Source organism: Nothobranchius furzeri, chromosome 17, assembly GCF_043380555.1.
Source record: "Nothobranchius furzeri strain GRZ-AD chromosome 17, NfurGRZ-RIMD1, whole genome shotgun sequence".
In the NCBI taxonomy this organism is placed as follows: Eukaryota; Metazoa; Chordata; class Actinopteri; order Cyprinodontiformes; family Nothobranchiidae; genus Nothobranchius; species Nothobranchius furzeri.
Genome location: NC_091757.1, coordinates 283,332 through 355,420, shown reverse-complemented (window position 1 = coordinate 355,420; position 72,089 = coordinate 283,332).

Here is a 72,089-nt window from a genome sequence, read left to right as displayed (position 1 = left end):
TACTTTCTCCAAGGAAAATTCAAAAGGAACAACATTATTTATGACAGAGATATCAAACATGATCTCCTTTTTTCTTCCTGGTTAAATAGCTTCCCATTGTGGAGTGATGTACCATTAAGGATGCGAGTAGGTTCTGCTGTCATTCATGCCACTGATAGATCACTGCGCAGGTGCAAAAATGGCACATATCAGTGCAGCAAACCTAACAAGCTAGACAACAAGTTTTATCCCATATTTAACTGTTGCTTTTCTTTGTCTTGAACTTAAGGGTATCAATCTGAGTGGACCAAGCAAGATTCCATTCAGTTCAAGTCATCAGAGTAAACTCTTAATGGCAAACAAATACAAAGTTAATTGTGTTGTGTTGACTACTTACTCCAAGCTATATTGGCTCATGTGGTTATGCATGTTTTGTGGTAGGTAGATCATTTTGATTTGGTCATTTTATAAGTAGCTTGCAAGCTGAAAAAGCGTGAGCACCCCTGATCTAGAGTTAGGGTTCATGCAGCTGGATTATCACCACACATGGAAATGCTGACGTTAGTTTGCTCATCTTTGGTTTCTGATGCTTACATTTCCTTTCAGAGATGCCTGATGCTTCATTCTGATGCAGACCAACATTCAGGTATGTTTAACCTGATAAAAAGAGCTTGTTGTTGTGTTTCCAGTTACTTAATGGTGGAACTGGTTCTGGGTGAGAGCTGCTTTTCTGCTAGTGGAGGTTTACAGAATAATCTGGATATTTCTGTTAATATTCCAGGACAGTTCTGTTCTCCTGGATATGCTGTTGTAGGGTTTTGCTACATACTAGAATCACACTGTTTGCTATCAGTTGTAGATTCTGAGAAAAGATCCAAACGAGTCAACAATGAAGCTTCTATCATATATAAATATCTAGGATATTATATATAAAGATAGAAGTTCATACACCAACCTGTTTGGTCTATTTTTAATTCAAAGATTAAAGTTTAATTTAAGATAATTAGATTTAATAGCAAAAGTTCATCAGAAGTTAGGAATCTTTGCTTTATCAATAACCAGAAATATTTATACCTTTCTGTGTTCCATTTCAAAGAATGAGGCAAGTTTAAAAATGAAGAATTTATTACTAACAATTTTTAACTTGACAATTTGGAACGACAATTTAAATGACAATTTTTAACAGCTTTGATATTAAACTTGTTTTAAAAGGCAAACCTGTGGCTGGATGAAAGCTAAATGGAAAATACAAGTTTGGATGCGTGAATTAATTTCTCAGAAGGTTTCTTTCAGACAGAGGAACGCGTTCTGGGTTGGAAATAGGGTTGTCACGGTAACCGGTGTAGCGGTAAACCCCGGTAAAAAAGTTGACAATAATAATAACCGTCTTGTTTTTAAAAGCTATATTATCTCGTTGGATTACCGTGGCTGCGGTGTAGGCGCGGTGACCCTTACCAGCCACTGTATCATCTGCTGAAGTTGCCGGCGGCACATGCGCACTTTGTTGTTTACAACCAAAACATTCTTGAAGCTAAAGCTGAAATAATGGCCAAAGGAGGAGATGGCAGCGCTCAGGACATTTATTATCCCTCAAAGAAGACAAAGTGGGAAGTACGGGCATCTTTTGGATATTTGAAGAATGCCGAGGGACGGCTGACAGAAGACGGCTATCCTGTTTGCAGCACGTGCAGGAAAAGTGTCTGTGAAAGGCAGCAACGCTTCAAATCTCATGACACATCTGCGTGACCATCACCCACAACTCTACAGTCAACGCAAGGCAAGCTAACGTTTTAGCTTAAATGCGTAATTCAAGGATTTGGGTTGAGGGAGAATGCAACGATTCGCTATATAAAGTAGCCGCAGCGCCGCTACCTGCATATAAACCGTGTCGCGGACACCGCCCAAATTGAAATGACACTATGCATTACGGGGCTCCCAGGGGCAGATAAGATTTGGTCTCTCTCCGAGAATAATTATGAATTTAACAATGATTACTGCCTGATGACATTTTCTCAGATCTGCTAAGCTCACTGGAAGGACACAAGCCGAGGACAATATTTTCCTGATTTAGGGTTTATTATTCAAGTAAGGGTAAAAAGGTGTCTGATTAGAAGGCTACTTGAGTACTGAGTATCATCTGATCTAATATTTTTAAAATGATGACATCAAACAGACAAAAAAATAAGAAGTTATGGGCAGATATTGGTATTTTAATGACTAAAGGGGGAAAATGTAAACAAATAAACAACATAACTACAAAATAACACATTTTAGGCAAAATTTAGACACAAACTGAGGACAATATTTTCCTGATATACAGGTTTTTTTTAGTTGTCTGAAAATGTAACACATTTTAAAAAATACCGCAATAATACCGAAAACCGTGATAATTTTGGTCACAATAACCGTGAGGTTAAATTTTCACCCCGTGTCAACCCTAGTTGGAAATGATGGTTTCACAGCTAACTGTTGTTTACTTAGAGAAAACAGCATCAAACACAATCTGTCAGAATGTCTACCTCACCCAGTACAGAAGACCCCCGTTTTGGATCCGAAGTGTCAGGGGGAGATGGTTTCCTCCAGGCACGAGGTTGGTAGAAAAACCTCTGGCACGACTAAATCGGTCCCGAGATGTCTCCTTGGGTCACTCGAATGGAGGAACTATTTGCATCTCCAAGTCAATAACTCTGAAGGAGTTTTTGCGTCAACTGATTACAGTTACGTTTATTCGTAGCTATTCTTATCGGCGTGACAGAACAACTTGGCAGAGGATCAGGGCGGCCGTTCCCCTTTCCTCAGGATGGTGGTGGTTCACGAACTGAAGTGAAAGCTGCTGGAAGTTAGTTTAACAAAGTCCTCAGAACACGCCCTCTCAGAGCAAGAAAGCTTTGGTCATGAGTCAAAAAACCTGTGATGGCAGTTACCCTTTACTCTGGATAAACTCTGTGTTAGATGGATATGGAAGTTGAACTTCTGGTTACTGAACACACATTATCAACCATAATCATAGTAATCATAATTATACCCAAAGCATAATAATTCATTTCAGTAATTAAAATACATTTATACTGAACCAAGTGATTATTACTGTTTATTATAATCATCATAAATAAAGTCAAAGAGTTTATTAATAATATTATTTAATTATTATCGTGACTTGAAGTGTCCTTCTTCTGGGACGGAACAGCAGCAGATAAAGGATGATATTCTTTAGACATCAGGGCTCCTGGGTTAATCTGTGGAACTAAAAGTTACAGTCTGACCCAGCTTGACCCTGCTGGGAAAATGTGACCTTTGTCACAAATTAGAGGCCCTTCGTCATGCTACACTGTAGTCTGTGATTAGGCTTTAAAACTGTTTACCTTTTTTATAAATTAGTTTTTTATCCTCTTAACTCATAATTACTCATAATTCAAGTCGTTTCTAAACTAACTTTTGCTCATCATTTGTTGTTATTAAATGTTTAGTGCATTGGATGAACTTAGTTAAGGTTTACTTGAACAGCAAACTTTTGTTCTGTTTGTGTTTGTCACAGATTTATTTCTCTGCAGTGAACAAAATAACGCCTTAGAGCACTAGAAGTGTGTCTGCATCATCACTGGAGCACTGTGACTTCTACAGCAGTTTACAATGTAGATTAAATCTGGTAAGATGCCCCATTGCTTATTGGCCCTTTGTACGTGACGTCACACCACTCATGGGACCACCCCCCTTTGCCATGATGGAAGGCAAAAAAAATGTTTACACACGTTGAAACTCCAGTGAAGCTAGTCAGAACAAGCCCGTTTGTAACCTTTTATTGCTTTTATTTAGCTGATCTCACAGTAAAATGGCAACAGCTGGCTGCACGGTTGGCAACACTAGCAGGATGTAAAGTCAACTTGTTGTTTTTTTTTTTTGGGGTGGGGGGGGTCCAAATGACTTTGATGAAGACTGAGGATGGAGATGAACTGCAGCAATCAATCAAATGGACTAGCAGCCCTCAAAGTATCTTTGCATTTGCAGTGAACATGTATTTAAGGAGTAAGAAGAAATTTCATTTATTTCATGAGGAAGGAAGGGACAGGGATAAATGTGATGTGTTTTTACTACTTACTGATTATCCTAATGGATGGAAAAAACAATAATTCAGTCTCTACCTTTCCCTTTGTTTAGCACTGGTGTCGCTCACTGTTTACGTGCTTTTGCCAACCAATATGGTAGACCCTCGTGATTAGGTGGACATAGGTGCAATGGTTCATTGACAGGATTTTACAAGAACAGGTAAGAAAGCTCCACCCCCTTAAGAACTTTATTAACCTTTTACATCTATGCCAATTCATAGGATTCAGAGGATCTTTCATGGATGTAAAATCAAAGAGTCGGAGTACCCGGCCCGGAGGGTTACTGGGGTCCCACCCTGGAGCCAGGCCTGGGGTTGGGGCCCGTGAGCGAGCGCCTGGTGGCCGGGCTTTTGCTCATGGGGCCCAGCCGGACCCAGCCCGAACCGGATACATGGGCTCATCCAACTGTGTACCCACCACCCGCAGGAGGAACCCGAAGGGTCCGGTGCAGTGTGGATCGGGTGGCAGACCGAGGCAGGAGCCTTGGCGGTCCGATCCCCAGACAAGGAAACTCGTTTTTGGGACATGGAACGTCACCTCGCTGGCGGGGAAGGAGCAGGAGCTTGTGGCAGAGGTTGAGCGGTACCGACTAGATATAGTCGGACTCACCTCGACACATAGCATTGGCTCTGGAACCCAAGTCCTTGAGAGGGGGTGGACACTCTCCTTTGCTGGAGCTGCTCCGGGTGAGAGGCGGAGGGCTGGGGTTGGCTTTTTGTTAGCCCCAAGACTCTCTGCCTGTGTGTTGGAGTTTACCATGGGGGACGAGAGGGTAGCTTCCCTGCGCTTTTGGGTCGGGGAACGGGTCCTGACTGTTGTTTGTGCTTATGGGCCAAATATCAGTTCAGAGTACCCACCCTTTTTGGAGTCCCTGGGACGAGTGCTAGATAGTGCTCCATCAGGGGACTCCATTGTCCTGCTGGGGGACTTCAATGCTCATGTGGGCAATGACAGCATGACCTGGAGGGGTGTGATTGGGAGGAACGGCCCGCCTGATCTGAACTCGAGTGGTGTTTCGTTATTGGACTTCTGTGCAAGCCACAGTTTGGCCATAACGAACACCATGTTCGAACATAAGAATGCCCATCGGTACACTTGGTACCAGGGCAGCCTAGGTCGCAGGTCGATGAAAGACTTTGTAGTCATATCATCTGACCTGCGGCCGTATGTTTTGGACACCCGAGTGAAGAGAGGAGCAGAGCTGTCAACTGATCACCACCTGGTGGTGAGTTGGATCAGATGGCAGGGGAAGATGCCGCGTAGACCTGGCAGACCCAAACACATAGTGAGGGTCTGCTGGGAATGCCTGGCAGAAGAACCTGTCAAGATGGTGTAATGATTTAAATTACATGTTATTTAATAAGCCATAAGGCATAGGATTCCATAGTAAATATGAAATCAACCTTATGGATCTTTGAGATTATTTTAAACCAGAAGATTGGAACTTTTTAATGCAGGGATTAGATAACAGCTTCGTATTTACTCAGAGACAACAGAAGAGAGAGAGAGTCAAGCTTAAAAGTTTAAAAATTAATTAAAAACAAATTAAACTACACTATCTTTAACACTAAATGTATGGTGTAACTAAGGTGGATGAGACGGTGAATGGGGTGATGTGTAATGTTGCTCAGATCCAGCAAATCTGAAGAAGCGATTAGTTCTGATGGGAACTGAAGGTGATGTCTTCACGTTAAGCTTTGATTAGGAGATTCATAAACACATTCGACGCCATTTGTCAGTCTACATACCCTGAGCAGAAGTCCCCGTCTAGATCAGGAAGTGTAAAGGTCCAGCTTGACCTTTATGGAGCAGGAGCCTGTAGACGCAGCCACGGCAGCCGACCACCCATCTTGAGATACTTCCGGGTCACGACAATTTGTTGGCGTCTAGCAAGACCCAAACCTTGGTCTTGATGGTTCAGCTTTTATTCTGAAAGGAACAGTTGCAGCAGTTGGAACAGCAAACAGATTTTATCCAGCTTGTCGTTGGTTCTTTCAGTTGAAGAGGAGAGTTACGGATTGGCCACTCCGACAACTTCTCTAGAACGCTTTGAACTGGCGTTAGAGATGACGTGGGCATAGCTTTATACTTCGGATGTTTTGGTTTATGGTCGAATGAAAAGTTGACAGATTTTACCAAACACCATCAAAACCACGCCTCCGTCAGATCTATCAGATTTTTATTGGATCAGTGAAAGTAATGTGTCATGTCTTAACGCTACGTGAGATCAGTCCTATTGGAAAAATTACAGTCATATTACTTTTATATTCTATAGGATTATAATAAAGTAATTAATACTTTGATTTCACAGATTGGTCACATCATCTTATTTATTGACTAACACTTTGCGTGATTAGTTTTATTAAAATAGAGTTCTTTGATTAATTAAAATGAGAGTCCATTCTTCATTCTTCTGTTGAGCTGAAAAGAAGCAGGTTAGAAGCAAATGCATGAGACCTTGAGACCATATCTCATGCAGACTAGTTCTGTGGAGAGGAGAGGGGGAAACAGTCATTCCATTCCATTACAACGGTCTTCAACTCTCAACTCCGGCAGAGCTTTGACCAGTCCCACCTACGCGCATTCCAAGGAGGAACCAGAGCCGGGAGACCTGGGGATGGACTGTCCAATCTCTTTGGCAGAATTTGCTGAGGTAGTCAAGCAAGTACACCGCAGCGGAGCCCCGGGGGCGGATGAGATTCGTCCTGGGTATCTCAAGGCTATGGATGTTGTAGGGCTGTCGTGGTTGACACGTCTCTGCAACGTTGCGTGGTCATTGGGGGCAGTTCCTGTGGAGTGACAGACCTGGGTGGTGGTCCGCATCTTTAAGAAGGGTGACCTGACGGTGTGTACCAACTTTAGGGGGATTACACTCCTCAGCCTCCCTGGAAAGGTCTAATCCAAGGTACTGGAGAGGAGGGTCTGATCTATAGCTCAATATCAGATTGAGGAGGAGCAATGTGGTTTTCGTCCTGGCCATGGAACTGTGGACCAGCTCTATACCCTTGCAAGGGTGATGGAGGGGGCATGGGAGTTTGCCCAACCAATCCACATGTGTTTTGTGGATTTGGAGAAGGCTTATGACCGTGTACCCAGGGGTACCCTGTGGGGGACACTCCAGGAGTATGGGCTGGGTGGCTTTTTGTTAAGGGCCATTCAGTCCCTTTACCAGAGGAGCGTGAGTTTGGTCCGCATAGCCGGTAGTAAGTCTGACCTGTTACCGGTGAGGGTTAGTCTCCACCAGGGCTGCCCTTTGTCACCGGTTCTGTTCATTAACCTTTATGGACAGAATTCCTAAGCACAGCCGTGGTGTGGAGTGTGTCGAGTTTGGTAGCAGGAGAATCTCGTCTCTGCTTTTTGTGGATGATGTGGTCCTCCTAGCTTTATCCAGCTCTGACATTCAGCTATTGCCGGGTAGGTTCGCGGCCGAGTGTGAAGCGGCTGGGATGAGGATCAGCACCTCCAAATCTGAGACCATGGTTCTCGACCGGAAAAGGGTGGCTTGCCAACTCTGGGTCGGGGGAGAAGTCCTACCTCAAGTGGAGGAGTTTAAGTATCTCGGGGTCTTGTTCACGAGTGAGGGTAGGAGGGATCAGGAGATCAACAGGCGGATTGGTTCAGCGTCTGCAGTGATGCAGACGCTGAGCAGATATGTTGTGGTGAAGAGCGAGCTGAGCCAGGAAGCCAGACTCTCGATTTACCGGTCGATCTACATCCCAATCCTCACCTATGGTCCTGAGCTTTGGGTAATGACCGAAAGAACGAGATCGCGGATACAAGCGGCTGAAATGAGTTTCCTCCGTAGGGCTCAGCCTTAGAGATAGGGTGAGGAGCAGGGACATTCGGGAGGGACTCGGAGTAGAACCGCTGCTCCTCCGGATCGAAAGGAGTCAGTTGAGGTGGTTTGGGCATCTGGTCAGGATGCCTCCTGGACGCCTCCCTGGGGAGGTGTTTCGGGCATGTCCTGCCTACAGGAGGCCCCCGGGTCGACCCAGGACACGTTCGAGAGGTTACATCTCCAATCTGGTCCGGAAATGCTTTGGAGTCCTGCCGGAGGAGCTGGTGGAGGTGGTCGGGGAGAGGACAGTCTGGAGCTCCCTAGTTGGGATGCTGCCCCCACGACCCGGATAAGTGGAGGAAGACGATGACGATCTATGCCATGCCATACCTATGCTATTTCCCCCGAAAACTTGGGGGGGGGGGGGGGGGGGGGACGATGACCAAGCACGCTTGTAGCGCTGGGGGCAACTCTGCAATTAAACATGTGGGGCTCGTAGAGAGCGGTGTTTACAAAAGTGTAGTGTTAGCTAGCTCATGAACATTAGCTTACAGTCTCTCTGCTGCAGTTCACAGATGTAAACAAATTTGTGGCTTTGCCAGAATTGACCTCACTGGATTTATAACATTGTGTAATGAACAGTGTTCACTTTACACTGGAGCTGATTAAAAATAACCCTACCAGTTTTTGAAGCTGGGGGCTACTGGGTCCTTCTGATAGTCTCACACCGTGGCGAGGGCAAAGATATCTCGTAATGGCGATGCTCATCATGCTAAATAAATGTGCTTTTCACACATGTAATCCTACATTTGCAACAATATTATTATTATCAAGTAATTCACTATAGTGGAAAGTAACACACGTCCTCCATGGAGAAATATACTGTAAATCCTCTAATACAGGCCTGGGCCTTTATTTACTCAAGCACATCCTGGTTCAGGCCTTTATTGGAAGGATGCCAGAATTAGCATAAGGCCTCAATTTCAATTTGCAAAACAAACTATCAGTTGAAATAATAAAAACAAGGTTTTCTATTTATTTGAACTATATATATATATATATATATATATATATATATATATATATATATATATACATACACACACACACACACATACATACATGCATACACGGATGCATACACACATACATACACACACACACACACACACATATGCACACATACACACATACATACACATATGCACACATACACACATACATACACATATGCACACATACACACACGCATACACAGACGCATGCACACACGCATACACACACACACACACACACACACACACACACACACACACATACACACACACACACACATACATACATACATGCATACACACATACATAACAATTATAAACAAAATAAACTAAAGAAGGGATGAGTGAAATGTGTTCATGACACTGAAGCACCAAAAACAGCGTTCTTGATTGATACGCAGTAAACATTTCAAAATACCAATAAAGTAATAAATATTATATATATATATACATAGTTATATATGTCTACATAGGAATATGTATATATGTATCATAAACAATAACAACACTAAGAAAATAAGACAAAAACAAAACAAAAAAATCTGCAAATGTGATGCAATCCAATATGGCTGCCACCTGAAGATGTCATAATATGCTAATTATGTGAGTGAAGTTGTTCTTATCACAAAATTTGGCTCAAACTGAAGATTTTTCTAATTTACAATATTCCTCTTTCTCTAACCAGATTTAAGCTACAAGCTCTTAGTGATGTCAAAAAAATGTATATTTTACTGAAAACCTATGGCGCCTATGGCGAGCAGCAGGATGTGGGACCATGAACAGAGACGATGGAGTTTACTCATTGGATCGCGCATGGGACTGCACCATCGGAGAGGGGAGAGTGGGCAGCAGAGGGCGACAACGTCCTCTGCTGCCCGCGGATAAATGGAGTAGGAAGTGACGCCACCATCAGCGTCAGCTCTGAAGATGTTTTCAGCCGCAAACGAAACCGTCAGCAAGGTCAAGAAAAACCTTATATGTGTTTAAAATATAACCAAAAATGGAATTATAACATGTTTATGTAACAGAAAAATTTAACTAACTTTTGCTGCCTCTTGGCCAGGACTCCTTTGAAAATGAGGTTTTTAATCTCAATGAGACCTTCCTGGTTAAATAAAAAATAAATAAATAAACAAAGAAATGAATAAATAAATAGTTAACTTCGTACATACGTATGCATGTATAACATTTACAACAAACAGCGTTGTTTCAGGCTAAATCCCAGTATGGTAGCAAACATAGCAAACATGCCAGTAGTGCATTGTTAACACTTGGTGATAATTAGGTTATTGATTCACAACAAAAGGTGACAGACACCTTACCGCTCCAAAGTTTAACTGCTCGTATCTCGTGTGGTTTGAAGTAAAAAAAATCATCCTCCAAATGTGTGATCGCTGCAAACTACAGCATTTTCTGTTCCACTTCTGCTCATCTTACAGCCGGAGATTATGATTCACTATTCCGTCTTCATTCAGTAAGTTTCAGTGAGTCCTTTGTGGCGCACTATTTTTGGGACACCAAAAAGAAAATGCTTGTTTTTGTCCCGATCACACTGAATTTGGGCATTTTTACATCCAGTCAACAAAGCAAATAAAGCCTGCGGCACACCAGAGGTGGACGCGCGATTTTGAGAAGTGAAGTTGCCACACAGCACACACCACTCTGCACCACTGAGCACTTCTTGTAAAGTTGCGTGATATTCACAACATCACACGGACTTCAGAACAGGAAGCAGGAAGTTACTCTATTGTTTGTAAGTGATCAGACTTGCCGTCATGTTTTGTGGGACTCTAATTCATTAACATTGGGTAAGTATGTACGCTATGTATTAAAATAGTTTAAGATCAATTGTACTTCAAAGTTATCAAAACTGCGGTTAGGTTTGTGCTGTAAAGCCGGCCACTATTAGAGACCGGCCTTTGGCAGCGAGACGGGCTAATGTAAGAGACCCAGCCGGTAATGGAATGCAGGCTAATTTTAGAGGATTTACAGTAATATTATCAATATTAAAAAGACATTTCAGGTCCATCACAGTCAGCCCTTGTCTACCTTTTGAAATGAATGAATGTTAATCTTACACATAAAATGCGTTTGCAACAAATCCAAAAGTAGTTTGAGGGCTGCTATCCATTACCGCCGAGGCTCATCCCCGTCTTCAGTCTCCATAAAGTTATTTGATGTAGCATCATGAAGGGACTGTTTTCCACCTAAAGGTCATTTCGGCCTCCCTCCTCATGAAGAACTTATCTCCTTGAGATATTGCTCAAGGCCTTTGATGCATCTGCATCTAAACTGTTTTAACTAGCTATTTGCCTTCCCCTACAGCTCAAGAGAAGATCAGAAGAACTCTATTAAATAATAATCAAATAACTTTGTTAGTCCAAATAATCATGTGAAGCTCAATGTTAAATCAATCTGTGAAATGACAATGTTTATTACTTGATATTATAATACTGTAATCAGTAGTTTTGTATAAGAATTAACTTGGTACAGAAGCACTAGACAGGTAATGCTAAAATCACATGACACATTCCTTTGCCTCTCCAATCAGAGCTTTCCTTTCTGACGCGTGGCGTGGTCTGTGCGGTGTTTTTTTTTTTGTTGTCAAATTCTGATTCAACAGTAAATCAAAACATCTGGATTATAGAACTAATTCCCACGTCACCCTTTACTCAGTTCAAACGTTCTAGAGTTTCGAGCCGGTGTCGGTACAAGATCTGCTCAGGTGCAAAATCGGCTCGGGGTCCTTCGACTGCCGATGACGTCAAAGTACACCCACTCGGACAAAATACACTACACACTGTTGGAAAGAATTTAGCAGTTTCGTTATTAAAATAATGTTTCTTAAGACGTAAGTTTATGTTTATAATGGTATTTGTAAAATAAAACACTATATTTTATTCATAATGTTGAACTCCTCTTTGAGCACATCCCTTGAAGAATCATAGGTATTAGCAACACCTGTGAAATTGTATTTGCAGGAAAGAAGTGTGTCCCGTTTATTGAAGTATTTTGTGTTTAGTTTTTGACGTCTTGTCCATGCGTAGTTCAGTTACGCTCATAGCTGCTAGCCAAAACTCTGGAGTTTAAAGTTTTCTGGCTTTTACTAAAATACCTGTCTGTACTTATTTGATTGATGGTAGTTTTACTTTCTATTAGACTCCAAATGTAATCATTTGGCACGTTTCTAATGCATAATTTGTAATAATGTAATCGGTGATATTAGCATTAGCATTCCTATGGGTTTTTCCATGTATATTAGCATTGCGCTAACCACTCGCTGCCAAATTGCAGCCTTTGCGATTAGAAAATCTCCTTTTGTCACATCGCAATTTAATTGCACATGCGGCTAATTGTTCAGCCCTAATATACATGCAGCTCTATGCTAAAAGTGTATTTTCAAAGAGGTAATGATGGATTTCTTTGTAAAAGTTGTCCATCTTTCCAACAGAAAGATTTGCCTGGACCAACGTAACGTGATAACAACGTAACCTGATTACGTAATTCCGTAAGGTTCATGTTCAGCCAATCAACTACTTAGACGTCATCGGCAGTCGACGGACCCCGAGCCGATTTTGTACCAGAGCAGATCTTGTACCGACACCGGCCACTCGTAACTTTTTAACCACAAAGAACCTAACAATAAGCTGGAAAACAAAACTTGTTGCAAGCTACACCTGATGCAACGGTCCTTCAGAGTAAAAGCTGAACTCACTGACCCTTCAGGGTCCTGCTGACGCTGACAAACACCTGCCGCTTACCTGGAGGCAACCCCTAGACTAGTCTGTCGTACCGTACGCTGTTCCATCGGCTCCGGTACCAAAGGGGGGTCCGAGGACCTGGCATTCTGGATCTACAACAGAGTGGTTTTGAAACTTCGGCTGTAGTTTAGAGCAAAAACATTCGCTCCCACACAGAACTAACGCTTCTCCGGAAACGAGAGTTCTGATGACAACATTCCACATTTACACCATCCATCTTGCCTCACTCACACCTAGATCCATTCATCACACAGAGTGTTTAGAGTTAGCCTTGTTTTAAATTGTTTAGAAATAAATCTTCTTAAACTTTTAAACTTCTCTCTCTCTCTCTCTCTCTCTCTCTCTCTCTCTCTCTCTCTCTCTCTCTCTTTCCTCTCTCTCTCTCTCTCTCTCTCTCTCTCTCTCTCGACTCTGGGTTAATACGAAGTGTTACCTAATCCCTGCAATAAAAAGTTCCGATCTTCTGTTTAAAGTGATGTTCAAAGATCCATCAAATTGATTTCATATTTTCTATGGAATCTCACCTTTAATGGTTTCTTAAGTAATATGTAATTAATGAATCACTACATTGATAAACAGAAGTTGGGTTTACACTCTTGTCTGTTAGTGCTTAATCTTTCAGCAAACTATTAGCATTTAACTGCTAAATCAACTACATTGAAAGGATTTTGCAGTTTTGCAGAACTGCTTTTCAGGTCCTGATGAGTTATGACTGGTTATCATGACCCCAATGAGCTGGTGGTGGTTACTATAGCAACCCAAAGGAGCCACTGCTAGTTACCTTGGTGACCCTCATTAAACACTGGCAGCAGCTTTAGCATTTCTGTTGATATTTGTTCAATTTATTCTCATGCTAAACATCAAACAAGTATTAGTTAGTTTAGCCTGTAGCTGCACTGGCACTGTAAAAAATCCAATCAGAAATAGTTTCTGTTTGAGTATCCATTTAGAATTTGTACACATCACACAAATGGTGGCAGCAGATGTGTCTGAATACTTTATCTAACTTCATAAAGTGTTGAACAACCATTGAAAACATGCTTGTTAAGCCACCTGCACTGGTGAGTTGCCAAGTTCCTGTCAAGCCCACAACCACACTTTCAACTTAATCTACTCCACCACAAAACTAACCTGTGATCGTGCAGGAGACAGTTACCTGGTGTGTGTGTGTGTGTGTGTGTGTGTGTGTGTGTGTGTGTGTGTGTGTGTGTGTGTGTGTGTGTGTTTGTGTGTGTGTGTGTGTGTGTGTGTGTGTGTGTGTGTGTGTGTGTAGTGGGCCAGATCGACTTCACACCACTGCTAAACCTACCCCATGGCATTGAGTACTTGCTGCCTGCTTTCTCCGTCCCTCCTGTAGCCTGAGGCCATGAAAGCAGTCTTGGCTAACATTAGACTGTATTACCTAAGGCTCAGTGAACAGAGAACAACCTGTCCTTTAATAACCCACAAAGTAGCCTTTTCCTTCTGTCTTCACAAAGACAATGAGCTGCTGCTTCCTTTACTATATGCATCCAGGTTGGGCTGATGGGCCAACCATCCTCAGGCTTAGGAGGGGGAGAGGATAATGGGCTGATGGAGAGAAAAGGGAGGTGGGGGAAGCGGTACATTTCAGCCTTTTAGTCAACCAACCAACCAGCCTTCAGTCAGCAACGTGCTGTCTGTTTGCCACTGAGCCTTCCACGAGTTCCCCCGGATCAGCTTCAGATGACAAACAGCTAATTAATTTCCCTGATGCCGGGAGAAACAAAAGTCAAGCTGCAGAAGAAGACTGCCTTTAGCAAAGAAAAAAAGAGGTGAGAATGGAAAGATTAATTCATGAAGCTCGCTCTCTCCTGGTAGTATTTGCATGAGGAGTTGTAGCCACAGACTTCAGTATGCTGTCCTATCCACACACACACACACACACACACACACACACACACACACACACACACACACACACACACACACACACACACACACACACACACACACACACACACACACACCTTTAATTCACATTCACCTCTTTCTTGTCTGTATTTTTTCTCAACTTTAGCCTTTGGCGCTCTCTCTCTCCAACGACCTCATACATCAATAGGAGCTAAAATGCATACGTTACTCTTATTAAAATTCATGCTAAAGCCAAAATATTTGTCTGAATTAGGAAGTAAAATAATGTGAGGGTGGGACATGGCTTTTGCTCCATTAGCCACTAACCAACTCCATTTTACCTCTGGAAAAATAAAACAACATTCATCATGAAGCCGACAGAGAAACTTGCAGCTTTTATGCATTTTTAAACGGCAGTCTGATGGAGATAAACAACTCACACTCCTCTTGTTTTTCTTGAAGTTAAAAGAATCGGATTCTGGTCAAACTCACTATGCATCTCCTTTTTGGTTTCTACACTAAGGGGTGTTGAAGTCAGCTGCTCTAAACACAAGGACGTCTCCATTTCTCCTCCGTCACACGGAACTAGCTGTTATCAGTTTCACAACCTGAATGATGTACAGAAAGGTTACTTTAGTGGAACGACCAGCCCTTTACTTTTAACGAGTGCATATATCATAAAGCAATCTGAGAGCAATAATCGTTCATCATCATTGAGACAACGATGCTGCTTTGAGCGCCGTTATGGCTGCTCTCGTGGTCTGCCTGTATCTGTTCTGTCTACATGTGTGTGTGTGTGTAACCTTGGTCAGGCTGTGCTGCCGAGTCAAGTTCCTATGCTCTGGTTCGCTGGAGCGCCGGCAATAAAGCTTTTTCTGATTCTGATTTCTGATTCTGATTTAGGGAGTCGGCAGCGGAATGGAAAACAGACTTCCTTCAGGCTGCAGCAGAGGTGTTAGAGACTATGCTGCACAAAGAAGACTAATAAAATACAAACATAATGACTCCTAATCAGAGTGGACAGCAAAGCGCTGCTTCACTCTTTATTCCTTTAATCCTGACGAAGAGCAAAGCTACATGCACAAGGCCTCAGTCTGCCTGACACAACATCAGTGCTACTGCTAAAAACCTGCCCTCCAGTCAGCTGGAGTTTCAAAGGTGTGCACCATATTGTGACACTGACGCTGTGATGTCTTTCAGAGGATTTTATTTATAATACAACAAAAACAGATGTTTACTCAGGTTGGAGGGAATTTAACACTAAGAAACTGTGTGACTTTAAACACCTAACCTCTTTTCACTCATTAACTTTCACCTAAGTGTGGTGCTGAAGAAGCTCTTCCAGGTGGATCATCCGAACCATTGGTTCGCATAACTGTCAGTCATTCTGGTGAAGCTTATCTCTTTTTCACGCACGGCCTTTGTCGTACGTGTTCGTCGCTGGGTAGTTTTCACATCCTGCGCATTCTGTTCATGTGTAGAGCGACTATAGCTTTCACTCCTCGCTTTTCCCACCGAGTTTTTTCGAAAACTACTGAGAATTGCAAGAGAAAAAGTGACTTTGACGTCTACAATAAGAGAAAGGCCTCCGAAGTGAAAAAAAAAAGACCTGAGATTTTTCAGGGGACTCTTTTCAGTAATGGCGAAGGTTGGGTTCTCCACAGACGCCTCTGTCGCCAAGATCTGCTGAACAAGTGCGGCATGCTATTGGGAGAAATTCATTTCAGATTATTGCTGGAAGAAGTGCTGCAAGGCCGGCAGCTTCCTGTTGCAAAGCATTTATGATGATAACTATGTTTTCTCTCTAATGTGCATTTTTTTCTAAAAGTGGAGAGGGTGGGTCTTTCCTGAAATTCAGAAATATCCTATATTACCTTTAACTTGACAAGATTGGACTGGAATCTGCAGCTGTCCACATGGACAAGATGACTGTCTTCTGCAGCAAGGGGTTGAGATCAGAAGCAACAAAGATGGAGCTTATTGGACACAAAGACAAGAAGTATGTGTGGGAGGAGTCAAGAGAGGCTGGACCAACTATCTAGCATGGTGGTGGCGGCATTATGATATGGAACAGGTGTACTGAGTGGATGGAACAATATTATTATATTTTTTCATGTATGTATCATTCTGACACACACACACACACACACACACACACACACACACACACACACACACACACACACACACACACACACACAGAAAAAGTCCCGTCTTACAAACCATTAAAGCTAACTGGTTCAACTCTTTCATTATAAATGACTCAATGAGAGGTTGGAGGCTGCAGCCGAACCTGGTCAGCATTAGGAAACGTTCAAACTAAGTTCTAGTGGTTTTCTCAGAACCACATTCCTCACTATGGTCACATGGAGTTGGTGACTAACTCCAGCTGTCGGTGGCTCAGTCTCACTGACTGGACACGTCTCCGGTGTGTCTCAAGACACTGTTGCTCCATGTTGTTTTACCATCTCAGTGGTTTTGCTTTGGGCCAAACCCTTAACCAGTGCGTCGTCTAAACTTGACCAAGCCGTGCCATATTCCAGAACAGCAGTTCTATAAACCAGTAAGAGCACACATACTTGATGGTTTAAACCAGTTACATGCACAACACTTCAATGCTCTTTCTGCCAAATCAGGCAGGGCAAAAGTGACGTAAACAGCAAAGGTGTGATTTGGTCTCTTGGTAAGTAGGAGTCAACCTCCTACTCTGAGCAAGGCAACATTTAAAAAAACACTATTAGAGGCTCTGGTTGTGCTAGTTGCTATAAAAGGACATGCAGCAGTGTTTAAGTCATCAATGTACACCTCACTGTTTTTCTGACAGAACAAGCTATCACAGCTCAAGACAGGCTCCCTTCATACTAACAGACTGATGTTAGCTTTTGTGAGCACACATTAGCCTGCATGTAACTGTGACCATGGGAGATTGTTGTGTAATAATCCTAATCCATGTTCCATGTTCTGTCTTCAGATCATGATTTCATGGTGGTACAAAAGAGATAAGCTAAACACTGGCTCTGGGTCAGATTTACGAAATAACCCAGGCAAAAGCAGTCAGAAGCAAACAGACCCTGGTGCAGTTCTGGACAGCTCATCGTCCTGAGAATGGACTGAGGTTTCTGTGTGTGAGAGTGTGTGTGAGAGTGTGTGAGAGAGTGTGACAGAGAGAGAGAGAGAGAGGGGGGGGGGGGGGTAGAGGGGGAGAGAGAGAGAGAGAGAGAGAGAGAGAGAGTGTGTGTGTGTGTGTGTGTGTGTGTGTGTGTGTGTGTGTGTGTGTGTGTGTGTGTGTGTGTGTGTGTGTGTGTGTGTGTGTGTGTGTGTGTGTGTGTGAATGTAAGGTGAGAGGGTCGTTGTGCCTTTGTTTTATTGCCCTCCTGCCTGCAACTGAGCCAGACTTTTAATTGCAGTAGCGGTTGTGGGAGGGGCCGCTGGGGCCGCCATCGCCCTGCTGCTGTGAGCTGGGAAGCTGGGAGTCAGGGCAGGTCCTGATCTTCTCCCCAGGGACACCATGGGCCCCACCAAACTGTCACGTCTTCCTCCTGACACAGCACACCTGAGGTTCCCAATGCAGCAGCCACGCCCTCAAATCTCACTCCCCCGCCCTCCACCTCCCCTGCTTGCCTCACACCCGCCAGCCCTCCTGACATTATACAGCTCACAACGTCTGTCTATATGCATCTGCTGATCAATAGGCTTGACTCGCAGCATATCGACGCAGGCATCAGCCTCATTGATCACATCCAGCCTGCCTGCTTGGGTTTTCAAAGATAATTGGGCTTGGGAACCTGCCTCTTTATGAGTGACAGTGGGATGAAATGATAATCAACTGGATCCAGTCCAAGTACAATCCCAGCAGGACTGGCTGGACTAGAGGCAGGCAGCAGGGTTTCCTATTTTTAAAAGGATCTTTTAGTCAGCCAGTGGCCTCAGACAGACATTCACAGATCATAAATACTTCATGGATGACGACTAAACAGCTTAAGCTGAACCCCCCCCCCCCCCCAAAAAAAAGAAAAAGCAGCTAAACCAATCTGGATGTTACTGAAATATCAGCAAATATATTTAATTTGGGAACCAAGACTTAGGACTTCCCAGTTCCCCTCACACACACACCCAACACGACTGTCAGTGCCCTCTTAAATTAAATGTCTGAGAGATGATGTAAAGCTTTAATAAAAGGCCAGGCGCTGATATTGATACTCATTAAGGGGCCTAAGCTAACCCCATTATGTTCCCATTAGGCTTAATAACACACATCTAACTCGTTTGTTTTATTAAACCGTTCAGCATAAACTCAATGAAAAGGCCGGGTGTTGTGACAGTGGCTTTCACTTGATCTGTGCAGTTTAACAGACGTGTGTTCAGACATAAAAGAGTCACGTGATTACGTAAAGGGTAAGGAGCTGCCTGCATTTGTTGGTTTTGGTTTCTTGTGAGTATTTATCACTTTACCTGACTTCTGCTCACCAGCAGGTAGCCACGGTGCAACAGCACCAGAATAGCTCTGTGAGGTGGTGAATTAGTTGAACGACCATGAGCCCAAGGCATAGGCCTACATATTCAGTGAGAAGAGGACTCAACCTTCTTTTGGAGGATGGAGGTTGCTAAAAATAAGCCAGAGGAGCAGAAATCACAGACAGAATGAGGGAAAGGAAGACGCAGAGAAGAGGAACTGCCATCAGCAGGCTGGGCTGGGCTTTGCCCCTCGCTGATTTCAGCCAGAAAGATCCCACTTCTTCTCTGCTGCCCCCGCTGCCCCTTCTGCCCCGTATCTGAGCCCAAATTCCCTGTGAGACGCGGTGCCCCTGCGCTCAGGCTGTCAGGCCAGCACACCAGCTCGCTACCGAGAGGCATTATGCTAATGGGAGTGCCTCCTTCCCTCTCTCCCTCTCTCCACAGCCCTGCACCGCTCAGTGGATCGGCTTGCCTTAGGGCCCTGCTGCTTGTTTTGACAGAGCATCCCCTGATAGTTGGGATTAGTCCAGCTTGTTTGGCTGAACTAGGAGAAGTGGATCTTAGGCTACTTTGAGTTTTTGGAGCTCCGCTGGAGCCAGATGCCTCCTGCTTTTATCCCCACCAGGAGAGGGCCTGCTCCCCCCAAGGCCTGCCTAGAGCCACGGGCAGCCATAACCATCCACTCAGTGTCAGGACCCATACACTCCAAGCACAGAGAAACACTTCCACTCATGCACACATAAGCAAAGCGCTCCTCATCCCATGTCCAGAAGACAGAATATTCACAATACATAAACAGTCCTTCCCAAAAAACAAATAAAAATCAACTCTCAACTTTAGCGAGCCTCCTGTGAGGCACGAGATCCAGGCTCCCAGTCTGAAAGTAAAGACTCCAGGCATTAAACCTTTCATCACAAGCAGAATTAAATCATTTCACTGGATGATTGATTCTTTCTTTTGTTCTTCATGATGAACAGAAACTAACTATCAGCTTCCCAACACTTCCCAGGAAAACCTACATCCTCCTTAAACACGGAAGTGCTGTTTTATGGCTACATTCCTGCTCCACGTTAATGGAGGCGTTGGGCTGCTAGTCCTTTGAGAGAGGGTTGAACCTCTCTATTAAAGTGGCTGACCTGTGGTCGGCGGTTCAAACAGCCGGTATGCACATTAACGTCACATTCCCGGCATTAGCGTCTGAAGAAGGAGGAAAAGAGGATAAATAAGAGATGGTGGGGTGATCTCCCTTTTAACAGCCGTCCCCAACAGGAGGCCTGTGCTATATTTTATTCACTAATGTCAGGTGGGTTCAGGCAGACACAGGGCTGTCCTTAGCTAAGGTCAGCTGGGCAGAAAATAAAGCGATCCCCGTCAGACTGACTACAAAATAGCCCTGCCAAGGAAAACGCACTGAGAAGATTCAGGAATGGAGGAGGACGGTAGGGATGGGCCGGAGACAACAGCACATAGGGAAGGTAAAACGCAACGCTAGAGAGAGGAAGACAGAGTAAAGGTTTCAAAAATGACTGCGTTAGAATGGCCTAAAAGAAAATAGTCGGTGGGAGAAAACCGGAATGAAAGAGACTAATGATTGGGGAAATAAAAGTGTGAAGTAAATGTATGGAAAGAACAAACATGGCTGGACAGAGTGGATGAAGAGTTGGAGGAAAGAAACAGAGGACAGTGTTAGAGGGTTGGAGGGGGTTGTCTCATGAGGGCCGGGTCACGGGGCCCAGGGGTGATGTCAGCCTATTAAACTGATTTCATAGGTTCCTTTAACGAAGCCTCTGGCATGTTAAAGGGCAGGAAGCATCCTGTTTCAGAGCAGAGAAAGCAGCGCTTATCGACAGGGACGGACGAGCAGGCATGAAGAAGGGCAGCTGCTGGAGCGCCACTCTCAGGACCCCAAGTATCGATCGCAGCTCCTGCCAGTGTATTCTGCTGCCATGACAATTCACCCAACTTGTCAGTACTGGTGGTGGTCAAAGGTACCAATGGCGCAAAATGGCAGCCTTGCCTCTGTCAGACTGGGATCCTGGTTTCCTCAGCGGGGGCTGCCTGTGTGGCACTTGACCAGCTGGCTCCGCAGGTGGGAGGGAGGTCATGGGGAGGCACAGAGAGCAGTGAGTCCTTCAGCTTAATGACCTCGGTAGAGACCACAATCTGGAGGCGGGGGGGTGGGTGGATAGAGTTTCACAGCATTTGTCTGTATTCCTTCCATCGTGGGAGTTTTTGCACGCAACTCCAAGGCTGCTTATGGCGTCAGATTGGATAACAGAACTTTGTTTGGGTCAGACAGAGATAATTTTTCCTCTCTGCCTTAAAGTCTGTATTGATCATTCAAGTCCTCCAGTGAAGCCAATTAGGTGATTAAACATCTCCACACCGTCCGGTGACCCTTTCCAAGATGTTATCAATCCTGCGCGCTAACACCGGTAACGCAGCTAAGACATTGTCCAGCTTGCGATTCACCTCGAGCAACGTCCCAGTCTGTGAGGTATCCACACGGACGGTGCCGTCCATGGATGAGAGTCGCCCTCCAATCGCTCCCGTCATCCCAGTTTTACGGAAAGCCAGATATCTTCCCACTCCAATCAGAAGAAATCCGACGATCATCAGGCCAAATATCCATATATCTTCGACGTCCTCAATGGACAGCTGAGAGAGACAGATGATATTCCACTTATTCCAGGAATCGAACATATATCCCGCTGCATGTGTCCCTTGAGGGCAAGCGCGAGCCCCCTCCTCCGTCCTCATTGTATAAAAAATCTTATCAATCGCGTTGAATGACCAATTAATTAAATCCATGCTGAAAATAGTGATTTCCAGAGGAAATGCAGAGAAGCGCTCTGTAGGCAGACGGGACAAAAAGAGCCTTGGGAAAATACAGATAAGGGAGGAAAAGGCAGAAGCGACTGCTCCCTGTGAGTGCCGGAAGAAGATATTGCATTTGCTATCAGCATGTTAACCACTAGCATGCTAGTTGCCAATATGACACAAACAAACACACTCATTTTAAAACTCACCAATTCCAGTTTCTGTATGGTGTATGATGACCCTACAAGGCTCCAGCTCACAGTTGTCGGTGTCTGAGTCAAGGAATATCTTGGTGAGTGTCAAACAAATGCATTTAAGATAAGAAAAGCTTTGGTTGACCTGCAACAGCTCTGTCACTTGGCTTTCCCACACATGTCTGCAGGAAGGAAGCCAGTGCAGGCTTTTGATCATGTGATCATCTTCACATGACTTAGGCATGGTGCATTAAAAGACAGAAGAGTGTAGGAATTGATCAAAACCTGGTAAAACACTGGGCTACACCCTCCCCCCTTAAGTCCATGCACTTCCCGCTGCATGTTATCACTAAACATGTATGACTGAAGAACCAGAATTGGTGGTAGTGGTGCCTAAAGCATCTGAAAGACTTTGCAAAAGAGATTGTACGACCGATACCAAAGGATTGCCAAGCTCTGAATATTGAAGTCGTTTAGGCGGTGACCTGTGACACTTTGTACGCCTCAGAGACGTATCAGTACTAGGATCAGAGCCATCAGAATTCGGTGATGTGCTCAAGGTAGTCACAGCTGTTGACTCGGCCAATACATCGTCAGAAACTTCAGGATCATGAAAGTCTGCAGATACATTTTCAGGGATGGTTGCAGGTGAGCCATGTCGTTGGGTAGATGGGGGTGCATTGTTGGGTAGATCTTTGGTTGAGTTATATTCAGCATCAGATTCCAAGTATTTTTCACTTGCGGGATATAAAGTGTCCACAGCAGATTCCTTTGCTGGAACAAGTTCTGAAGTGAGGACTTTAGAGTCTGGAGGTCTAAAATGTTTCTCCGCTGTAAACTACATCCGTGGTGGGACAAGATGGACAAAAGTTGGTTCCATTCCATCTTCTGAACAAAACTCTTGTGATCTCTGCTGTGTTCTAGTTTGTAGACGTGTTGAAGGTTTTGCGACTGGAACAGTTTCTTCTGCTGTTTCGACCTCTGTCTCAGAAAGAAAACCACATGGAAGGAGATCTCTGTGCATTGCGTGTTGGGCCATCTTTATATTCTGGTTTTACTGTGTAGACTGGAAGATCTTTGACACATTTCACCACAACAAAGACATCTGGCTCCCATTTATCGCAGAGCTTATGTTTACCTCTGAGTCTCATGTTGCGCACCAACACTCTCCTTCCAACTTCCAGCCTAGATGGTATAATACGTTGGTCAAATCGAGTTGTGTTCCTTTCAGCGTTTTTTTTTTTTTTTTTTTTTTTGCAGCATTCTTTAAAGATAGCGGGTAACTTTCCTTCAACCGAGCCTTTAAGTCTTGTACATACTGACAATGTGGTTGACATGTCCTCCTGTGCACGGGAAGGTTAAAGGCAAGATCAATGGGGAGATGAGGACAACGTCCAAACATGAGCTCATAAGGAGTGTATCCAGTCACTTTGTTTCTGGTACAATTATGTGTGTGAACAAATGGTTTTACGTACTCCCACTTGGATTTCTGTTTGGGTTTAAGGGTTCCTAACATCAATATTAAGACACAGTTAAACCTTTCTACCGGGTTTCCCCTAGGATGGTACGGGGTTGTATGACACTTTTTAAACACCCAACACAGTGCACAGTTCCTAGATTAATTTTGACTCAAAGTTTGGGCCTTGATCTGTGTGTAATCTTTCTGGGATTCCATAGTTAACTATAATATTCTCCCAAAGACATTTGGCCACAGTTTTTGCTTTTTGATTGGGTACAGGAAAAGCAAGGGCACACTTGGTGAAATGATCTGTCAAAATCAGGATGTCTTGGGTATTGCTGGTGTCAGGCTCAAGACAGAGGACATCCATCCAAATGAGTTCTATTGGACATGAGGTTTGAATGTTAACCAGGGGAGCAGCCCTCTTTGGCAAACTTTTCCGGCGAACACAACGGCCACGTCTTTATTACTTCCTCTAAATCCGCTGCCATTTTGGGCCAGTAGAACTGTGTTCTGGTAAGGTCAAGTGTTCGTTCCACTCCAGGCTGGCGCCTGTCATCATGGAGGTTATGAAGAACCATTTGACGTGGATCTGTGGGAAGAACCAGTTGATTTAGTTGCTGTTCATTTTCATGACGCTTTCTGTGGAGAATGCCATCAATCAGTTTCAATTTATTCAGTTCTCTGAGGAGAAGAGGGATTTCTGGAAGTTCTCTGGCTGTTGGAAGAACTTTTTCTCCCGTCTCCAACTGACTCTATGTTTTCCTTGTAACTCATCCTGAGACACAGATTGAATGACAAGAAGACCATGCCAAACTTCTGAATAGTTCTCAGGAAGTACTGTTGCATTGGTAGACAGAGATTCAACCAAAGTTGTCTCACTTCCAGTTCGTACTAGACAACTTTGACAAATTGCATCCATGACTTCAGATGGTATTTCACCATCACTGCTTTTTGACAAATGTTGAGCAAAATTATCAAGAAGCTCCTCGTCCATTTGTATAAGTAAATCAGAAGCAGTACTGTCATGAGGACGATAGGAAAGTGCATCTGCATCCAAGTTTTGTTTGCCAGCTCGATACTGTATTTTGAAGGAGAATGTAGAAAGAGCAGCAAGCCAACGATGGCTTGTAGCATCTAGCTTGGCTGATGTCAGGACATAGGTAAGTAGATTGTTATCAGTGAAAACTGTAAACTTTGCTCCATACAAATAATCTTGAAACTTTTTGGTCACACTCCACTTCGGTGCCAAGAATTCAAGATTGTGAGCTGGATGACGACTTTCACTGGATGACAACCCCCTACTGGCATAAGCTATGACTCTTAGTTTACCATCTTGTTATTGGTAAAGAGCAGCACGTCCAGTGACACTGGCATCTATGTAAAGGATGTAAGGCAATGCTGGATCAGCAAAACCCAAAACTGGAGCAGTGGTAAGTTTGTCAATGAGGGTAGCAAAAGCTGACTGACATTCAGGACTCCACCTAGAACCAAAAGATTGCTTGAGATCAAACTGTGTGGTCTTAGATGTTGTCTTTCTGAAGGGTTTGTTGGTAGATGGGTATCCACGTGTTAGGTTGTTGAGCGGCTTGGCAATTGAGGCATAATCTTTGATAAAGCACCTGTAATCACCAGCAAACCCCAGAAAAGATTTTAAGGTCTTCAAATTAGTTGGAATTGGCCAGGATTTCAAAGTGGCAACTTTTTCTGGGTCTGTCTCAACACCTTTCTCTGAAACAATGTGGCCCAAGTATCAAACAGATGTCTGAAAGAATTAGCATTTTTCTGGAGAAAGCTTTCACCCAAATTCTTTTAAGCGATTTAACACTCTCAGTAAACATTCTTTATGTTCCTCAAGAGTGCTGGAGAAGATGATCAAGTCGTCCAAACACACTAGGACCTCTTTCAAATGCAAGTTTCCCATGCAATTTTTCATTAGTCTTTGGAACATTGACGGTGCATTAGTAACCCCTTGAGGCATTCAATTAAATTCCTGAAATCCAAAGGGAGTAACAAATGCTGTTTTGGCTTTGTCTGCTTCCTCTCTACTCCTTCAATCTTCTCAATCTCTTTACTTCGTCTCTACTGTATCTCTTTAATCTGTCTCTCTACTCCTTCTCTTTACTCTCTCTCTACTCCATCTCTTAACTCTGTCTCTCCACTCAATCTGTTTACTTCATCTCTACTCCTTCTCTTTACTCTGTCGCTCCACTCCATCTCTGTACTCTGTCCCTCTACTCAATTTCTTTACTCTCTCTCTACTCCATCTCTTTACTCTGTCTCTCCACTCCTTCTCTTTAATCTGTCTCTCTACTCAATCTCTTTATTTCATCTCTACTCCTTCTCTTTACTGGCTCTCTACTCAATCTCTTTACTTCACCTCTACTCCTTCTCTTTACTCTGTCGCTCTACTCCATCTCTGTACTCTGTCCCTCTATTCAATTTCTTTACTCTGTATCTCTTTACTTTGTCTCTACTCAACCTCTTTCCTTCATCTCTACTCCATCTCTTTACTCTGTCTTTCCTCTCCTCTTCGCTGTGTCTCTCTACTCCATCTCTTAACTCTGTCTCTCTGCTCAGTCTCTTTACTTCATCTCTACTCAATATTGTAGCGGAAATCCACATTTTATATACTCAGATTAACTTTGTTTGGATTTACACGAAGGAGAACATAACTATTTTCACAAAGTTTTTCCTCTCACATTTACCAGAAGAAAACAAAAAGGGGAATTTGAAATTGGCCCGCAGTTCCAGCATTTTGGTTACCTCCTACGACTCTCTCCCAGGATCGTAAATTGCACCAATTTGACTGGCCTCCCTTCTGCGCCAATCAGGAGGCACAAGTAATATCAGAAAACTGGTCTGTTTTACATCAACCCCAGACTGACCCCTTTTCTCAAGATAGGGGAAGTCGTAAAACTTTTTTTAGGTCCTCCTGGGAGCTTCAAGACCTGAGTCTTTATAAACCTTGCATTCCTCTTTATGTACAATCAAAGAAGGTGTTCAGGTTTTTTACCCTTAAATTAGAAATCAAGGTGCTCTAAGTTAAAATCTTATCAGCCACAGAGCAAAACTGTTTGTTTTATGTCATTTTTTCCTTGTATGTTAAACCTCAATTTTTGCTTCTCCAGTTAAAATTCATGCTAATGGTAAAGCCGTTCAGTTTTAAGACATGAATTTTGATCTTTCCCATTTAAAGTAATACTTTGATGCTAAAGTAATACTTTTTGAGGCTTTATATGAATGACTGTGTTAAATTGTGATCATGGACTTTCCATCTTTGAGAAGGTAGAGTTTATTTGAAAGAGCCACAGAGCCATCCAGTGTCCAGTGGTTAATGATTGAAATACATGTGGGTGTGACCCAGAAGGTTATAAAGCCACAGTGCAAACCTCGTGTCGGCAGAGTAATAACAAAGAAGAAAGATGCCTTAAGTGAACCTCCGCTGGGCTTTTCATCTGGGCCCAGCAACAGCAGAACCTGGCGCTTTACAGTTGTCAAGTAATTAGCTCTCAAAAGTTATGGTAAAACTTAGAAGCAACTCCATTTGTTTTGTTTTGACTTCCTACGTGAAACCTGAAGTCTGCGTGTTCGGTTGAGATCTCACATTAAGAGTTAAAACTAATTTGGAGCAGTTTTTCTGATTCAGCATCGGTTTTGATCATTTGGACTTGCGCTCTGAGTTCCACATTTTCAGTGCAGCTGAAGTGAAGAAACCTTAAAGTCCAGCCACTCCCGGGGAATGAGATTCTCCTGAACTCAACAGACTCCATTGACCAACTCAGGGCCAAAATCTTACAGTCCCAGAAGCCTCTTCATGAGCAAGGACTCCAAGGCTACCTCAGCCCTTTGGCCACCCTCTGGCGATGAGAAGAAAAGTCTGTGAATCATTTTCATCTGGCTGACTTTTTCTGCTAAGCCTGATTAGTGAATTCAGACTTAAACTTTTATGGTGTGTGTTATTTTCGATCCAAATTCCTGTTTAGCTCTCAAGATTTACCTTCTTTTTCTGCCGCAACAAATCCTTACACACACACACACACACACACACACACACACACACACACACACACACACACACTAACTCTCATTTGCATCCACACACACACACACACACATGAACACACCCCCTCCTGCACCCATACCAACACACACACACACACACACTCTCTCTCTCTCTCTCCCTCTGTCATGCCACCACTCCAGCCAGGCCCGGTTTCCGCAGCAACCACAACCAGCTCATCATCTACCTGATTCAAACCACCTGTCTCACATTAACTCATCAGCTCCACCTGCAACCACCTCTATATAACATCAGGAGAAACACCAAGCCAGTGCCAGATTTTTGAAAGCATTTGTTAGTAGATTTTCCAGCATTCTAAAACCCTGCCTAAACCTCAAGTTCCTGACCTTGTTTCTGAACCTCGACCTTGCCACCTGCCTGCTCCCTGACTGGATTATCTCACAGTTTCTGATCTTCTGGACTCCTGACCTTGGATTTGTTACATGGACTCTGCCTCTGGATTTCCCCTCCTGACCAAGCCTTCTGCTACTGCCCTTCCTACAGACTGGTAACACTCCCCTGTGTGTTCTCAAATAAAAACTTTAAAGCGTCTTACTGTGTCTGGTGCTTTCACGGGTCCTCCAGCCCTGGTTGTTACAGAAAAATCTGGCCACCATGGACCCAGCACCGACACAGGAATGGCAGCTCGGTGTGGAACGCTCCATTTCTGGTCTGGAAGACAAAGTAAACGAACTCCTGGATCTGCTCCGAACCGGTGACTCATCTCGTCATGTGACCGACGTCCCGATGGCTTCCGCAGCCCCGGTCCAGTTCCGGGTCTCCCCTGTCCACGAACCTCGTCTTGTTCCACCGGAAGTTTTTAAAGGTGAGCCCAAACAATGCCGCCCCTTCCTCACCCAATGCGAGATTCACTTTGAACTACAGCCTTCATCATTTCCAACCGAACGCTCTCGCGTGGCTTATGTGATCTCGTTATTGTCGGACCAAGCCAAGGTTTGGGGCACCGCTGAATGGGCTAAGGACTCTCCTATCTGTTTTAATTACCGTGCTTTCTCGAATGAACTCATTCGGATTTTTAACCCTGTTTTACCAAGTAGGGAGGCCACCCGAGGATTATTGATCTTGGAACAAGGAACCCGGAGGGTTAACGACTATATCATCGACTTCCATGCTGTGGCTGCAGGGAGCGACTGGAATGAGGCAGCCCTCATGGACATGTTCTATCAGGGTCTCTCGGACCGGATCAAGGATGAATTGGCAACTCGAGAGTTTCCTAGAAGCCTGGAGGACCTCGAGAATCTCGCCACCCGCATCGACCTCCGACTGTTGGAGAGGCGGAGAGACAGGTCCAGGAGACCCATGCCACCTGTCAGTCCCCGCTCTGCGCCCATAGGTCCGGCAACTTCACCTGGAAACGCAACTGTGAGTAACTACAACACACCACAGTCCTCCCATGATGAACCCATGCAAATCGGGAAGACCAAGCTCACAGAAAAAGAGAGATCTAGACGTCGGTTACTCAACCTGTGTTTTTATTGTGGGGGCTCAGATCACAGCGTACGTAACTGCACGTTAAAAGGGCATGCTCAATAGAGAAGGGGAGGGCTCTATTGGGTCGTTTGGTTCCAAAACCCCCCGTACGACCTTTTGCCTCTGCTACGTTTTTTTATGCCAAACAGGAGCACAGCTGTCCTGTGTTTATTGACTCTGGAGCTGACACAAACTTTATGGACATTTCTTTTGCTGAGTCTATTGGCCTGCCCCTGCACCCCATCGCCCGGACTCAAGAAGTGCAGGCTATTGATGGACACATCATTTACCAAGCCACCCATGAAACTGACCCAATCACCATGAGGCTTGGGGGGAACCATGTCGAAACCCTAAATTTCCTGGCCATCCCCTCTCCTAACATCTCTGTCATCTTGGGAATCACCTGGTTGCGCACTCACAATCCACAGCTGGATTGGCGTAAGGGGGAGATTTTGGGATGGTCTGACCAGTGTATGTCCCAATGTTTGACTAATGCCTCTCCTAGTCTCCTACGTACACCTGACTCATCGGAAACCTACCCGGACCTCTCAAAAGTCCCTATTGAGTACCATAACCTCAAGGAGGCTTTTAACAAGCATCGTGCTACCAGGTTACCTCCTCATCGCCTCTATGATTGTGCCATTGATTTATTGCCTGGAACTTCACCCCCTAGAGGGCGTCTGTTTTCCCTTTCTCTTACAGAGCAAGAAGCCATGAGGAAATACATCCACGAGTCCCTACAATCAGGAATCATCCGCCCCTCCTCTTCTCCGGCTGGTGCTGGAATTTTCTTCGTGGGGAAGAAGGATGGTTCTTTACGACCCTGTATCGACTACAGAGGACTTAACAACATTACGGTAAAGAACCGCTATCCTCTCCCTCTTATCAACTCTGCTTTCGACTCCCTTCGAGGTTCCCAGGTTTTTACCAAGCTTGATTTGCGCAACGCTTACCATCTGGTGCGCATTCGAGAAGGGGATGAGTGGAAGACTGCTTTTAACACCCCAAATGGACATTATGAATACCTGGTCATGCCCTTTGGCCTCACCAACGCCCCTGCTGTTTTCCAGGCCCTCGTCAATGATGTTTTACGTGATATGGTGGGGAGGTTTGTGTTTGTTTACCTAGATGATGTCCTTGTGTTCTCTCCCGATCTGGACACCCACAGAAGACACGTCAGAGCAGTCATTCTCAGGTTGCTGCAAAACAATCTCTTTATAAAAGCAGAAAAATGTGAGTTTCACAAGGCCTCCATGTCCTTCCTGGGATTCATACTCTCCCCCAATCAGATCTCCATGGACCCCACCAAGGTGACCGCTGTGGTTGACTGGCCCCCTCCGACAGACAGAAAGCAGCTCCAACGCTTCCTGGGGTTTGCTAATTTCTACCGGCGGTTCATCAAAGGTTACAGCAGGATCGCTGCACCTCTCCATGCCCTCACCTCTAACAAGGTCAGTTATGTGTGGACTGATTATGCTAACCGGGCATTTCTCAAACTCAAAGAACTGTTTACAACCGCTCCAGTTCTCCACTCCCCGGATCCTGCACGCCAGTTCATTGTAGAGGTGGATGCCTCAGCTATTGGTGTAGGCGCCGTTTTGAGCCAGCGCAGCTCTGATAACAAGGTTCACCCATGTGCTTTCTTTTCTAAGACCCTATCTCCAGCTGAACGAAACTACGACGTGGGTGACCGGGAACTGTTGGCGGTTAAGCTCGCCCTGGAGGAGTGGAGGCATTGGCTTGAGGGGGCTATCACACCTTTTCTGGTCTGGACTGACCATAAAAACCTGGAGTATCTACAGACAGCCAAGCGTCTCAACCCCCGTCAAGCCAGGTGGGCCTTGTTTTTTAGCCGTTTCAACTTCCACTTGTCTTACAGACCTGGCACCAAGAATACCAAGCCAGATGCTCTATCTCGGATCATGGAACACCAGGTACCTGAACCCAACGCCTCCACGGACTCTACAGTCCTCCCCAAGGGGGTCCTGCTGGGCGTCTCCCGCCTAGCTCTGGAGAACAAACTCAAGGAGACAGAACATCTCTACCCAGCACCTCCTCAGTGCCCGCCTGGTCGGATCTACGTTCCTGACCACCTACGGACAGAGGTATTGTTATTCTGTCACAGTTCTCGCCTTTTTTGTCACCCAGGCATTACCAGGACTATAAACGTGGTCAGAAGCAGATTCTGGTGGCCGGCGTTGGCCAAGGACTCCCGGGAGTTTGTCAGGGCCTGCCCCGACTGTGCCAAATCAAAGGCCTCTCGTAGACCCCCTGCCGGTCTTCTACGACCTTTGCCCGTCCCACACCGGCCCTGGTCTCATCTGAGCATGGATTTCGTCACAGGCTTACCTCCATCTAACTCCTTTAGAGTTATCCTCACAGTCGTGGACCGTTTTTCCAAGATGGTCCATCTGGTCCCCCTCAAGAAACTCCCCACCGCATCTGACATGGCTGATATCTTGGCACGTGAGGTCTTCCGCCTCCATGGTCTTCCACAAGACATCGTCTCGGACAGAGGACCCCAGTTCGTGTCCAGGTTCTGGAAAGCTTTTTGTGCTCGGTTGGGGATTCAGGTGAGCCTCTCCTCTGGGTTTCATCCACAGACCGACGGACAGACGGAGAGACACAACCAAGAAATGGAAACCAAGCTACGCCTCTTGTGCCAGGACGACGCCACAACCTGGTCCCAGAACCTGCCTTGGGTGGAACACGCTATGAACTCTCTACCCACTACTGCGACAGGTGTGTCTCCCTTTTTCACTGTTTTTGGTTATCAACCCCCTGTGTTTTCCATTCAAGAGACCCTGGCCCACGTCCCCTCTGCCTATGCCGCCGCCCTCAGATGTCGCCGTGCCTGGTGGTCCGCTAGGCGCCGTCTCCTCCAAGCCTCTGCAGTATATGCCCGCTCGGCCAACAGGCGGCGCATTCCGGCTCCCGCATATAGGGTGGGTCAGAAGGTCTGGCTGTCGACGGCCGATATCCCGCTCAGGGTGGACTGCAGGAAGTTGGCTCCCCGTTTCATTGGTCCCTTCCCCATTTCCAAGGTCATCAACCCTGCTGCTGTTCGCCTCCGCCTTCCCAGGGCCCTTAGGGTCCACCCCTCTTTCCATGTGTCAAAGGTGAAACCTGTGGTGTCCTCGTCTCTCGTGCCCTCCTCCGGGCCCCCTCCGCCCGCCCGGCTCCTTCCTGGTGGTCCGGTCTGGGCTGTGCGGCGGGTCCTCCGTTCCCGGCGCCGGGGCCGTGGGCTTCAATACCTGGTGGACTGGGCTGGTTTTGGTCCTGAGGAGCGGTCCTGGGTTCCCGCTCGCCGCTTCGTCGACCTCTCTCTCCTCCGGGACTCCCGCCGCTCCCGTCCTGGCCGGCCGGGTGGGCCGTCCGGTGCCGGCCCTTGTGGGGGGGATTCTGTCATGCCACCACTCCAGCCAGGCCCGGTTTCCCCAGCAACCACAACCAGCTCATCATCTACCTGATTCAAACCACCTGTCTCACATTAACTCATCAGCTCCACCTTCAACCACCTCTATATAACATCAGGAGAAACACCAAGCCAGTGCCAGATTTTTGAAAGCATTTGTTAGTAGATTTTCCAGCATTCTAAAACCCTGCCTAAACCTCAAGTTCCTGACCTTGTTTCTGAACCTCGACCTTGCCACCTGCCTGCTCCCTGACTGGATTATCTCACAGTTTCTGATCTTCTGGACTCCTGACCTTGGATTTGTTACATGGACTCTGCCTCTGGATTTCCCCTCCTGACCAAGCCTTCTGCTACTGCCCTTCCTACAGACTGGTAACACTCCCCTGTGTGTTCTCAAATAAAAACTTTAAAGCGTCTTACTGTGTCTGGTGCTTTCACGGGTCCTCCAGCCCTGGTTGTTACACTCTCTCTCTCTCTCTCTCTCTCTCTCTCTCTCTCTCTCTCTCTCTCTCTCTCTCTCTCTCTCCAATTTCACCTAAATCCACATAAACATTTCACTTTGTCCCCCTTTAGAAATTATTCCCCATTTTTCTATAATCCTGGTGTCACAGAATTTCCACTTTTATTAGGGATGTTTCCTATCACTGCCATAAAGCTTTGGGTTAACAATTTTCTCAATTCCATGCATGAAATAAGACTTGTGCAGATGCCGGTTGATCCCCATTTTAGTGCAGTGCGTTACCAGTCATCCATGTGGAGACACTGGTATGCATGTCTTTTATAATCTTTTCTATCGTTTTATGTCTCTTTTTTAACATGGACCTTGAGCCCGATAATAAAGTTGAATTGAATTGAATATAAGCTGTGTTTGGTCCTTTTGTCAATGTATTAACTGATGTTGTAATAAATTCACAAAATGTAAATAACGCCTGATCATTGTCTAGCAATTCTCGGGAATAATCGGCACATTCTGTCAAGACTTCATCCTTTGGATTATTTTGTGGTGTTAACTCTGACACTGATTACATTGTGAATATATACATATTAAATCCAACGGTCCAGTTCTGAAAACTGGTCGTGCCCCGATTAATTAATATAAGATTATAAACAAGCTAAATCTACGCCACATTTGAAATATCGATATAAATCTATATTTATTGCTACAACATCTTTAGTTTATCTCTACTCCATCTCTGTAATCTCTCTCCACTCCTTCTCTTCACTCTGTCTCTCTGCTCAGTCTCTTTACTTCGTCTCCACTCAATATCTTTAGTTCATCTCTACTGCATCTCTTTAATCTGTCTCTCTACTCAATCTTTTTACTTCGTGTCTCTACTCCATGTCTTTATTAAGTGTGTTTACTCCATTTCTTTTATCCGTCCCTCTACTCCATTTCTTTACTCTGTGTCTACTCCATCTCTTTATTCTGTCTCCCAACTCCATCTCTTTTCTTAGTTTCTCTTCTTCATGTGTTTTTCTTTTTTCTGTCTCAACTCCATCTCTCTATTCCATGTTTTTATTCTGTCTCTCTTCTTTGCAGAGCCTGAACATCAACCCAATCCTAAACATTTAGCTGTGCAAACGATAACGTCTTCTTCAAACATGATGGCCTTGTTGGTATTTTGGGGAAGAGGCTACCAATGAAGCCAGTAGGATTTTTAATCTCAACAAACATCATTTGGAGGAAAAGAAAGTGGCCATTCTGTAGCCATTTTTTCTGATTATCCCATGAATTAAAATTATAGGTTAAATAAAATACCTGAAAATGAATCAGTTGAAAAACTATGTGAAAAAAATGGCCATTAACATGTTATCTGTTTAGGTGGACAGATTTTGACTTTTGACCTGTAATGTGTGGACCTTTCCATTGTGGCAACATTTTGCTGGTTTTATTATAATTGGTCTTAGACGTATGGTGCGAATAACTTTAGTTTAAGTTAGGGTTAGGAATAGAACATGCATATGTGCGGGTGTGTGTGTTTGAGTGTTCTCTCCTTCCTCCCAATCTGTTGAATGCCGATGTCTGTTACCTGCAGCTGGCACTCTGTTGCCTTGCTATCAGTCCCTGAAGCATATGTTAGCAGGTGTTCTCTCCCTCTGAACGCAATCCTTCATCAAGGTAACCCAACTGCAGACAAATTAATTAGGAGAGTATCAATTCAACAGTGCCAGGCCCAGAAGTGGAAGGAGTGGTGTTTCAAAGCAAAAACAGATTTCTTGGCTCTGGTAACGTTTTTTTTAATAACAGATTTCTAGTGGAATGGTTTTCTTTTCCTCTAGCACCTAAATGTCTCAGCAACAGATTTTCTGATTTTTCAGTGACTAGATTGTCCTAAAAAATTTACTTGACATGTTTTCTGGCAAACTGCATAAACTGAAGGTTGTCACTGGCATCATCATCACAGCCATTCTGAAGTGAGATTCTGTGTAGAAGCAATTAATCATTCCAGTTTGGGATTATAATTAATGATCAGCTGTAACAAAAAGGTTTTTATGTAGTGGGATTGAAATCAGGTGAGAACCCAGCAATGTTGCATACCATGATGGTAGCTCCATGCCTTAAACCTCTGTGGTGAATACTATCTCCTCCTTGTACAAATAGGTTGGAATGGAAGCCATGTGTCTATGAAGAGAGTATTTCCTGTAAACTCATCCTCTGTTGCCATTCTTAAATGTGCATTTCCTCTCTGTAGCCACAGGTTAAAGATACGTCAAGACCACATGGACTCCATGACCTGTTAGTTATTTACTCTGTGACCTGAATGGTTCCATAATCTAGGTGTGTTTAATAACACAACCCATAAAAGATGTTGCTCACACAGATAGAGCAGCAGCCACAAAAACCTGAGGAGGGAGAGGGAAATGGAAAAATGTACTGTTGGAGTGGAGGTGGGATGCATCAGTAAATGAATGAACAGAAGCTCCCCTTACCGAATGTCCTGATCCACAAAGACAGAGGCAATAGAGCATAAATCTCCAGGTCTGTGGAGGCTTCAAGCACCTTCTGATTGGGGCTTCAGCCATTTTCTGTCAGGACCAGAGGAAACTGGCATGCTGGAGGTGAGATGTTGCATTTTTACAGGCATTTTGTGTAAAAGCCATATATTGTCCTGAACCTTCAAATTTCATTGAGGTTTCTGATTCCAGATTTCCTCTAAATAAAATTAAGATTACAAACATTTCTCAGAATCCTATCTAGGAATGTCTTTTCTATGTTTAGAGAGTGATCAATGTGATCCGTTTGATCTGTTCGGGATTCTGAAGATGTTTCTGGGTTTTTACAGAGGGGGTGGGAGACACGTTTCACCAGTCTCCTCATTCAGGTTTGAATGATAAACAAACCTCCAGTCACTAGGTGGCAACTGTGTCAACAGGCTGCCTGTTCAACCCAGTAGAAGTAGTAGCCTCTGTTGCACAGATCTGATGGAGATCTGACAGAGGGGGTGTTTCTCAATGTCAAGGCGCCTGGCCTTGCAAGGGGGTGTCTTGCGAGAACAGGCACCTTGCTTATGAGGACATTGTCCTTCCTTGGTCAAAGAAAACTGTTGAATGGAACAGACTTGCATCACGTGACCACGGCTTCCGCAGCGGTCAGGTAACGTCACGGGACACGGGAGATAACGTTATATTTTATACGTATAGGTTTCAATAGAAATATAGAACGAGCCTTTTACTTTTTAAATTGTGTAAATATATTTGTTAAATTGAATATGTAAGTGAATTACAACCTGCTAGCCCCAAATCTGCAACTACAAAGCAACTAACCAACCATAGATAACTTCTTTGGATCTAAAAAAAAAAAAAGCATTTCAAATATCAGCCTAATTGCTACAATTAGTTGACTTACATTTAAACTTGAAATTTTCCCTCGAAGTAGCTGCCGGCTTCTGATCTGCCATCCTTTTGAAAATGCTGCGGTGTATTCTGGGAAATTTTGACCAAGGCTAGACTACAAGACACCTCCTGTGTATCAGTTAGCTAAATGGCTAACAAACAGAGAACATGAACATTGGAACATGCCTTGGCGGTTCCTGGTGACGTATCTCCTAGGCAACCGGGGCAGAGCCAAGACATCAAGGCAAGGTTCCTTGGCACTGAGAAACACCCAGGTTGATTGGCAAAATGGCAGAGGCGTCTGAGGCAAGTGAAGGAAGTGAAGATAGTTGACAAAAAAAAAAAAAACACCAGACAATACAAGTACACCTACGTAGCTCGCGGCAAAATGGGCAATAAAAGAGGACCACTGGTCTAACCGGTCCAACCACTGGTATTAGACCACATGTATAAACTCTACCTACGTATGCAAGTTCACAAATCATCTCAAAACTCTGTGCACAAAGTGATTTGTGCAATTCACTTTGGCTCAAAAAATTCTCTTAATGTAAAAAATATATACATTAATCTGTAGATTCCAGAATTCATACTGGTCAATATTTCCCTAAATAAGGAAATATAGAATGCTCAAACACAATGGCGCCTGTGCTCAGTAGCCTTATTGAGGGCATCCCAGGGCAGCTGTAGCTACCATGTAGCTTATAACCATCAGTGTGTGAATGTGTGTGGATGAATTACTGGTTGTAGTGTGAAGCGCCTGGGAGTCCTCTGACTCACAAAAGCACCATTCAGGTGCTCATCATTCTTCAATGAGCAACAGTGGAAAAGAAAACTCCCGTAAAACCTGGATAAACTTTCCTCAGAACCTGGTTTAACCGGCTGGTATCTGAGAGGAAACAGGCACAGCCCCAGAAGAGAAGGACCAGTCATGATTTCTAACACACAGGGAAGGAAATCACCAGCAGCAACAAATACAAAAATGGAGAGAATAAGAAAGGAAAAGAACCTCCTCCAGGGTTCTGAGCTGCCCAGTACAGCATCATGTTCCTCATTAGTTTGGGGAAACTAAACGTTGCAGACTTCACTCTGTTGTGTAGAAAATGTGTTTAAAATATCCCATTTAAATCCCTGAGAGCAGCCTGAGTGTGAAATTAATGGGTCAGAGCAGTTATATCCTTATTCCACAACTAAAATCCAGGCTTTGAATCAAATAAAAACCAGCAGAGCAGAAGACAAAGTCAAACGCCTCTCAGGCTGAATATCACAGATTTGTCCGAGAAGAGACTCAAAGAAGACGAGCGTGGTCAAACACAACAGTGCAGCAAAGCCTTCTGTGATAAGTGATTTTTTCCCCCTTGTGATAAGGAGTCGTCACATCACCTCTTAGGTTTCCTAAGACAAATACATCTTCTCATGGATTTGAGGACTCACATGCAATCAGCTCGTCACAACGCACACACACACACACACACACACACACACACACACACACACACTCGCCTGGGGAGGACTGGCTTTGTGCTCACTGGTATTCTGTGAGCTCTCAGCTAAATGGATGTGAGCATTCCCACTCAGACACGGTGACCTTCAGTCACTTAACAGCCAGTATGATAGGAACATGATATCAACACCTGAACAAAGCGCAGCGTAAAGTATCACATCAAGCTGCTGTTTATTCATTTCGCACCTGGTTAGGTCTGTCATCTAGAGGTCAGTCATTTGAATACCCCCCTTCCCCCATTATGAGCGACCGCCATCCAGTTAAAATAACCATGCATCAGCCACTTCAAAAGATCCCAGCTTCAAACACAGAGCTTCCAGTGTGGCAAATGTGCTTCACAGCAACAGCTCTGACAAAATATGCAGCAGCTGCCTAATGTAAAGGATGAAAAAATCAAGAATGAGCTTTGCTCATGTCAAAGAGGAGATGCAGAGAGGCAGGCTACCAGAGAAGAAGCAAAGATGAGGAACAGGCACAGGAGAAGGCAAAGAAAAGCCCCAACATGCTTTGTTTTAATTACCAGCACAGGAAAGGTAGAGAAAAACTGAGGGTTTTGCTCATTAGTCCTTCTCCTTGGATCAAACGCTGTATTTACATATCAGATTAAAGTGAGGTCTGAGATGTAAAGGCGCAACCATCTTCCTCTCTCACATTCTGTAGAAGAAATAACGAGTTATCTAAGTTTGTAAAAGACCCATGAAGGCAGAATGGCTTGCTAGAGCAGATCAGACTGCTGACAATCACAGCATAGACCGTTAGAGACACAGGAATGGACTGAGACCTCACCATTCTGCAACTCCTCACTGTGCTAGCCAATTAGAGGCCCCGGTGGGTCAAAGTATCCTATAGGAGGTGGTTGGAGTTCAGTAGCAACACAAATACACTTTTAGAAGTGACACCCAATTCTTTCATCTGGCCTTTCTTCTAAGTCTTTCTTCTCTACCTCAGTATGGGAAAAAGAGGTAGCGTTGTGGCTCAAGGGATCCAAACAACTGTCCATCATTATCCCCAGGACCCTGCAGCCCAAACATCACATCTCAGCTCAGGAAGCTGCAACATGTTGTGTACCATGGAATAAAGAAGGCCGGGGCAGAAACTCCATTAGCTGTCCCACAGCATCTCTCAGCCTGCTATAGCGAGAGGGAGAAAGAAAGTTAGACAAACAGTGATGATTGACTGATTACTGAAGTGTGTGTGTGTGTGTGTGTGTGTGTGTGTGTGTGTGTGTGTGTGTGTGTGTGTGTGTGTGTGTGTGTGTGTGTGTGTGTACTTGCTTGTCCACTGCAGAAGGCAAAAACTGTGTGCATCAGAATAACAATGGAAGTGATTGGAGCTAACAACCCGTATCACTAGGCGCCGGGATTGGAAACATATGTCATGTTGTTGTGCTTCAGTGATAAAAACTAATAACAGTATTCCCTGACTGCACTGTATGAGTGAGAGTTAGACACGACGCCCTGGCAGGGCAAGGCTCCCCCCACCCCTCGTCCCACAATGTCAGATACATCAGCAATGCTAATGTCACGGCTTGCATCCTGAACCGCCGAACAGACAACCGTTTAGACTTTAAAAGACACACAAAAACAAAAAGGGATGGGGATGAAAAGACGAAGAAATGAACAATAACATGGGAAAAGAGAGGAAGAAAGAATGAAGAGAAGCTTGGTTGAGTGGGGGGTGCAAAGAGGAAGTTAATTACGTATTCTGAACCTGGCCGATGTAGTCCTCAGGGATCAGCCTCCGCACCTCAGGATCTGTAAATAATTGACAGATAATATTAATTGGCTTTGGATTAGTGAGCAAGCTCAGTATCACACATTAATATTTGATCAGAAGATGATAGGGACCCTGGCAGGGGATCCGAAGGGGCAGCTGAGGCTGTTTTGTTGATTAGGCCAGAGAAGGGAGGAGATGGAGGCAAGTGGTATGGAGGTAGCAGCAGCAGCAGCAACAGCAGCTCCAGACACACACAGATGGCAACACACAGCTTTGGTTTGATGCTGCCGTTAGCTCCGGGCTGCAGAATCTCCCACTGCCAGCAAACCGCCAGCCTCGTCTTTCACCATAAAGAACAGGAAGAAAGAAGAGGGAAACTTCCAGGGCTGCTTTGATAGCTCTTCTTTTGTTTATTGGCAAGTGGTCTGCCAGCTGCAGAGTTTTAAATCTGCTGGTCAGGTACAAATGGCATCCAGCCCATTTGTGTCAGCATTTTAGTGTCATGATTTAAATGATGAGTCACACAAACCAGCTGAAACTGAATAACCCAAGTTTGAGCCATCGAAGGTCTGTGGAACAACAGTTCACTATTAATCTCCTGCTGAATTCTGGAGGCCTGATTAAACCGCAGAACCCAGAAAATTCTGCAGGAGCATCCTGACTGGTTCAGAATATCTAGATTTCAGTGATCTCAGACCAAGTTAGAGAAAAAAAACACCACAGCAACCCCTTAGGACCTAGCCAGAAACCTGGTATAGTCCTAGAAGCAGTGGCGGCTGGTGAAAAATATTTTGGGTGGGGCTGTGCTATATATTTTTTTTAAATTCAAGTTTTTATTGAACTTTCTTTGAGGGGCTGGTACATAACAGTCTCAATAGATACTAAACATGGAGGGACTAAACATACAGTTGTAACAGTTGATTCTGAATACAAGTCCCAATCATATAACTCCTGCAGACACGTAACGTTGGAACAACAGCAGTCACATAACTGCTTGATTTCACCCAAGGCCTTTGTCTGTCTTTATAAAGTTCCAGAATCTATCCCAGTGAGAAGTTCCCTCTCTGTTGTCTTCACTCATTTTACTGAGCATACATTTATATGATGCAGATTCGGCCATTGCACAGACCCATTCCTTAACCTCTGGAGATTCTACTGTTTTCCAGTGTCTTAAAATGACTCGACAGGCTGTTATTAACCCCACTGAGATGATTGAAAAATTACACTTATTTACATTAGGCAACTGAGATTTATCTCCCAATAAGCACAGTTCTGGGTTAAAAGGGATGTCTGTTCCACACCAATTACTTAAGATCTTGACAATACGGGTCCAAAAACATCTGATAGGCGCACATTCCCAAATACAATGCGTGAACGTCCCAATACTCGTTTTGAATTTCCAACACAAATCATCATCCACTAGCTTCATTCTAAACAGTCTAGAAGGCGTATAATAGTATCTGTTTAACCATTAGCACACTATTATTATTATGTGCTATTTTTTTAAACAAACTTGTGCTTTCCGAGCTTTGTGCACAACTTCACTATTTCCTGAATTAAGCACAGCTCTTTTATTTCCTGTCTTACATCATTGGACAAACTGATTAATCCAGGTGTGTCTGACTATTGGCAAACTGCCTTGCGGACCAAGGTTGAAAAATACTGCATTAAATTGCACATAAAATAACATGACCATAAATGGTAAATAGGCAACGCAAGAGGCAAGTAACAAAAACATTTCGTTTAATTTCAACATTTGAGTGAACACGAAAAATTATGAGCAGGTCACTGTTACAGTAATGGTAGTAAACACTACTTAGACAAAATGCCAGAAATTTACACTGTTAAATATTTCTGGAGTGTTGTGCCAAGGTCAACTTTATACAAAGATCAAGTGGATGCATTTGTGTGTGTGTGTGTGTGTGTGTGTGTGTGTGTGTGTGTGTGTGTGTGTGTGTGTGTGTGTGTGTGTGTGTGTGTGTGTGTGTGTGTGTGTGTGATACCTCATTTGTACAGAAATTTTGCCCTTCTGTCCTTCTGAGTGGCAAAGCTCTCGATGACCTTTTTACTGAAGTCAGGAATGTTTGTGACAAGCTTTTTTTCCATGGAGAGCATGGCAAGAGCATTCAGCCCATCCTGTGTCATGGTGTTCCTCAAGGAAAGTCTTAATCCTCTTTAAAGTAGAAAAGCACCTCTCTGATTCGGCTGTGGTCATGGTGACAAGAATCTTCAAAAGAGTGACAGTCTCTGTGAACGTGTCTGAGGATTCAGTCTCATCATGGCCACGCAAAGCCAGATCAAATGCTCCACAGAATTTAACACAGTCAATTATCTTAGACAAAATGTGCCGGTTCCGATCCACTTGTTCATTGTGTTTCTTCACTGCAAGCCCGTGCCCCTCGTCGAGCTGCATGGCAATGTTACCTCTGCCTAGCATGGCTAGCTTCACCGCGTTGTCCATGTGTGCCCGGGATGACTCGTGTTTCTTCACCTGCTCAGAAAAATGTTTCATGTCTGTAACTCCTGACACAATCCATGCCTTATCTGTCATAGTCGTTTTGAATAACAAACACGGAAAGCAAAATAAAGCATTAGCGTGATTGCATCCAGCTAGCCACGCCTTCCTGGTGTACCAATTTCGGGAGAAGCGTCGTGTGTACAGTTTACCCTTCTCCTTGTCCTGCTGGCTTATCTTTACTTCGGGCTGATCTGGTCCAAGCTCTTTGACATTAAGTTTTTCAACCTTTGTTCTCCTCTCGAACGGATACTGGAGAAGAGACCGAACTGAATTCAGTGGCTGCTGAGATCCGGTATCCATGCTTGTTGTAGGCCCACTCTTGTCCATCACTGCATCTGCGTCACCACCAAATACCTTGCTCGAGTCGAGCTCAACCCGAACACCAACGAACAGCCTTGGGCGGTAGCTCTATCGCCCTTCGGGCTTCCGAATCGACGATGCTGATTGGATGCATTCCCATTCCTATGCGTTTGATTTTCTTGTCAGCAATTGGCTGGCTGCTTCACTGCTGTTTGGGCGATCTTTCTGTCACCTCCACCGCTCGGCAGGGAGCTTCTCACCAATGATATATATATATATATGTGTGTGTGTGTGTGTGTGTGTGTGTGTGTGTGTGATTTGTTTTGGTTACAAAACACACAATTAACTGAGAATATGTGATTATTGTTAATTTTATTTATTTATTTATTTATTTTTTATTTAAAAACACTGGGGAAAACTGGGGGGGTGGCACCCTATCGCCATCTAGTGGCCAGCCGCCACTGCCGAGAAGGGTTAAAGACTTACAAAAATGCTCCAGCAGACATGGCCTACGCTTGTTGTGTGACGGGGTGAGTACTCCTTCTTCTCTACAACATCTTTGTGAGATCTTCATTCCAGGAGAGGTCACTCACCAGCTGCGGAGCATTACCGATCAGCGGCAGCTGCAGATCCTCAAATCAACCGCAGCAGAGCTCTATTTAAGAGGAGAGGGAACCACTTCACATCGCTGTATGATTAACTACTCACGGTAGAATCTTGCCACTCAGTTCTTAGGTTATGCTTGGTCTCTGCTCAGACATTCGTGCTGTCGCAGTTTTGGATATATCTGGATTTTTTTGTGCTTGAATTCTGGTGTTTGGACTCAAGTCTGTTCTCATCTTCAGGATACTTGGAATCGCTGAACCATTGATGGATGTACCTACCTGGAAGTCACCATAAGCCGCCTGGATTACAGCTCTCAAGGTTCGCCTCTCCTCCTGCTCCACTTGTCCTCTGCCGCCATCTGGCTCCCTCTCCTGGACACCCCGTCACACCGTCTGCCCTCCCTGCTGGCTTCTGGACTCTTGCCGGCTACTTTGACCTTGGATATCTCCAGGACACTTTTAGTTAGGTTAAATAAATCATTGTTTGAACTTTCTTCCTTTGTCTTGTGATGATTCTTCATGTCGTGGGTTAAACATCTTCCCAGGGACATGACAGAATCATCCGGCCAAAACGCTAACCCCACGGAATCATCACTCACCGATTTTAGTTCTAGGTTAACTCAGCAGGGACAGGCCCTGCCAGTCTTATTGGAACACCTCCAGATTGTTAACCAACGATCTCAACAGCTGGAGTCCATGATCCGTCAACTTCAACAGGGCTTGACCCAGCTCCAGGCTCAGGAACCCTCTCAGGAAGTAGCCACCACCTCCCAAGGAGACCTCGCTGTTCCTGAGCTCAACAAGGAAGGGGCCGTGGCCACGGAGCCCACCTATTTCCACACCGCCCCTGCGCCGCCTGCTCAGACGTACAGTGGAGAGTTTGAGGAGTGCCACAGTTTTTTCCTCCAGTGTTAGTTGGCATTTGCTCGGTCTCCTGGAGCCTTCCAAACTGATGTAAGTCGCATTTCTTATATTGTTGGACTGCTACGAGGAAAGGCTTTAAGGTGGGCAGAAGCTAAGAGCCACAACCCTGCCTTTTTGGCAGGCCCCCTGGAGGCCTTCCTGGCAGAATTTAAGTTGACTTTTGGCTCTGACATATCCCCCATGGACATAAGCAGGAGGCTGTGGACGCTGTCACGGGGCAGAGGACGGTGACAGAGATGACCCTGGATTTTCGTACCCTGGCGGCTCGATCCGCCTGGAATGAGGAGGCCCTCATCGCCGCCTTTACGGAGGCTCTAAACAGCCGCATTAGGAACCAGCTCGCCATGTGCCCGGAACCTCTGTCCCTGGAGAGGCTGATCAAGCTGGCCATCTCCCTCGACAAGAGGCACCGGGAGCTTCACGTGCCCACACCTACACCGGCAACTGGGTCAGTAAGTCATTCCTCGGAGAGTCTCCCACCGGAGGAACCCATGCAATTAGGAAAGACCAAACTCAGCAAGGAGGAGCGTGAACATCGCATGAGGTCAGGTCTTTGTATGTACTGTGGGGGGTCTGGGCACTTTGCTAAAGCCTGCCCGGTTCTGGTAAAAGGGCGTGCCCACCGGTAATGTCGGGACTACTGGTGGGCAGTCAGAACTCTAAGGGGTCCCGTAGTGTGTTACCTTGTATGTTGTACGCTAATGCTAAACAGTTTCCGGTAGATGCTTTATTGGATTCAGGTTGTGAACAATCTTTGATTGACACGGAACGAGTACGTCAGTGGGGAATTCCCACGACTTGGCTCTCCACTCCACTTGCGGTGGCGGCTCTGGATGGACGCAGCTTAACCACCATCACGCATCGGACTGTCCCGGTAAAACTCAGGGTGTCGGGAAATCGTGGAGGAAATAGAGTTTTTTGTTTTTCCCTCCCTACAGACTGCAGTAGTGCTCGGTCACCCTTGGCTCATCCGCCACAATCCCCAGGTGAACTGGGAGACGGGAAGAGTGGAGGGGTGGAGCCCGAGATGCTCCCTGTCCTGCCTCTGAGCAGCCCCTCCTAACATCAGCGCGTCCAGACCGCTATCAGCCGAGAAGATTGACCTATCTAACGTACCCCAGGAGTATCACGACCTCGCACAGGTATTTAGTAAGGACAGAGCTACTTCTCTTCCCCCACACAGGCCTTTTGACTGTAGCATAGAGCTGCTGCCTGGGGCTCCTCTGCCCAGCAGTCGTCTGTACCACCTCTCCAGACGTGAGCAGGAGAGCATGGAAACCTACATACAAGAATCCCTAGCCGCTGGACTCATTCGACCCTCTTCCTCTCCCCTGGGCGTGGGGTTTTTCTTTGTCCCAAAGAAGGAAGGTACCCTCAGGCCTTGCATAGACTATAGAGGACTAAACCAGATCACCATAAAAAATAAATACCTGTTGCCGCTTCTCAGCTCGACCTTCGAACCTGTGCAGAACGCGTGGGTGTTTAGCCGTCTGGATCTTAGGAACGCGTACCACCTGGTGCGCATCAGGCAAGGGGATGAGTGGAAGACGGTTTTTAAGAGTCCTATTGGACATTATGAGTATTTGGTTATGCCTTTTGGGTTGACTAACGCCCCTGCTGTATTCCAGGTGCTTGTGAACTCTGTGTTGGGCGATTTCCTGAATAAGTTTGTAACAGTTTATTTAGATGACATTTTGATTTTTTCAGAGGACTCTGCACAGCATGTGGAACATGTTAGAGCGGTTCTCCAACATTTGTTGGAGAATCGTTTATATGTCAAAGCAGAGAAATGTTTGCTTCATGTCCCACAGGTCAAGTTCCTCGGGTTCATCGAGGAACACGGGAGACTCAGATCGGATCCGGAGAAGGTCCGCGGGGTCACGGAGTGGCCTACCCCCTCATCCCGGAAACAGCTGCAGCGCTTCCTGGGATTTGTGAACTTTTACCGGCGCTTCATTAAGGGATACAGCCAGGTAGCCGCACCACTAACTAACTTAACGTCTGTGAAACGCCCATTTGTCTGGTCCCCAGAAGCCGAGGCTGCTTTCCAGGAACTTAAGAGGCGCTTCACCGCCGCTCCAGTCCTCCACAGACCGGATCCCCAGAGACAGTTTGTGCTAGAGGTGGATGCATCTGAGACCGGGGTGGAGGCGGTCCTCTCACAGGTAGCACCCGAGGACAATAAACTGCACCCGTGTGCCTTTTTCTCCAGGCGGCTGTCCCCGACGGAAAGCCGTTACGACGTGGGAGACCGGGAGCTGCTCGCGGTGAAACTCGCCATCGAGGAATGGAGGCATTGGCTGGAAGGAGCGGAACAGCCGTTCCTAATATGGACAGACCACAAGAACTTAATTTATCTGAAAGAAGCCAAACGTCTTAACCCCCGCCAATACAGGTGGTCGTTGTTTTTCTCACGCTTTAATTTTCAGATTTCTTATCGCCCTGGATCAAAGAACACTAAACCCGATGCCTTATCCAAATTGTATGCACCAGACCAAGAGCCCGAGCCCGAACCCATCCTTCCTTCGTCGTGTTTGGTAGGTGGGATCACCTGGGAGATTCGGGACAAGGTTTTGGAGGCACTCAAAACCGAGCCCGGACCATGGGGACCCCCAGGGAGGTTATTCGTTCCTCAGGCGCTTAGGGGGCAGGTTATACATTGGGCACACACAGGAAGGTTTTCCATTCATCCAGGTGTGGGACGCACCATAGCTCTGATCAGACGGACCTTCTGGTGGCCCTCCATGTATATGGACGTTAAAAACTATATTTCGGCTTGTCATGTGTGCGCTCAGCAAAAGGGAGACCACCGAGCCCCAGCTGGGCTCCTCTGTCCCCTTCCTAGTCCGTCACGTCCCTGGTCACATATAGCACTTGATTTTGTTGTAGGTCTTCCAGAATCTCAGGGCTTCACATGTATCATGACTGTGGTCAACAGGTTTTCTAAAGCATGTCATTTGGTGCCTCTTAAAGGCCTTCCCTCTTCGACTGTTACTGCCAAACTCCTTGTGAAGCATGTTTTTAGGCTGCATGGTATTCCCTCTGAGATTCTGTCTGACCGGGGTCCCCAATTCGTGGCTCGGGTCTGGAAGGAAATCGCGGAAGCTCTGGGTGCCAAGGTCGCCCTCACCTCCGGCCACCATCCTCAGACTAACGGGCAGTGTGAGCGGTTAAAACAAGAACTGGGCGCCATGCTTCGTTGTGTCTGCTCCTCCCAGCCCAACACCTGGAGCACGCATTTAGCATGGATCGAGTATGCTCACAACTGCCATGTATCCACCTCCACCGGTCAGTCACCATTTGAGGCGTCTCTGGGTTACCAACCCTCACTGTTTCCTCAGCAAGCCTCGGTTTCAGTCTCCGTGCCGCAGTTTCTCAGGGGGGCCAGACGGGCATGGGCCTCTACCCGGGCGGCTTTGGAGCGCACTGCCGCCAGGAACAAGCAGCTGGCTGACCGACACCGGCGCCCCGCCCCGCCCCGCTGTACTCTCCTGGTCAGGATGTTTGGCTGTCTTCCCATATATTCAGACTTTCAGTCAATATATTCAGACTTCGGTCCATATATTCAGACTTTGGTCCATATATTCAGACTTTCAGTCCATATATTCAGACTTTCAGTCAATATATTCAGACTTCGGTCCATATATTCAGACTTTCAGTCAATTTATTCAGACTTTGGTCCATATATTCAGACTTTCAGTCCATATATTCAGACTTCGGTCCATATATTCAGACTTTCAGTCCATATATTCAGACTTTCAGTCAATATATTGAGACTTCGGTCCATATATTCAGACTTTCAGTCCATATATTCAGACTTTCATTCAATATATTCAGACTTCGGTCCATATATTCAGACTTTCAGTCAATTTATTCAGACTTCGGTCCATATATTCAGACTTTCAGTCCATATATTCAGACTTTCAGTCAATATATTCAGACTTTCAGTCCATATATTCAGACTTTCAGTCAAAATATTCAGACTTTCAGTCAATATATTCAGACTTTCAGTCCATATATTCAGACTTCGTTCCATATCTTCAGACTTTCAGTCAATATATTCAGACTTCGGTCCATATATTCAGACTTTAGTCCATATATTCAGACTTCGGTCCATATCTTCAGACTTTCAGTCAATATATTCAGACTTCGGTCCATATATTCAGACATCGGTCAATATATTCAGACTTCAGTCCATATATTCAGACTTCGGTCAATATATTCAGACTTTGGTCCATATATTCAGACTTCGGTCAACATATTCAGACTTTCAGTCCACATATTCAAACTTCGGTCCATATATTCAGACTTCAGTCCATATATTCAGACTTCGGTCCATATATTCAGACTTCGGTCCATATATTCAGATTTTCAGTCAATATATTCAGACTTCAGTCCATATATTCAAACTTCGTTCCTTATATTCAGACTTTCATTCCATACATTCAGACTTCGGTCAATATATTCAGACTTTCAGTCAATATATTCAGACTTCGGTACATATATTCAGACTTCAGTCCATATATTCAAACTTTGGTCCATATATTCAGACTTTCAGTCCATACATTCAGACTTCGGTCAATATATTCAGACTTTCAGTCAATATATTCAGACTTTCAGTCCATATATTCAGACTTCGGTCCATATCTTCAGACTTTCAGTCAATATATTCAGACTTCGGTCCATATATTCAGACTTCAGTCCATATATTCAAACTTCGGTCCATATATTCAGACTTTCGGTCCATATATTCAGACTTCGGTCAATATATTCAGACTTTCAGTCCATATATTCAAACTTCGGTCCATATATTCAGATTTTCAGTCAATATATTCAGACTTCGGTCCATATATTCAGACTTCGGTCAATATATTCAGATTTTCAGTCCACATATTCAGACTTCAGTCCATATATTCAGAGTTCGGTCCATATATTCAGAAGTATTCTGGTATATATATATATATATATATATATATATATATATATATATATATATATATATATATATATATATATATATATATATATATATATATATATATGACTCAGCCAAACCTGAGGAGTGAGTTAGGAGTGAACAGGGTTTTCCTGTGGCAGCTCTGATCCGCTGAGTGGGAGAAAACAAACACGACAGATTTGTGCAGCAAAACAAGCTGGCAGACACACACGCACAATTAAACTCATGGAGGCTAATTAAAGTGTTACTGGAAGCACGCAGCTAGAGTGTGACAACATAATGAAAGATTGAAGAGGGAAGGGATGCACAGACCCACGCTACACCCTCCCTTTCCCTCTCTCTCTATGAAAACAATGGCCCATCTTCTTTCTCCACTCGCCTCCTCTCTCTCATCTACCATATGCTGCCATTTGTTTAGTCAAATCTCCTTAAAGCAGCGCAGATATATGGCTACAAGGCGATTCATTCCACATCTCAGATTGTACTCCATAGATGCATCAGCAGCTTGTATCCCTCATGGCTCGTGTCACTCGTCCAGCGAGAAGAGTCTCCCGGGAGAAGCGTTTTATTGCTTTTCTACATCATTTGTCCAGTCATTAAAGCTAGCCTCCCTTTAACCAGGGGAATAATCACAATATTTCAATTGAAGTAGCGAGAAAAACTGGTTTGTTGGCTTAGAAGATTGTTTCTGTATCATGCTGTGAGCAGGCCATTGCAGAATGAGTTATAGATTATCCTGTGACACAAATGACTGCCTAACATAGGCTGGACCCTTTGACCAACGCTCAGTCTCCAAAAATGGTGCTTGTTTTACCTGCAACATTTACAAAGATGACATGAAAAATGTGCTTACATATATGCACTTAGCAATATCACATCTTAGAAAATAAACATGCAGATGTTAGAGTTGTGTAAAATGTTCTGGTGACAGACTGGACTAGTGACTGAGAAAAAATGTCCTCCAAATTATTTGGGCATCAGTATAATTTTCAATAATAGTAAGAATCTTAAAATCATGTCTATCTAATTTCTGATGAAAGATCTTCTGCAGGAACCCACCTCCTAGACAGACATTTCTTTCAAGACCACCAGCGTGTGAGTGTGTGTGTGTGTGTGAATGGGTGAATGAGTTGTGAAGCGCCTTGGGGGGGTTGAATAATCCTTAACAGGTGCTATACAAATTCAGACCATTTACATCCATAACTGTCACGGCTGCCAGCCTGAAGAGGGAAAAAGCAGCCAGGATCACCCAGCTCTGGTGATCGGCCGGACGCCGCCCCTCCTCCTCCTCCTCTTTCCAGGCTGCTGAGGAGCACAGCTGAGCTGAATCCATCTGATGACCAACACCTGGACTAAAAGAGCTGTGCCTTCAGCAGTCTGAGAGACAGCAGTGCAGGGGTTCTGCTGTTCTCCATGATTCGTTTTGTTTTAACCCCTTCGTTCGTTCGTTCGTTCGTTCGTTCGTTCGTTTGTTTGTTTGTTTGTTTGTTTGTTTGTTTGTTCGTTACTTCGTTTTTATGAGTTTAACTTTAAAAGTTTAAACTCTTGAGTGATCCTGTGGGATCTTGTGTTCGTGTGTTCGTTTGTTTTAAAGGTTAACTTCGTTTGTGGAATATGATTGACTTCGGTTTTAAACACCTTAGTTTTAACCAGGTGTTTTAATAGTTGATCATTTGTCTTTTAATGTTAACCTTTTCGAGAGTTTGGGTGTGTTGCATTATCTTTATAATGCTCGTCGTCTGTTTTGCTCGTTTTTAGAACCTTTTTATAACAATAAAACCCTTTTAATATCCACTGTCCAGTTCTTATGTTATCCCCCTCCTTCACATTTTACCAACACACGTCGGGGAAGTAACAATAACCTCCTAGTCAGAAGCATTCTCTTGCTAATCAGACCATAACAATGGCTCCATTTTGTATCGCATCTTCCTCTGTTTATCATATCAGCTATCATAATTTGTCCTCAGAAAAATCTGAGATATCAACAAAGTTATCCTGACCTGATGAAGCAGGTCTTTCCATCCTGATGGAAATTACAAGGTCTGGACTCTAGTGTACAAAAGTCAGACTGTAAGTACAAACAACATGGTCCACCCTTTCCTCCGTTTGTAAACCATTAGAACCGATCAGTGTTGTTTGGATTCAGACTGCAGAAATCTAGTCATCTACCCAAATATGAGTCAGGTAAAAGATCTGTTGATTGTCCATGTGGGCACTCAGCTTATTTTCAGCTATCCACAAGCCACTTAGCAGCTACTGCTGTTTGTATGCCCTCCTGCATGCCAGGAGGGTGTTTGGCTCAAGGACACATTGTTGTGTTTGATCAGGCTAAGATGCTGTTCATTCCACAAACAGATAAATGGACTTCAGTAGGACCATCTCCTGCAAAGGTTCTCATTGTGGTTCTTTAGATCTGCTCCTCAGTGAGATTACTGTTCACATTTACAAATACAAATAACACCAGGAGGGAATGCAGAACAGGGGTTTAGTTCAAATGGACTAAACACCACAGGGGTGAAAATGCCTGCAGGCCAAACACAATGATCTCTGTTTAATATAATGTGTATTTTTACCTTTAATCTCTGGAAATTTCCTTTAAAACATTGATAAAAATGTAGAAAAATATGTGTGAAAAATATTGGCAGCTTTGTAACATGTAAGCATAAACATCAGGTCTAAAGTACGCAGGGCGTGGGTCTAGTGTCTTTGTGGGATGACACATCAGACGCCATGTTTACATCTGGCCAGTCGGGTCCTGCTTCTGTTGATGGCATCACACTAGATCAGGGATTCCCAAAGTGTGGTGCGGGTGCGCGAGCTGCCGCTAGGGGATGTGCGAGGTGAAAAGTGTAATGGCTGCAGAGCTCAGAGAAGTCTGTCACCATGTCACCATTAGCATAGCCAGAAACTCATTTGTGGGTGGGCCTAAGAAAAAGTAAGTGGGCACATTAAATACAATTGAAAACAAGTATATTTTTGCGCGTGTCCTCCACATGTGCCCTAGCTTCATAATAACAATGCGCCGAGCTTTAGCACTCTGGCCTGCGCACGCCGATATGTTCAGTATTTGATCTTTTTTAACATGTTGGAGGAATCTGAAGGTGAATCATTCTGGCAGATTGTAATTAACACCCTGTCTCATGCAGGTGTTCTGACATTGTAAACCTCACACACAGAACTTTGTGGATGTAACAAAATAAATCAAGAAATGATTCCCATCTGAGCATTTTAGCATTATTATATTATTATATTAGCACGCTGACTGTGGGACAGCATTCTAAACGTGTCAGGCTATTAACAGCGCGCTGAAGATCTGTAGTTCAGAGTGCGTCTGTCAGAGGTCAGACGCGTTCCAGTGGAACCACGGCTCACGGGTGCACATGTGAGCACATCTGGGCTGGGCGGAAGTAATTTTACAACATTGGTTTAAATAGCACCAATAACGAGATGCAGTGACTGGAGCGGCTCATGGAGCTGTGCCGCGCGCGCAAACACACACACACACACAGATTCAATAAGCGTGCACGCTGCGCAAACTCCGGCGCGCCGTCAGACTGAAGGCAGAAATGAGCGCCGCCTCCTCCATGATGAAAACTTTTAAGAGGTTTTATAACAACATTTTTAATTCCAGGTCAAATTAAGACATTAGCTTCTATTTTGGGATGACGTATTAAAGTCGGGTCCGCTCCAGCCAGTGACTCCTCATGAACCTGACCACAACTCATGTTACTGCAGCATTTGTTATTCCAGTCTGCATGGCAGCGGATCGCAGATTCAGCCACACCATAAAACAGCAATAAGTCGGTCTGAGGCAAAAGTGAACCTCATGGCTTTTCCATATTTTCCCCTATAGACATTTGATTACGCACAAGTAGGTGATCAGCTCAGGTTTACACAGAGCAGAAGGAAGGAGAGCGCTCTGGCCACACAGGTTAAACGTTCCTACTTTAAGAAAACCGTTAAATTGCATTGTTTATGTGCTACCTGGGCACTCTAAATATTTATTTAAAACTAAATCAAAGGAAATTGTAATGGTATCGAATGTTGATTAATTACTATTTAAAAAATGAAAGTGATGGGGAAAAAGGTCGATCATATTCTTTTAACCCTGTCTGTTTAGCTTGACGTCTGATATATATATATATATATATACATATATATATACATATATATATATATATATATATATGTATATATATATATATATATATATATACATATATATATAGTTATGCCCTGATGTGGGGGCTGGGGGGTGTGTCGTCATGGTCGGGACATAGAAGGGGGTGCGCGGCTGAATAAGTTTGGGAACCACTGCACTAAATGATTGGCTGGATGTGACTTATGGAAGTTCTGTTACCAAGTTCAAAAACGTCTAAGCAATAAGAAACACACATTTAGTAACAAAAGTGCTAAAACTCTTTCCAAAGCAAATGTGGAAGAACAGGATTAAAAAAGAGATAATAATAGAGATAAAAATATAGATAAAAAGAGATGATTTTATGTATATATATATATATATATATATATATATATATATATATATATATATATATACTTTTTTTTTGACCAAGCAGTATTTCCATAGTATGATGATGTCATCAGCAGGCACAGGACCCCGAGCAGATCTGCAAAATACAGCGCCAGAAAACTAGCATCCGTGTTGCATTCTCCCATTGGAAGGACCATCAATGTCTGAGGAGTCACGCCGAGTCACGCCATGATGCTTTTAGAAAAATCCTAATTCATGTTATTTCCTAATGGTAAACAATTCCCACCCAATCTTCCAAAGTTTACCAGTGTTCATGGTTCCTCTTGTAATGGTTACATCCTATGAATACTTGGGAGTCATAATCAATCAGAACCTTTCTTTTCAGTTTCACTTAGAAAATCTGGATAAAAAACTGAAACGTAAACTAGGTTTCTTTTACAGAAATGAATGATGATGTTTTTCTCTCAAGGCAAGGACGCACTTAATCACTGGAATGTTTCTACCTTTACTAGATTATGCTGATTCCTTTTACATTAATGCAGCTGATAAATGGCTCAAAAAACTGGATCCAGATTACCATAGTGCACTATTGTTTTATTACTGGCTTGGATCATCATTTGCCTGTGCATAATGCTGCCTCTTTACCCTCTCTGTATGCTCACAGATTCACTCACTGGATTTCTGTTGTCTACAAGTCTCTCCTTGGCCTAACTCCCTCTAATCGGTGTACGTATTTGCAAAATGGTTAGAATCGTCATGGTTTGCTCTCCAATGCAACTCTCCAACTGTCGATCCCAGGCCTAAAATAGAATTGGGTAAAATATCTTTTCATTATGCCGCTCCCTTTTCTTGGAATAACCTAAATAAGGAAATGAAATTCCAAAAATGATTTCACTGATTGAATTTAAGTCACTTTTGACGGACCGTGAAAATGGCTCTCTGGGAGAATGTAGCTGCCTTACTCACTGAATCTGATTACTTTGTTTTTATCTTCTGGATATGGTGTTTTGTTTATTTTTGTGTCTGTGTGAAATTTTTTGTACTTTTTATGCTGTTTTCTTGGACCAGGTCACTCTTGGAAATGAGATTAAACATCTTAATGAGATTTTACGTGGTAAAATAAAGGATTATGTAATCTAGCAACAGTCATAGTGATATGGTGTAAAACGTCCCTGAATTGCATGTACTGCCCCCTAGTGGCATAAGACTGCACACTGCCACTTTACATTAAAAGTAACCAGGTCTTTGATCTCTTTAGGTCATATAAGTTTGTGAGTCATCAGCATAAAAACCAGTGAGTGACACCATCCATCAGTTTATCTGTACCACTTTTTCTTTAGTGGGGTTATGGTGACCATTGGTGATGTTGACCATTTCCAGCAGTCATAGTGTAAGAGCCATGGGACACCCTGGACAGGTTTTCAGTCTATGACAGGGACACAGAGGGAAACAACCAGTCACTCAGTCACTTGTGGCAAAGCGACAGATCAGCTGCACCACCGTGCTGCAAACAGAAGGGAATTCTGGGACACTCCTGCAGAATCATTGGTTAATAAATGGTCATTCACAACTTTTAGAAGTGCTGACACTGTGTTGTGAAGTGATTTAACACCAGACTGAAATTTATCTTATTTATTAAAGGTTTTAAAAAACTAATTAACGGAACAATCACAACTTTCCCTAAAGGTTTCACCATCACAAAATATAAATAATTAAGTAGTTCTCCCTCATTTGTCAAATGACCTTTGCCAAAAACACGTTTCAGACCGAAAGCAACAACTGGACCAGCTGGTTGTTGGTTTTGCTGAACCGCAGCACTCCTGCACTTCCCTGGGTTCTCCACTCATTACGCGCTCATGTATTTAGCACCTGAAAACCACTGCTATGAGAGGTTCTCCACTCAATAATATCAGAGAAGGAGAATCGCCTGCTTCCACTTCAACTTCGGGACAAACTGCCAAAATCCCAAAAAGAAAATCACCATCTGAAGCCACAGACAACAAGACTTTTGGAGCTAGAAAAAGGTGACTGGTGTTTAGCATTTTCTTGTTTCCTCTGGCAATAAGAGTTTCGGGTTCTGGCAGAAGCATCACCCAAGGGGAGGGGCAGTGCCGTCGCTCTGCCCACAACCATTATGCACTGTCCATAGGGTGGCCAGGGAGCACCAGCCAGTCTGGTTTATATAAGAAAATAATTCTGTGAGAAGTTTCCCCCTGCTTGAACACTGGCGGTCATGAAGCGGGTCTGCTAGAATGACACAACTGGCCATTTAAGGCCATCGACGTTATGGCCAGCACCTGTGTCTTATAAAATCAAAACCTTATATTAGGTTTGCTGGGTTTGTGGATAGAGCATCTGTCTCCCACTCTGCTTTGCCATGTCTTGACTCTGATTCAATTCCTCCTGTCAGCAGTTATTCATTTCTTTTCTTTTTAGCCACACTTCTTGCAAGCAATACATTTTTAACCCTTTATTGGTAAAGTAACTGGTAACTTATATTTTAAATTAGTTTTCTTGCATGGAGAGAAAATATAAATGTGATTGCTGTGGCATTTTATGGACAAACAATGATAAGAATAGTTTTAAGGGGGAATTAAACAAAACTGGATTAAAATCAGACATGAATCAGGACAATTCATTAGAGAAAGAACTGGTTGAGACTGGGTCCTTTAATCCCATTGCACCATTTCATGGAGTTTTAGTTAGACAGGCTTATCCCCGGCATATAACGCCTCACATACTTGACTTGGTAAGATGGGACCAGACAGAGGAACACTATGGGGCTGATGGGAAAGCTCTAAGGGGGCCTGTTAAGTCTTGTCAAGTTCTCTAATGAAATGTTCAGGTGAAATGATTGAATTAGACACTCAGGTGACTGGTCTACAAACGTACTTTGAATTGTGTTAATTTAAACAATCTAAGATGTTTTGAGAACATTTGGTTTTCAGGTGGTTACCATTACTTTTCCAGTAGTGATTAACTACACAAACAATATTTCTGGATGCAGTTTTCAAGGTTATAGTTAACATTGTTAGTTTAAAAAGTTAATGTTTACATAGGGGTAAATAGTTTGTAGAAGACAGAAAACACCACTTTGCATAAGCCAGGTCCTTAGTCAACTCAAAGTTGCGTTCATTTTTCCACTGCGTTTTCTTTTATAAATCCCAAAGTTTGCGTGGAAAGTTGCTTACGCAGTTTTCCAACCCTGTATTGTGCGTAAGCCAGCTTTATAAATGAGGCCCCAGATCTCCGCTCTTGCAGAGTGGTTGAAGCAGTCACAAGAGTTTGGTTCTACAGGATCACATGTGTTGTGGACCTGGAGAAGTCATTTATTGGATGGTGTTGTGGGATCATATGATGTGTGGGTTTTTAAAGGCCGCCCAATTCTTGTAAAACCAAATCTTGACCTATTCCTAGTCCATTGTGGACTCCACCAGGTCTCCAGTGTTCGTGGACAGGATTCCCTTGGGCAAGTCTGACTGTGGTTCTCAAATTGTAGCTGGAATATTCCCTCAAGTTTGGAAGTGAGTCTTTGCCTCAAGCAAATAAGTTAGTATCTTGGTGTGAAAGTGATGGTAGGATGGAGGAGAGATGGAGCACTAATGAGGGTGATGATGAGGTCAGCTGAAAGTCAAGGGTTCCATAACCCTATCTCACCAATGGTCACAAGACTTGGATCAGACCTGAAAGAACAACATCCTGAACAAGATCTTCTGCCATAAGAATGGCCATGCTCTGGCTTAGAAATGCTGTAAGGAAGGAGCAACATTATCTGAGGGGAATTAAACATAGAGTTGCTGCTCCCATCTCATGGATGGGTGGATGACAAAGGGATTGATAAAATCTCACTTACATTCTGTGTTTGGTGAAAACCAGACATGAACTGGTGAAAACTAGGAAGAAAACATTCTCAGGATGTGTTCAGTAAAACGTTTTCATGACCATCAGTATGGAGGCTTTGGGTTTTTCTGGGTTTTGCTCCAACTTTTATCACTGAAAGTTTTTAGAGGAAAATGAGAACTTCTGGCTCTTTTTGGAAAACCAGCACATGTTTATGTTTATTTATTAGGCAGACACTTTTATCCAAAGCGACTTACAATTTATGACCTATAGGGCATGTTGTGATCTGTGGGGGAAACTGGAGTACCCGGAGGAAACCCACGCATGCATGGGGAGAACACGCAACTCCACGCAGAAAGGCCGCAGCCGAAATTCGAACCTGCAACCTTCATGCTGCGAGGCAACAGTGCTAACAACTGCGCCACCAGGATAATGCAACATATCTCACTTTAGTTTACATTGAAATAATATAAATGATGCAATAAAATACAAACCTGCAAATATTTCTGCATTAATGTTTCTAACATTGTGTCTGTTTCTCCCCAAAACTAACAGCAAGTTCTAAATACAGGCTGGGAAGACCATCTTGTTAGTGTATCTAAAGTTTTGGATATAAGTTGTAAAAGGACTTGTCCACGTCAAAAAAGCATTCAGAAACTGCCTACGGGCTCCAAATGGGCCCAGATTCAAACCTGCATTTAGCTGTAAATCTGGTAAAAGAAGTCCCAAATCCTTGATTTGAAATCATCATCTCATCAGGAGCAACCCATCAGGACAGAAATGACAGAGTAAGTCCTTGCCTCAGGCAGAGCGAATAGGAGGGCATTCTGCATCAGACAAGTTTAAGAGGAAAGCTGCCACACTCAAAAACACAACTTTGTATCTGTCTTCATCAAAAGTGGAAGGATGGAGGCTGGGGGGTAAAGAAGGAGGGATGCTTCCCAGATCCAATCCTTGCATTTGATCCTAAGGATGACCTGAGCCACCACCTGGACTCTGGAAATGAACACTCCAGAGACCTGAGAGAACCAATCCATCAGCTTTAAGGCATGTTCTTTCTCCTTCTGTAGTTTGAGTTCACACACACACACAGACACACACGCACACACCCACGCACACGCACACACACACACACACACACACACACACACACACACACACACACACACACACACACACACACACACACACACATACTTTAGTCTAGCAGTCGTTGTGAGGACCGTCATTGACGTCCATTCATTTTAGTGACTGGACTGTGCCTAACCCTAACCCTAACCATAACCATAACCAGTCTACTCCCAACTAAAACTTAATTCACACCATACCTGTAAAAATAACCAGTAGAGCTGTGTGACATTAACCCAAAGTGAGGACAATTTGGTACCAATGTCCTCAGTTTGCAGATAAAAAAAACTTGTTTTGGTCCTCACTTAGATGTATAGCCCGGTAATCACACACACACACACACACACACACACACACACACACACACACACACACACACACACACACACACACACACACACACACTCACACATACACACATACTCACAAAGACGCACACACACAAATACTCACAAAGACACGCACACACACATACACCTGCCACACATACTTGCCACACAAACGCGTGCACACTCAAACACACACACACGCATATACACACACACTCACAAAGACACACACACACACTCACAAAGACACACACACACACGCTCACACACACACACACACTCACAAAGACACACACACACATACTCACGAAGACACGCACACACACACACTTACAAAGACATACACACGCACACACACACACTCTCTCACACACATACATCTACTGCTGAGCATCTCTAACATCAGGCTGAAGTCACAACTTTTCAGAAGAAAATCTCATTTATTCAACTTGCTGTGACCTGTTTAAACTCTGTATCTTGTTTCTACTCACCTGAGCTATGGAGCTCTAAAGGGGGCGGGGTTTACTTATGTGGTTCACTAAAATTCCACCTCTAGTATCGTACAATGTACCTCTACCAAAGGCCACAACACACAACCTCTGATTCTCCTTTTACTGGACAATCATAAGGACGGATGAGATAATAAGAAGGCCGCTGGTACAGTGGTCTCATTAATAACAGAATAAAGACTCTGTTGCATGTAACTGACAAATATTATCTTACTAAAAATTAACTCTGGTGCAGCAAGAGAGAGAAAAAAGAAAAAGAAACCCCACAATGTGCATTCTGAATTTACAGAGGAAACAATGTCTTTATTTCTAGAAGCTGAGTGTTTGAGTGGTGCAGTAGGGAGCACATGCTAAATCTCATTAGACAGAGCAATACCCAGAGCAAATTAAACCATTAGCCTCCGACATGTTTAAAAGAACACTTTAAGATCACTTCCTATTAAGGCTTGCCAGTAAACAGGCCTTTGAAATGGAGCCCTCAATTTGGTGCAGAGCAGCGTTGCCGACATCTGCCATACCCAGCCGAGCCCACAGTAAACTGCAGGGGAATGCTTTCTGTGTTGCATATCACTCTACATAACACTCCACATGCTTGTACGAGGGGGAAACAAACCCTGGGGATTCACGGCCTTGTGTAGTAGCAGCATAAAAGCAAGACTTTGTAGTTAGATACTGATGCTGATGCTGTTCATGTCGTCGCTGAACACATTCCAACGTGTTGCATCTGCATTCGTTTGGGGACTGGGTGGCCTGTCACAGCATTAGCAGCCTTACTGTTGCCACTCAGCACCAGAATTATTATTTACATAGTCAGACTTGAGAGTGTGTTTCAGCTGAAATCAAACCAGCGTTTTTTCTCTCTTCACACACCAAGCCCTTCATTAAAGATTTAAAGGATTTGTAAATTCCGCTCTTCTCTCCAAACAAAAATACATAAAGAGTGTTTGCTTTTTCTTCCAACACAAAGAACAGGGCTCTGTAAATTACTGCCATCTGGTGAAGTCAGCATAAACTACAATGGAAGTGGAGACACACCTCCCACGGTTTACTGAGAAGAACCCAAGAGAAGTGAAACCCCAACCACCCCGTAAACGCACCGCAGACCGGCCTCGACACAGAGCCACAGAGTCTTACACTTCGCTCTGGGTTTAGTCCTGGTTACGTTTTCTACATTTCTGCTCAGCACTGAAAAGAGTGAGGCTAGCAAAAATCTGAAATGACCTAAAATAACAATAAGATTACTATTATTATTATTATTATTATTATTATTATTATTATTATCATCATTATTATTATTATTATTATTATTATTATCCCCCCCCCACACACACACACACACACACTTTTTCCAAAGTCAATTTTTGTCCGCTTGACTTTTTACCATCCAAACCTCATTACGCTATGTTAAACAGACAGTGGTTGAGCACTTCACTTCGAGGAGAATCTGGTCCCCCATCCGGCGTCTCAAGAGGGGGAAAGCTAGCCTGGCCTGCCAGACTCCTCCTCTGTTTAACTCCACACAGAGAAAGGGTCTGGGAACTCCCCTATTCAAATAACACCACCCCGTGAGAATTCTAACCGAGCCAATCAGCGCTGAGTAGCGTACGTCACACACCATAATGCAGAGTTTATCATAAACATGGCGACTGAGGTGAAGTTTGCAGTGGCTCTTTTCTTTGTTCTAAATGACTTGGACACATCTTTAAAACAACAAGTAGAAACGCTAAAACCCTTTCTTCTGAAGAAAGATTTTTGTGCTGTCGCCTGATGCCATTTTTGACTACAGCAAAAAAACTACAGTGCAGTACAGTCTGCATTTCCGTCTTTTTTCTGATTGTTTTTTTTTTTTTTTTGAGTTGGCTAGTCCCACCCCTCGTGTGTATCTCTGCCTGTGAGTTACCAGACTCTTTCTCTGTGTAAAATTAAACAGAGGACAGGTCTGGCAGGCCAGGCTAGGGGAAAGCAGTGTGTTAACAACACTGTTTATAGTGGGGACAATGTGCTGTTGACCTCTACTCGAGACGTTGTGGATCAGTGGGCAGAATACTTCGAAGACCTCCTCAATCCTACTGACACGTCAGTGAGGAAGCAGAGTCTGGGGGCTTTGAGTTGGGCTCTCAAATCTCTGGTGCTGAGGTCACTGAGGTGGTTAAAAAGCTCCTCTGTGGCAAGGCTCCAGGGATTTATGAGATCGGCCCGGAGTTCTTTAAGGCTCTGGATATTGTGGGGCTGTGTTGGCTGATGTGGCTCTGCAATATCAGGGGCAGTCCCACTGGACTGGCAGACCAGGGTGGTGGTTCCCTTATTTAAAAAGGGGGACTGGGGATCACACTCCTGAGCCTCCCTGGTAAAGTATATTCAGGGGTTCTGGAGAGGAGGGTCCATTGGATTGTCTAACCTCAGATTCAGGAGGAGCAATGTGGTTTTCATCCTGACCGTGGAACACTGGACCAGCTCTATACCCTTAGGGAGGTCGTGGAGGATGCGTGAGAATTTGCCCAACCAATCTACATGTGTTTTGTGGATTGGAGAAGGCGTATGACCGCATCCCTTGGGGGGCCCCGTGGGGGAGTATGAGGTACCAGGACCTCTGATATGGGCTGTTTGGTCCCTGTATGACCCGTGTCAGAGATTGGCTTGCATTGCCGGCAGTAAGTCAGGTTTGTTCCCAATGAGAGTTGGACTCCGCCAAGGCTGCTCTTTGTTACCGATTCTGTTCATAACCTTTATAGACAGGATTTCTAGGTGCAGCCAAGGTGTTGAGGGCATCCACCCTCCGTTTTGGTGGCCTGAAGATCGGGTTTCTGCTTTTTGCAGATGATGTGGTCCTGTTGGCTCCATCAGAACATGATCTTCGGCTTTCGCTGGAGCGGTTTGCAGCTGAGTGTGAAGCAGCTGGGATGAGAATCAGCTCCTCTAAATCTGAGACCATGTTCTTTATTCGGCAAGGGGTAGAATGCCTTCTCCGGGTCAGAGATGAGATCTGCCCCAAATGGAGGAGTTTAAGTATCTCGGGGTCTTGTTAAAAACCTCGGGAAAGCTGGAGTGTGAGATCAATAGGCGCATTGGTGCTGCATCTGCAGTGATAAGGGCATTGTACCAGTCTGTCGTGATGAAGAGAGAGCTGAGTCAGAAGTAGTATAGACACCGGTCCTCTCCCTAGACCAGTATGGACAACAGTCCTCTCTCTAGACCAGTATAGAAACCAGTCCTATCTCTTGACCATTATAGACACCAGTCATCTCTCTAGACCAGTATATAGACCAGTCTTCTCTCTGGACAAATCTGGACACAAGTCCTCTGTCTGGACCAGTCTAAACACAGGTCCTCTCTCTAGACCAGTCAAGACACCAGTCCTTGGTCTGGACCAGCATAGACACCAGTCCTCTGTCTGAACCCGTATAAGCACAGGTCCTCTTGTCATGTTTCAAGGCAGGCGTCTAACCCAGGACATGCAGAATCAACTTGACACAGGGGGATAAGTAAACAAATTTATTATTTCTTTAGAAAAATGGAAATTAAGGGTGCACTGGGAAGTCCAGTGATTGGGAAACTGGGCGAGAACAGTGTGGCGGACAGAGTTCTTGGAAGCGGGGAGAAGTAATGAGCCAAGGGTGAGTCCAAAGTCCAGCGGGAGCTGAGGAAGAGCGACGAGAGAGCAGGTCGGTCAGGAGGAAGGGTGTGAAGTGGCTGAGTGCAATCCAGAGGGTTATTGTGGTATTTTGTGGAACCCAGAGGGTATCTGAAGCATGGGAGCAAAAACACAATCAACTAGTTGACTGGTAATTTACTTAACACAAGTCGAACGAAAAACCTAGTGACTGAGGTGTACGGCTGGAACTACCCAAACAGTGGCAATCATCCGGCGTCGTGTTGTGTCCCCATCCTCCCTTTAAATTGACCTACTGATTGTAAAGCCAACAAAGCTGGTGTCTCAACATCTCCCCTCACCTGGAAGCAAGCTCAGATATGGTTTGTTGAGGGAGAACACTCACCCTGGCTCATGACACCTCTCTCTAGACCAGTATAGACACCAGTCCCCTCTCTGTACCAGTCTGGACAACAGTCCTCTGTCTGGACTAGTATAGACACCAGTCCTTTGTCTAGATCAGTATAGATACTAGTCCTCCGTCTGGGCCAGTATAGACACCAGTCCTCTCTTTGGACTAGTATAGACACCAGTCCTCTGTCTGGACCAGTATAGACACCAATCTTCTGTCTCGACCAGTATAGACACCAGTCCTCTCTTTGGACTAATATAGACACCAGTCCTCTGTCTGGACCAGTATAGACACCAGTCCAGTGACAATAGTGGGGATGATGGTGGGAGTTTTATTTTTAACTGGGATCATGTTTCCATAAAGAACTGGGTGAGACGGAGACTCCTGATGGTTTGAGGGATAGATGGATCCTTTATTGGAAACCTAAACATGTTGAAGTTCTCTTCTGGTGATGAAGAACATTCAGATCTAGGTGTGAAGGCAGCTTTAACAAACTCTTCCTACTTGGTGGAACGCTTTCTGTTTTAATACAAGCAGCTCTGGGTTAAACCAAGGAGCTGATCTCCTCAGACTGATGTCCTTCATGCACATTGCACCTGACTGCAAGATGAGGAACATGCAGCACATCACTCATGGACTAGCTTCTTGCTAAGATTTTAGGAGTTTAATATAAAGGCAGATTAGGGCTTACTTTACCAACCTTTGAACTTCCATGTTCCCAGCCAAGGTTTTAGATCCTCTGATATTAACTTCCCTAAAATCTCTCCTGACGAAAAACATACATTTCTTTCTCCATCACGGTTCAACTCTCTGGAATGTACCTTTGTGATGTGATGAGACAATCCATCTCCTGTTTGCTATCCCTAACCTATTTTGAATAATTTACTTTTGTGAACCTTTGAACTCTCCTCATCTTTAACTTCAATTGAATTGAAAGTTTTCCTAAGTATTATTGACTTTGGTTATCTATTGTTATACAGATATCATTGTTTAATGTACTTTATTAGTATGCTTGTGCTTTTTCAGTTTAAACTGGAAAATTTGAAATCTGGTGTAAAAGTCCATTAATGTCAGTAATCCTGCTCAGACAGCGAGACCATCTAAAGGCTAGAGAATCCTCTGCAGGTGTTCTGGATTCATTCAAACTTTGAATCTAGTATAATGAACATTTTCACCATATTCTATATTATCCTAATCTGAGATTTTGAATGTGGCTGCAAACCTAAATCATCTCAGTTATAACAGATAAAGGCAGACACATCTGGAGAATGTCTCTTAGATTAGTTTCATCTTTTAGGTTGAATTACTGACATAAATTAACTTTTGCACCAGATTCAATTTTGTTCTATTTTGCCCAATGAAAGTTTTACAGCAATTTGTCACCCTGTCATTATTGTTATTATTATTGTTGTTGTTGTTGTTGTAGCGTTATGGATTTATGCTCTTTTATGAAAGAGAAACCATGCTACGTATTAATTCGGAATATTAATTTTAATAAATCAATAACCAAATTTTATATTGTTCAGAAGACTCAAAGGTTGTTTTCATCCATAAACTGCCGATAATATCTGAGTGTCTGTGTTTCAGTTCATTGAGGAAACCAGTTTGACGTTTAAAAGTTTTAATTCTTCAAATTAAACTAATGATTTTGAAATTGACAAACAGGAAATACAATCAACATTGATAACTTTGTGGGACAATCTTTTTAACAGTTGATATGCTGTTAATGCTCAAATAGACCTTCTGTAGGTGAATGAAGATTGAGAGTGATATGATGTGATGATGGATGCGTGTGGGTGCCAAGTGTAGTGAGAATTGAACATGAGATGAGATGAATGCATGTGTGCATCTGATGTTGCTTCAGGAAGAAACAGGTGTCTGAGTGAAGTGATGGTTTGAATAAACTTAGGTTTAGTGGAAAAGATGCATCAAAACGCTATCTGTCGTGTTTTGCCTCACCGAAAATCGGACCCTCTGTTGGACCCGGGACGTCACCTTAGGATGTTTCATCCAGGTCACCTTGGCTGGCAAAGAAGACAAAGATGCGCTGCGACCCGGTCCAGAGTTGCCCCTCGGTACACGTTGATGGTAAAGCGTTTTGTCAACGCGCTTTCTTAAGTTAATTCACTCAGAAATCAAAAGACTCGGTAATGAGTCTGCGTTAGAAGTGGCGGTTCAGCTATTCTGCCTGGCGTGGCAGAAACAGCGTGAGAGAGGGGGGGGAAGAACGAGCCAACAGGCTCTGCCCCCCCTTTGGTTTTCAGGTCTGTTCTCTCTCGTTGTCCAACACGAACTGCATCAAAAGACTGAAACTTACCAAAAACCTTTCTCTTCTCAAAGCAAAACATGTGCGTCATCAAATGTGTCTGGAGTTTACTGTGGGCAGGTGTGTGTGGATGTGTGTGAATGTTTGTGCTTGAGTGTGTGTGAAGGTCAGTAACAAACATTCTCAACATTTAAGAATGGATTCATTAAACCATTATAATTACCCCAAAGCTAAATAGTCATTCATTTGATTAAACACATTTATAATGAGCAAAATGATAATGTTATTTTAACATTAAAATCAAGAAAAAGAAGTTTAAACTTTATGTTTTGACTTGGTCTGGGTACAACTCATGTAAACACATCTTCTGGTAGACTGCAGGTGGCAGATGTTATGGTTTCCTCCCAGACTCGCTGGCGTTCAGGTCTTAATCTGTGGGTGAAAGTTCTCAGCGACCCAGCTTTGACACAGATGAGTCCAACACCACCTTTGTGATAGAAAACCCATATTTCCTCACGTTACATACCCCCCCTTTTTGTGACGACATGGTGGTCAAGCACAGGCCACCTGCCGTTACAAACACAATAACGTGATGTACTCGTGAAGGTAGACATCCCAGATGAAGGCAGGAACGATGAAGCGTCTCCACAGGTCTCGTGTAGAAGGGAGTCTATCCTGATCAGATGATTAAGGCCAAAACTGTTGCAATCATTGTAAAGTAATCCACTTAGGAAATCTTGAAAGCAGAGCTATTTCAATAGCAGTTAATTTCATCAGCAATAATGCAAAGGTATGCAAAGGATAAGCAGCTCGTGTGCCACACGGAGCTGGGCAGATGAAGTATTCCTCAGGCGTAGTCCAGGCGAAGTCCAGTGACGACCTCGACCCATCTCGAATCACGACCGAAGCCCCATGCGACAGAAAACCAGTTGAAGGATGGTGAAGACGGCCCCTCTGATGGGATGTAGTCCATACGAGCTCGGAGAAGGAGACAAAGTGAGACAGCCCACACGACAGATAGCATTTGATGCAAAACAAAGAAATCAATCAAAACCTATCTATGGGTGCCTCTGGGAAAATGTGGGTGCCTTTTGTGAATTATCTAAAGAAGAAATGTTCTGCACCCTGTTCTACGTGTCATGTAAAAACGTGATGCAGTGAAAACACAAATAAAAGAAAGTAAATCCTAACTGATATGTGAAACTCAGCAGGCTGCACTAATTAAAGGCATGTATATAAAAGAAATAATAATCATGAAAATGAAGGGCAAATTGGCTTGTGGCCCTTTAAGGGAAATAGCAACAAAATAAAATTAAATTTGTAATCAAATATAATCATGCTACACAAAGCACTAATAAAAAGATAGAGATGTAAATCAGTTCTAAAAATGTAAATCAGTAGGTTAGTAATCCCTAAAGGTGCGAGTTAGTAACAGGACCCTGGCTGGAGGCAGGTAACCTGAAAAAAAAAACCCAAAGGATATCACATTTGTTAAAAATTCATCCCACAAACGAGAGAATTTGTAACGGTCCACCAGTCAGTGGAAAAGAATCCGGTCAGAATAGAGTCGGTCAGAATAGAGTTTTGAATCTGGTATTGCGGACCCACAGAGACACGAGTTTGGACGTATCTGTGGGAGCAGGCTCATAAGCGATTTGGTTATCAAACTGTTTGTATCTTGTGTTACGAACCCACAGGGAAACTTGTTTGAATTTACCTGAGGGTCCCGTTTGGAACTGGAGCGAAGCTGATGGTTTAGCTGTTAGATCAGAACCTGATTTTACCTGCTCAAAGTTGTGTTGCAGCTTTACGGAGGCGACTTTGTTGTGATCAGAAATAGTAGTGAACTGGAAATGCGAAAATAATGCTCGCAAAGCAGGAGGAGGCTCCCCACCCCCCTTTTGTTTCTCAAACTTATGCCGTGTCTGTGAGACAGGAGAAGCATAACAAAGAACAGTTCTTAAGCTCTTAAAAGCCCTAATACCAAGAAGATGCACATTGTCACCTGAATCGTGCTGAAAGAGTAGGTGTTCAGATGTCCAAAGACCTGGAGGTGTTGGACTTGGAGGTTCTGAAAAGGAGTGATCCAAGGATGGTTGTGTCACGGGTGTCAAAGCAAACCTGGCCATGTTTAGAATCAGATACAGACATGATGCTAGCTTTGGGAACATGGTCTGTCCTGAAAACTGAAGCCAAGAATACTTTATACCCAAGAATGATGGAGGTTCCCACACAGAATCAGAAAAACCCGGTTTAACCAGAGTATTTACAGACTGACTAGAACTCCGCCCCGTAGAAGGTGCAGCACCTAACTCCGGGTCGGAGGTCAATGTTGTCAGCTGAATTGGAGGAAGGTCAGTGTCGAGTTCTGCAATGACCCGTCCGCTCGGAGGAGGCGTTCCCCCGAACCGGTTGAAGTCCGCAACGGAAAACTCAGAGCCACTCAGCACCCCCCCTTTGTCAGGAGGGGCCCCGAGCAGAGCATCACTGCACGCACCTACACCTCCCGGGCCGGGTTGCCTTCCCGAGCCCGTGAGAGAGGTGTGCGCAGCAATCACCGAGCCACCCTTAATATCGCCACTGACCACAGGACTGCTGGAAACCGCAGGGTTTTCTGCGTCGTCGTGGTCACCTGTAAGAGAAATCACAGGAAAGAGATCACAGAGTCCCGAGACTACGTCACACCCCTGTGAAAGGAGAAAGGAATTGGCCACCGTATTAGCAGAGGTCACAAACTGAAAAGTGACAAGGTCATTCACATAAAGGTCAAGATGTCCGGGCACAAACCCCCCAAATGGCCTGATAGCTCCGTCCGGAGACCACAAGCGTTTCACGGCGGCTGACGTTTCCATCACGCCCCGATAAAGAAGCTGGTTTGTGCATGAAGCGGACTGACGAGTAAAACAGACCTCTAACTGAAGCGGTGGATCACAGCCTGAAGATTGCACACCCATGCTGGAGAGATGTTCAGCCTTTAACATGGATGACAGAGGAGAAGCATTAGGAACCAAAGGGTTAAGCACAACCTGTTTGTCAGAGAGGTTAACCATAGGCTCAAGAGATTTATTCAGCTTAAAAGCAGCAGAGAAAGTGTTGTTTATTTCAAACCTTGATGTTGATGGTGGGTTTTTGACCCCCTGGAAGAAACAAAGGTAAAGAAAAAGCGTTATGACTGTAAACAGCATGTTGTTTGAATTCACGTCATGAATTGCAGACCAGAACCACCTCCGACCCAGTGCAGCTGGCACCGAACCGCAGCCACTAGTCCCCACTGTTCCCGACCGGCGGCACCCGCCTAAAACGGGCCCGTTCGGGCGGGCGGAGGGACCAGCGACGCTCGGCCGGTGAGCAGTCTCCTGCGTCATGGCATGTTCTGGAAGCAGAACGTCAGAGAACCCTACACCAGGTGTAACAGTGCAAGAAAGATTTTGTCGTGTCTCGTCCATCTCCCATTAAGTTCAGAGCAACTCGCGTTTTTACCTTCTGAGCCGACGTAAAACTCCGGGCAGATTCCTTAATATGTCACACACAAACAAGGTCTGTCCGTAGCTTAACTTAACTTTAGACACAGGGTAAAACAAGGAATTGTTGATAGAGAAATGAATACACACAACTTCACAAGATGGAAGAAAAAGGCATGGAACCGAGCAACGGAGGCTGTGAAAGCCGACCCGATCACTGGTCCAAAATAAAAATAATAAAAAAAATAATAAACCCTACGCTGCCGAGATGCTACCAGACGGACAAACGTATCAAAATGTAGATTCTACACACCGTAGCGATTTACAAGAACCACCGCCAATGCGGGTTTTGTGAGGACACAGACTGACTGTGTCAGAAATGGTATGACAATTTAACGGGACGCGTGCCCTATTTGTCTAACTGTGGCGCTAGCTTAGCTCTCCGGCCAGGCCTAGCGTTCTTTGTCTGTAGCGGCCAGACTGAAATTTCCCCGATTAACAAGTAGGCATCTCGCTCCACTTTTAATACGGACTTTAAAAAAAACGTACGCAATCTGAATGCAGTAACGCGTAACGGCTGTGCCTCGCTTTACGACGTTTACCGAGCAGTCAAGCTCCGGCAGGTGTCACCGAGCATTCCGTTTAAAAAAACGCACGCAATCTGAATGCAGTAACGCGTGACGGCCATAACCCGGCTTACGACGTTTACCGTGCAATCAAGCAACAGTAGGTGCCTACGGGCATTCCGTTTAGATTCGGCTTCTATAAGTCGCCCATGCAATGGAGATATTTTCCACAATAGCTCGCCCACAGTGTCAACACACTGAGACGAAAGGTGTCCGAGAATTTAGTCTCGGTTCTGAGGTCGGAGAATTTAGTGAGCGGAACAATTTCCGGTTAAGTTCAAAATAAGACATCAAAGTGAAACACAGAGAAAAGCGTTGTTTGTAGCTTTTAGATGTAAGAAATCAGACATATCGCAGATATAGAAGACTGGATACGCTCGCCATTAAATGTAGCGTTATGGATTTATGCTCTTTTATGAAAGAGAAACCATGCTACGTATTAATTCGGAATATTAATTTTAATAAATCAATAACCAAATTTTATATTGTTCAGAAGACTCAAAGGTTGTTTTCATCCATAAACTGCCGATAATATCTGAGTGTCTGTGTTTCAGTTCAATGAGGAAACCAGTTTGACGTTTAAAAGTTTTAATTCTTCAAATTAAACTAATGATTTTGAAATTGACAAACAGGAAATACAATCAACATTGATAACTTTGTGGGACAATCTTTTTAACAGTTGATATGCTGTTAATGCTCAAATAGACCTTCTGTAGGTGAATGAAGATTGAGAGTGATATGATGTGATGATGGATGCGTGTGGGTGCCAAGTGTAGTGAGAATTGAACATGAGATGAGATGAATGCATGTGTGCATCTGATGTTGCTTCAGGAAGAAACAGGTGTCTGAGTGAAGTGATGGTTTGAATAAACTTAGGTTTAGTGGAAAAGATGCATCAAAACGCTATCTGTCGTGTTTTGCCTCACCGAAAATCGGACCCTCTGTTGGACCCGGGACGTCACCTTAGGATGTTTCATCCAGGTCACCTTGGCTGGCAAAGAAGACAAAGATGCGCTGCGACCCGGTCCAGAGTTGCCCCTCGGTACACGTTGATGGTAAAGCGTTTTGTCGACGCGCTTTCTTAAGTTAATTCACTCAGAAATCAAAAGACTCGGTAATGAGTCTGCGTTAGAAGTGGCGGTTCAGCTATTCTGCCTGGCGTGGCAGAAACAGCGTGAGAGAAGGGGGGGAAGAACGAGCCAACAGGCTCTGCCCCCCCTTTGGTTTTCAGGTCTGTTCTCTCTCGTTGTCCAACACGAACTGCATCAAAAGACTGAAACTTACCAAAAACCTTTCTCTTCTCAAAGCAAAACATGTGCGTCATCAAATGTGTCTGGAGTTTACTGTGGGCAGGTGTGTGTGGATGTGTGTGAATGTTTGTGCTTGAGTGTGTGTGAAGGTCAGTAACAAACATTCTCAACATTATTTAAGAATGGATTCATTAAACCATTATAATTACCCCAAAGCTAAATAGTCATTCATTTGATTAAACACATTTATAATGAGCAAAATGATAATGTTATTTTAACATTAAAATCAAGAAAAAGAAGTTTAAACTTTATGTTTTGACTTGGTCTGGGTACAACTCATGTAAACACATCTTCTGGTAGACTGCAGGTGGCAGATGTTATGGTTTCCTCCCAGACTCGCTGGCGTTCAGGTCTTAATCTGTGGGTGAAAGTTCTCAGCGACCCAGCTTTGACACAGATGAGTCCAACACCACCTTTGTGATAGAAAACCCATATTTCCTCACGTTACATTGTTTTTAATATTGTTAATTTTGTTGTTATTATTCTACTTCTTATTGTTGTTGTATGTTTTCAGTTATGTAAATTAATAGAATATTTGATAATTTTTCTACCCTTATCATCTGCTTTCATTTCTGTAGTTTTGCGTTTTGTCTTTTAGGAATGAGGATGTTTGGCTGAAAAAGGACAGATTTTGAAGTGTGCTTCATATTATTCCTTCAGCTTGGTTTTTTAACTCTTTCCTTCCGATTTTTCTTCCTACAAAGTTTTAAACAGTATCTATAGGGAACAAAATGACTTCTTCCACGTGTCACTGGTGCACTCAGAGGCCCTGCGTGGCTAGGATTGGAGCATCAGTGGTTGGGCTCGAGGGAGTAGCTCGTCTACCGCGGTCAAAGCTAGTTCCATGTTTTGAGAGCAGTTTTAATGGGGTGCTGGGGAGAAATCAGACTGCTGAGAAGAGCAACCAACAGCTCTCTGCAGGAGGAGTGAAATACAGTTGTGCCAGCCTCTGGTCAGAATCACACACATCCACATTCCAGTCTAACTGGATATTGCCCCAAAGTCCCCCTGAGGAGATTAACCACAGCTGAGTGTTAACTCTTTCCACCCTGCTCTGCTACCTGCTGTTCTCCAGCAGAACCCTGATTTACAGCACATGCCTCCTTTTACCTCCAATACCCCCAAACTAAAACCCTTTCATTTAAAACTCAAAATACAGTTCAATAGCAGATAAAAACAGTTCTTCTGAAAGATGTTTAATGGTTACATAGGAACTGTTGTCATCAGGTGAGAGGTGGGGCTACAACTGGACAGGTATCCATTGCAGGATCCAGTACCAACCAGTCCCATCCATAAATCCGTAATAAAATGATTTAAAGCATCACT